Here is a 72,089-nt window from a genome sequence, read left to right as displayed (position 1 = left end):
CACCAGAAAGGCCAAGCCAGGATTAGAGGCTTAGAATTTTCAGCCCCATCTCCCATTCTCCAGAGAGGGGAGAAGAGCTGGAAATAGAGTTAATAATTGACCATGCCTACATGATGAAGCCTACATAAAATCCTAACAGTATGCAGTTTGGAGGGCTTCCAGGTTGGTGTATACTTCTCCGAATCAGGAGGGTGATGCAGCCCAACTCCACGGGGACAGAAGCTCCTATGTTCAGGACCCTCCAAGACCGTGCCCTAAGTACCTCTTCAATCTAGCTGTTTATCTGTATCCATTGTCATATCCTTTACTATATAATAAACCAATAAACATAAGTATTTCCCTGAGTTCTGTGAGCCACTCTAGCAAATAATCAAATCCAAGGAGATTGTCATGGGAACCTCCTATTTACAGCTGATTGGTCAGAAGCACACGTAACAACGTAGACTTGCAACTGGCATCTGAAGGAGTGGGGGCAGTCCTGTGGGACTGAGCCATTAACCTGTGGGACCTGACACTATCTCCAGGTAACTAGTGTCAGAATTGAGTTAAACTGTAGGACAACCTACTGGTGTCACAGAGTTGCAGGAAAACACACACCACAGACACATACACACACACACACACATACACACAACACATCTGGTGTCAGAAGTGTGAGTGTGATAGTAACAGAAAAACAAAAGGAAGAGTAGAGTAGGTTTTCTTTCCAATAACAACTAGTATTTTTATTTATAAGGGAAATAATGATAAAAAATTAAACATTTGGGGCTTCCCTGGTGGCGCAGTGGTTGAGAGTCCGCCTGCCGATGCAGGGGATGGGGGTTCGTGCCCCGGTCTGGGAGGATCCCACATGCCACGGAGTGGCTGCGCCCGTGAGCCATGACTGCTGAGCCTGCGCATCCAGAGCCTGTTGCTCCGCAACGGGAGAGGCCACAGCAGTGAGAGGCCCGCGTACCGCAAAAAAAAAAAAATTAAACATTTGGGGTAAAGGATAGGATATTGATAATGTTGCGATGGCAAAATATATTGGAAAGACAGCAAAATAAAGGAATTGGAAATAAAATAGCTCAGTACTATGAGGAAATCCTGGAACTGAGAAGCAGAAGAGTTGAGGTTACACTGTGTTTCTGCCTTAAACCTGATGAATAAATTTGGATAGCTCACTCCCTTTCCCTGAGTCTCAATTTTTTTTTCCTACAAAATATTGATAGAAGGAAATAGACCATCTCCAAGGTCCCAAAATACTGGCATTCTCTAACTCTATATAATTGGATCTCTAATTTCAATTTTAATAATACTTATGTGCTGCACTGCAGGCAGTATGTCTAAACACTCATGTTGGTCCTAATAAATAATTAAATCTAGCATTTGGCAGCTGGAGGCTATTGCACTGTTAAGTATTCTTGAAACTCATTCTATCAGTGTATCAAGAAAAAATGCTAACAACTTAATAGATATAAAGCCTATTAGCAACGGCAACTGCTGTGTTATCTCAGAAGACCTTGTGAGGATAATGCTAAGAAGCGGCTTATGCTGAAAATTAGCCTAATTTTCCCCCAAGATGCATCAAAATGATTAACCATTTCATTCATAGCAATTTGCTGCTCTGAAATATCCAAATATCTTCCTAAAATTTGCAGTTTCCGGACTGACATTATACCAGTTCTTTATGCAAGTATTAATTGCATCCTCATTTGCTGAATCATCATGAATAATAGCAACCTTGCAATTCGTTGCAACATCTTTACACACTTTATACTTGTGATCATAATAATGTCAACCTTAAAATTCTTATCAAAAAACCCAGGAAAGAAAACATGTAACATGGGGCTAAATATCTAGGATGCCCATAAATAGTCAACAGATAAAAGGCAATACAAGTAATCTCTGACAGTGCTATGAAAAGACATCAAGTTGAGCATTATCAAGTTAATAAAAAAAATTTCTTAACTAGCTGCTGAACATTAAAGTTATAATGTCTGCACCGAGATATAAGCCTATTCGAGAATAAAGGTAATATACACATGAACATCTCTGGTAAACTCTAGCTGACCCCAGCATGAGAGAAAACAGGGAGGAAGTGTAATGAGATATTAGATCTCCCAATATAAGGCCTGACTCTCCAGGAGGTGAAGGAACAGTATTACTGCCCCACATGACTCTTTTCCATCTGTTTTGATCATCCAGGCAGACCTATACTGAAACAAAATGAAAGCACTAACATACAGTTTCCTTGGCTGCATTTTTCTTAGTTTCACACAGAGAAATGCCTAGTCATAGTGTCACACACCACACTCCTAACCCCAGGATTTTGCATTCTCAGGCTATTGGTCACAAAATGCACAAGGCAGTGCAAACATATCACTATAACTAGAAATACTGCACAAAAGAGACATTCCACAGATAGCTGGTCAGAGCAAAACAATGATTCTGGGGCACCAGCAATCCCACCTGACACAACGTCCTAGCTTCTTTGTGGGCTACCAGTTGATTCCCATCCCCCTGAAGGCACAACAGACTAGAACACAGAACAATTCATAGAGTAGCCACTCGGGGCGGGGGGGGGGTCCTGACATTAAAAATTCTGCACATACAGGAACAAAATGAACCAGTGGGATTCTCTTTTTGGGAAATTTAAATTGGGAATGTATAGAAATCGGGCACTCGGCAATAGAAGCCAAAGTGGAAAAATTATGAGATAGAGAGAGGTTTTGAAGGACCCAAAGTGAGCCAAGGTTAAACCAGGAGTTCAGAGTAACTGCTGGTCCCTCCCCAGCCCCAGTCTAGGGACTGAGCTAGAGTATAGGAATACCATGGAGACAATTTATAGCTCAGATCCAAGAGATGATATTTTTAGCCACCAAGTTGAAAGGGAGCTATATTCCTAGTGCCAGGCTCTCCCACACTTTATCAGGGCCAGACAGAATTGGTATGGATACTTTTACCCACCACAAAATGATATAATAAGGGACAAAGAGAGTTTTAAGAGAGAACATTCAGAAAGCCAGAGACTAGCCTTCTTACCCTTCCTCCAATTTGCCTGATTACATGAGAGGTGGGTAGTGTAAGGCCAGCATGCTCAAAAAGTCTATGAAATTTGGATCACACCAGGATCCCAAAGTAAAGATTGGTGTGTCAGAGATTCTCAGGCCATTTGTGGGCCCAGAATAGCCAAAGAAGACAGCAAGGTCACGGATGGCCAGATAATCTCCCTCATCAAAGGGCTTCAAGTAAGCTAAATGGACTTTTATGGAGGACCTACAGATAGAACTGCCCGCTATTGGCGGGAGGAATGGAGCTATACCTTGTATAAGGCTAAGAAAGTGATACATAGCTTTCCACTAAAGACCACTGATTTCCCACAAAAAGACGAAGTCTCAGCTGCCTATACCTGTATTTCCAGAGACCAGACCAAATAGACAACAACCCAGAGCCACCAGTGACATGACAATGAAACAGCTGCTCAACTATCCTTTTTAGACAGGATGCCCTCACCCATAATAGTAGACTGCCCTCCTTCCTTTCTGCCTGCTTTTTCTGGACATGAAAAAAAAAAATGTAGTCATGGAGTTTAGGGATAGCCTGCAAGAAATAAAAAGGAAGCTGAAAGGGAGAAAGAGCTTAGAACTGTGAACAGCGATTGAGATATTGATACCTGCCTTAAACTTTTAAAAATATTACCACAGTAACCCAAGGTTACTAAAATGGGACGGGATATGGTCTAGGGAGACTAGGAGTTCAAAATTAAGAAAAGACTAGAGTGAGATTCCATTTCATTAGTCTTCAGAGAAATATAAGAAAACATTGGGATAACACTATACCTCCACCAAAATAACAAAAACTTAAAAATTGAAAATACCAAGTGTTTACAAGGATGTGGAGTAACTGGAACACTCATGTACATCTGGTGAAAATCAAACTGGTACAATTTTGCAATATTAAAACTGAACCTTTTCATATCTTGTGGTCCAGCAATTTCAACCCTAAGGACAAGAGCACTAAGTGACATGCTAGCTAAATGTAACAAGGCTTTACTGATACTTACATTCAGAAAGCTTCAAGCTTCACAAAAAGGGTCAGATTGCCCTTAGCACAGGACACTCACAATCTAGTCTGTTATAAGTGCTCAATAAATTTTTATGAAAGGGAAAGGAAAAATGGAGGGAGGGAAGGAAAGAGGGGAGGGGGGGATAAACACAAGCACTTGGGAATTAATTCCATGTAACCATTTCTGATCAAAAATGTCAAGTTAGGAAAAAAAAAGATCACTGGAAAACCACTTCATTTCTTCTTAGGTACATGTTATCCCTTGAAAGAACAGAGAAATTATAGTTTATATATTTTATGTAATAATTAAAGAAAATTAGAATCTGAAGAAAATTCAGATAAATACATGGAAATACAAAATTAGACACCTAAAATTCAGAAAAGGTGGTAAATATTAATGAAGTGAAAGATTAGACAAAGATATCAGGGAGTGGGGTACGAGTTAGAGAGTAGACCTGGGGGACTTCCCTGGTGGCACAGTGGTTAAGAATACACCTGCCAATACAAGAGACAGGGGTTCAAGCCCTGGTTCAGGAAGATCCCACATGCCGCAGAGCAACTAAGCCCGTGCGCCACAACTACTGAGCCCACACTCTAGAGCCCACGAGCCACAACTACTGAGCCCACATGCCACAATTACTGAAGGCCATGCCTAGAGCCTGTGCTCCACAACAAGAAGCCCGTGCACTGCAACGAAGAGTAGCCCCAGCTTGCTGCAACTAGAGAAAGCCTGCACACAGGAACGAAGACCCAATGCAGCCAAAAATAAATAAATAAATGTTTTTTTAAAAAAAGAAAGTAGACCTGAATAAAAGAATTAAGTTATTTTTAATGTAGTTGAAGGACACTGGTTGGGATGGAAATCTACAGGATTCTGTCTTTTCTACTTATACCACTCTGATGGCAGTATAGTCCTTAAAAGAGATAAGGAAGATTGGAAAAATCACAGGTGATCTTTCTGCTTAAATAAAATTGTATCCGAAACCAGAAAAAAAAAGAATTTTTGTAATGGTCTCCTACTGTGGAAATCTCTATTTTAATAGAATTTTACATGTTTTTTGATTATTTGACTGGTTAGATTTCCACTACTTAAAATGCTTTTCCCCTCAAGTCTTGTTATTTGCTGAGGTTTCCATTGCAGATGCCCTCTATCCCCTTGTTACCAATTCCCAATTAATAGAAAGAGTCCATCTCTCTGCAATGTAACCTCCAGGTTTTATTGATGCTGCTTTTAACTCACATCAGTTGTGTAACCCAGGACCCCTGATTTGCTCATGTTTTCATTTTGTGGCGTAAAACTTAACATGTCCAGCAGAAACATGAATAAGCAATTATCTGTTAAATCAGTATTTCCCAGATGCAAGTTACTTAATGTTTCTATTAACCCTAAGAATGGCAAAGTTATGCAGCCTGCAGAACCAGTGAGTACTCAGTGGGAAATTCAGCTACTGTATATACACAATCATCATTTTAAAACAAAAGAGGAAAAAATTAAAATGTCTCTCTAGGCAAATAAACCTTTTGAACGAGCCTTCTTTTAACATTTCCCTATGTAATAAAATACAAATCAAAACAATTTTAGGTCACTTACAGAGGAAAAAGTGATTTTAAAATCTGATGCTTCAAAAAAATGATGAGAGATAAATCTAGCCAGCTTAATCAAAATGAAATGCTTGAGGAATTATGTATGATTAGTGTCCAAATAAAAACCTTAGCTTACTCTACATAGGAAGAGAATATAAATACTGGCTGGGAAAACTCTCAGCATCTCTGTCTCGTCTTTTCTCAAGAGCACATTGAAACCCTTCATCTTTCTCATCATTTCAAACACAAACCAAAATACACACAAAAATTTTGCTAATCATAAGGATAACAGCAAATTTTAAATCTTGATTCTAAAAGCCATTCTCAGGCTACAGTTATTAACATGTGTCTGCCAGCACTTAGCACAGAATGGGGTACTAGGAGGCAACGGATGGGTCCTCATTAGACTGCTTATCGCAGCCAAACTAGCGCAACAAAAATGCTGCTGGAAGCAAGTCCTCTCGCAGCATGTTCCTCCTTTGTACTAGCCTATTCCCCACTGGATTTCTCCATCCCTTTTTCTTATCTCTGCCCCTAGGAGCCCTACTGTTTACATGAGCCTGTCCTGGGCCAGCCACTCCCAGCCTAGTGAGAGCCTTACCCTGTCCACGGTCAGGGCAAAGAGAGCAGGTAAAGCAGGAGGGAGCAGATCAGGGGTAGGGCCCAGGTGACAGCAGTAACCAAAGATGGCTTAGCAGGGGCTAGAATTTAAACACTCTGAAAATGAGACTTCTGACCATATAGGGAGAAAATTTAGCACCTACCTATACCCTGTGCAAAGAGGGCTAAGCACAGCCACCATACTGAGGGCCTGATCCATTACCTGCTTGCTGGATGCTAGCTTCCCCCACCCTACCCCACACACACCTTGTCCTCTCAGGTCTTTCCTCACCAACTTCACCTCTGAGGTCTTTCTTCATCATTTCCCACCTCTTTCCTTTATCTTCATCCTATCCCATCATTCCTTCTTAGTTCTCAAGAACGATTATGTCTCTTCAAACTAAAAAAGGAAAAAAATCTTTTCCTAACCTTGTGTCTCCCTCTTTACTGATGGTTCTCAAACAGGGATGATTTTGCTACCCCCAGCCAAGAGGACGCAACTAGGGGATAGGATGCTGCGGGCATTTCATGAGTAGAGGCCAGGGATGCTGCTAAACATTCTACAATGTACAGGACAGCCCCACAGCAAAGAATCATATGGCCCAAAATGTCAGTAGTGCTGGGGTTGAGAAACCCTGCTTTAGACATCACTCTCTAAACTTCACAGCTAAGCTTTCTGACATGTTGTCTATACTTAACAGTTTCTACCCTCACCCTTCCAACTCACAGCTAGACTCACAAGGATTTGCCGTCTGCCTTCTGTTTCACTCACACTGCTCTTGCAAAGATCACACACAATTCTCATACAGAAAAATTCAATAGATGCTTTAGTCTCTCCTTTCTTCTTTACTTTGCTTTTCAAAAGAGATAACCTTTTCATAATTGTGTTCTCTGCTGGTTTCTGTGACCTCATCACATCATTGGCATCATGCTTGCAGGATAAAATCTGGATACCTCTCCCTGGCTCTCGAGGCCCTTATCTTCACGTTCACCATTGAACCCCAAGGGTCCTCCACTCACATCTTGCTTCCAGCCATGCAAACAAACCAGTTGCTGATTCCCAAAGAGGCCAGGCACTCTCTAACCTCTTCTTTTCTTCACATGCCACTTACTCTGCCTAGATGTCCTTCCTACCAGCCCACCTAATGAACCTTCACCCAACTTTCAAAATTCAGGGCAAATATCTCCTCCTCTGTGACGACCTTCTATGTCACAGACAGAATTCTGTGCTACTCTGGATGCCTCCCCCTGCCTGACATTATAACTCATAACACTTTTAGTTTATACCTGTTCTTATGTCTCTTACCACTCCCTTCCCCATGAAAATAGGAGCTCATGGAGCTGGGTTCTCTGTGTGTATAGCCAGAGCCTAGCACAATGTCTGGTAAATAGCTGGGGCTAACTAATAAAAGTTTGTAAAATGAATAAATAAACTAAATCACTTCAAAGCAAAAAACACAATTGTCATCTAAATAAGTTCTCAAGTTTATCCCATTATCTTTAAATTCTCTCTGCTTTTTCCTCTCTTCCCCATCCCTTGCAAATGAAAAGACCCATGATCTGTAAACCTTCCTAGCAAGGCTTAGGGTTTTAATGAGTTAATGTAATGAATTAACCTGCTTCAGAGACGAAGGAGACAGAGCACAAAGAAGTTAAAAAATTTACCCAGGTGGGAGCTATGATCTAAAGCCTGTATTCTTTACACTAATACTAATCCAAGCAACGGAAGGCCCAGGGAAGGGAAACATTAAACCATGAAGGCAAGCGAGAGGGCAATCTTGGGAAGACTCCAGAACAGAGCCTAGCCCCCAGGACAGGCTCTTGTGAGATTCCTGGAAGATGGTGAGACGGCTGGCCAGGTCATTAAAGCAGGGCTGAAAGAGGCAGGGACAATGTCCCCTTACGATATTTACCTGCAACTGAACTGACTGAAATGTTACCATGTTCCAGGCAGCGATCTGTCAGGTAGGTGTAGAAGATATTATGTGTGACTCTGACGTACTTTGTTCTGGTTTGTTTTGTTTTTTAACTGGGGCTGTAACTCAGAGTCAGGTATTACTGGACGTGACCCTGGCTCTGGTCCACAGCAGCTACACTAGTCAAATTTTCCTAGAGTGCAAATGGCACAGATGATTGAGCATCCTCCCCAAACACAATTCCCTGTATTTTCATTCTTGCGGATACATTTGCTTTTGACAACTTTTTCAATCAGACAGGATCATTCTTGAGGTTTAATTCCCAACTCCAAGGTAAACACCACATGAATCCCTAACTTAGTTTAAATAAAAATAAAATCCATGCTAAAATATCTGTTGGTTTAAAAAACAAAAATGTTTCAACTACTCAGTTCAGTGGAAACCAGAAGGGAAAATTTGGTCTAAATTTATTTGTCCAAAGGGCTCTATCATTTCTTTAAAGTAAATATTACTCAAAGGGTAGAGTTTATATAAAATGTCAACAAAAAAATGGCATTCTGCTTGAAAATGCAGTTCCTGTAAAATACTGTATTTTTATATAAAATACTGAATAATATGTAATATATGCTTATAAATTATATAATATACACAATCTGTATATCAATATTTTATAAGCAGAGTTATATTGACATAATTTAGTTATAATTTTGAATATCACAATATGTTTGGACAATTTATTTTAACAATATGTTTAAAATGTTGAACTGAATAGTAATTGATGCATTAATGCCTTTTTTATCTTTCCACAACAAACATTTAACATTCAGTATTTATACACGGCCCCAAGTAAATAAACTTTGTTTCTCACTTGCCAGCAAAGTTTCTTGGAAATATAAACTTAAAAGAAACATCTGTTTAAAGATGTTTCAGAGATTGGTTCAAGATGGCAGAGTAGAAGGAGGTGCTCTCACGCCTTCTTGCAAGAACACCAGAATCATAACTAACTGCTGAACAATCATTGACAGGAAGACACTGGAACTCACCAGAAAAGATACCCCACATCCAAAGACAAAAGAGAAGCCACAATGAGACAGCAGGAGGGGCACAATCACAATAAAATCAAATCCCATAACTGCTGGGTGGGTGACACACAAACTGGAGAACAATTATACCACAGAAGTCCACCCACTGGCATGAAGGTTCTGAGCCCCACGTCAGGCTTCCTAACCTGGCTGTCCGGCAACGAGAGGAGGAATTCCTAGAGAATCATACTTTGAAGGCTAGCGGGATTTGATTGCAGGACTTCGACAGGACTGGGGGAAAAACAGACTCCACTCTTGGAGGGAACACACAAAGTAGTGTGTGCATATCAGAACCCAGGTGAAGGAGCAGTGACCCCATAGGAGCTGAACCAGACCTACCTGCTAGTGTTGGAGGGTCTCCTGCAGAGGTGGGTGGTGGCTCTGTCTCACCATGAGGACAAGGACACTGGCAGCAGAAGTTCTGGGAAGTACTCCTTGGCGTGAGCCCTCCCAGAGTGCTCCAATATTCCCACCAAAGAGCCCAGGTAGGCTCCAGTGTTGGGTCACCTCAGGCCAGAAAACCAACATAAGGGGAACCCAGCATCACCCATCAGCAGACAAGAAGATTAAAGTTTTACTGAGCTCTGACCACCAGAGCAACAGCCAGCTCTACCTACCACCAGTCCCTCCCATCAGAAAACTTGCACAAGCCTCTTAGATAGCCTCATCCACCAGAGGGCAGACAGCAGAAGCAAGAAAAACTACAATCCTGCAGCCTGTGGAACAAAAACCACATTCACAGAAAGATAGACAAGATGAAAAGGCAAAGGGCTATGTACCAGATGAAGGAACAAGGTAAAACCCCAGGGAAACAATTAAATGAAGTGAAGATAGGCAACCTTTCAGAAAAAGAATTCAGAATAATGATAGTGCAGATGATCCAGGACCTCAGAAAAAGAATGAAGGCAAAGATTGAGAAGGTGCAAGAAATGTTTAACAAAGATCTAGAAGAATTAAAGAACAAACAAACAGAGATGAACAATACAATAACTAAAATGAAGAATACACTAGAAGGAAACAGCAGCAGAATAACTGAGGCAGAAGAATGGATAAGTGATCTGGAAGACAGAATGGTAGAATTAACTGCCACTGAAGAGAATAAAGAAAAAAGAATGAAGACAGCTTAAGAGACTTCTGGGACAACATTAAACACAACATTTGCATTATAGGAGGTGCAGACGGAGAAGAGAGAGAGAAAGGACCTGAGAAAATATTTGAAGATATTATAGTCGAAAACTTCGCTAACATGGGAAAGGAAATAGCCACCCAAGTCCAGGAAGTGCAGAGAGTCCCAGGCAGGATAAACCCAAGAAGAAACACACCAAGACACATAGTAATCAAATTGACAAAAATTAAACACAAAGAAAAATTACCGAAACCAACATGGGAAAAACAATAAATAACATACAAGGGAACTCCCATAAGGTAAACAGCTGATTTCTCAGCAGAAACTCTACAAGCCAGAAGGGAGTGGCATGACATATTTAAAGTGATGAAAGGGAAGAACCTACAACCAAGATTACTCTCCCTGGCAAGGATCTCATTCACATTTGATGGAGAAATCAAAAGCTTTACAGACAAGCAAAAGCTAAGAGAATTCAGCACCACCAAACCAGGTCTACAGCAAATGCTAAAGGAACTTTTCTAAGTGGGAAACACAAGAGAAGAAAAAGACCTACAAAAACAAACCCATAACAATTAAGAAAATGGTAATAGGAACATACATATCGATAACTACTTTAAATGTGAATGGATTAAATGCTCCAACCAAAAGGTGCAGGCTCACTAAATGGATACAAAAGCAAGACCCATATATATGCTGTCTACAAGAGACCCACTTCAGACCTAGAGACACATACAGACTGAAAGTGAGGGGATGGAAAAAGATATTCCATGCAAACGGAAATCAAAATAAAGCTGTAATAGCAATACTCATATCAGATAAAATAGACTTTAAAATAAAGAATGTTACAAGAGACAAGGAAGGACACTACATAATGATCAAGGGATCAGTCCAAGAAGAAGATATAACAATTATAAATATATATGCACCCAACATAGGAGCACATCAATACATAAGACAACTGGTAACAGCTATAAAGAGGAAATTGACAGTAACACAATAATAGTGCGGGACTTGAACACCTCACTTACACCAATAGACAGATCATCCAAACAGAAAACTAATAAGGAAACACAAGCTTTAAATGACACAATAGACCACATAGATTTAATTGATATTTATAGGACATTCCAACCATAAACAGCAGATTACACCTTCTTCTCAAGTGAGCATGGAACATTCTCCGGGACAGATCACATCTTGGCTCACAAATCAAGCCTCAGTAAATTCAAGAAAATTGAAATCATATCAAGCATCTTTTCTGAGCACAATGCTATGAGATTAGAAATCAATTACAGGGAAAAAAAGGTACAAAACACAAACACACGGAGGCTAAACAATACATTACTAAATAACCAAGAGATCACTGAAGAAATCAAAGAGGAAATCAAAAAATACCTAGAGACAAATGACAATGAAAACACGATGATCCAAAACCTATGGGATGCAGCAAAAAAGCAGTTCTTAGAGGGAAGTTTATACCTATACAAGCCTACCTCAAGAAACAAGAAAAATCTCAAATAAACAATTTAAACTTACACCTAAAGGAACTAAGGAAAGAAGAACAAACAAAACCCAAAGTTAGCAGAAGGAAAGAAATCATAAAGATCAGAGCAGAATGAATGAAATAGAAACAAAGAAAACAATAGCAAGGATCAATAAAACTAAAAGCTGGTTCTTTGAGAAGATAAACAAAATTGATAAACCATTAGCCAGACACATTAAGAAAAAGAGGGAGAGGACTCAAATCAATAAATTTAGAAATGAAAAAGGAGAAGTTACAACAGACACCACAGAAATACAAAACATCCTAAGAGACTACTACAAGCAACTCTATGCCAATAAAATGCAAAACCTGGAAGACATGGACAAATTCTCAGAAAGGTATAACCTTCCAAGGCTGAACCAGGAAGAAATAGAAAATATGAACAGACCAGTCACAAGTAATGAAATTGAAATGGTGCTTTAAAATCTTCCAAAAAAAAAAAAAAAATCTTCCAACAAACAAAAGTCCAGGACCAGAAGCCTTCACAGGGGAATTCTAACAAACATTTAGAGAAGAGCTAACACCCATCCTTCTCAAACTCTTCCAAAAAATTGCAAAGGAAGGAAAACTCCCAAACTCATTCTATGAGGCTACCATCACCCTGATACCAAAATCAGACAAAGATACTACCAAAAAGGAAAATCACAGACCATTATCACTGATGAATACAAATGCAAAAATCCTCAACAAAATACTAGCAAACAGAATCTAACAACACTTTGAAAGGATCATACACCATGATCAAGTAGGATTTATCCCAGGAATCCAAGGATTCTTCAATATACGCAAATCAATCAATGTGATACACCATATTAGCAAACTGAGGAATAAAAACCATATGATAATCTCAATAGATGCAGAAAAAGCTTTTGACAAAATTCAACACCTATTTACGATAAAAACTCTCCAGAAAGTAGGCATAGAGGGAACCTACCTCAACATAATAAAGGCCACATACAACAAACCCACAGCAAACATCATTCTCAGTGGTGAAAAACGGAAAGCATTTCCTCTAAGATCAGGAACAAGACAAGGATGTCCACTCTTGTCACTGTTTTCAACATAGTTTTGGGAGTCCTAGCCATGGCAATCAGAGAAGAAAAACAAATAAAGGGAATCCAAATTGGAAAAGAAGAAGTAAAACTGTCACCATTTGCAGATGACATGATACGATACCTAGAGAATCCTAATGATGCCACCAGAAAACTACTAGAGCTAATCAATGAATCTGGTAAAGTTGCAGGATACAAAATTAATGCACAGAAATCTCTTGCATTCCTATACACTAATGATGAAAAATCTGAAAGAGAAATTAAGGAAACACTTCCATTTACCATTGCAACAAAAAGAAAAAAATACCTAGGAATAAACCTACATAGGGAGACAAAATACCTGTATGCAGGAGACTATTAGGCACTGATGAAAGAAATTAAAGATGATACAAACAGATGGAGAAATATACCATGTTCTTGGATTGGAAGAATCAATATTGTGAAAATGACTATATTACCCAAAGCAATCCACAGATTCAATGCAATCCCTATCAAATTACCAATGGCATTTTTTACAAAACTAGAACAAAAAATCTTAAAATTTGTATGGAGACACAGAAGACCCCAAATAGCCAAAGCAGTCTTGAGGGAAAACAATGGAGCTGGAGGAATCAGACTCCCTGACTTCAGACTATACTACAAAGCTATAGTAATCAAGACATTATGGTACTGGCCCCATAACAGAAATATAGATCAATGGAACAGGATAGAAAGCCCAGAGATAAACCCGCGTACCTATGGTCAATCTATGACAAAGGAGGCAAGGATATACAATGGAGAAAAGACAGTCTCTTCAGTAAGTGGTGCTGGAAAACTGGACAGCTACATGTAAAAGAATGAAATTAGAACACTCCCTTACAGCATACAGAAAAATAACCTCAAAATGGATTAGAGACCTAAATGTAAGACTGGACACTATAAAACTCTTAGAGGAAAACAAAGGAAGAACACTCTTTGACATAAATCACAACAAGATCTTTTTTGATACACCTCCTAGAGTAATGGAAATAAAAACAAAAATAAACAAATCTGACCTAATGAAACTTAAAAGCTTTGTATAGCAAAGGAAACTACAATCAAGATGAAAAGACAACCCTCAGAATGGAAATAAATATTTGCAAACGAATCAATGGATAAAGGATTAATCTCCAAGTTATAAAAACAGTTCATGCAGCTCAATATTAAAAAAACAAACAATCCAATCCAAAAATGGGCAGAAGACCTAAATAGACATTTCTCCAAAGAAGACATACAGATGGCCAAGAAGCACATGAAAAGCTGCTCAACATCACTAATTATTAGAGAAATGCAACTCAAAACTACAATGAGGTATCACCTCACACCAGTTAGAATGGGCATCCTCAGAAAATCTACAAACAACAAATGCTGGAGAGGGTGTGGAGAAAAGGGAACCCTCTTGCACTGTTGGTGGGAATGTAAATTGATACAGCCACTATGGAGAACAGTATGGAGGTTCCTTAAAAAACTAAAAAGTGAATTACCATATGACCCAGCAATCCCACTACTGGGCATATACCTAGAGAAAACCATAATTCAAAAAGACACATGCACCAATGTTCATTGCAGCACTATTTACAATAGCCAGGTCATGGAAGCAATCTAAATGCCCAACGACAGATGAATGGATAAAGAAGATGTGGTACATATATACAATGGAATATTACTCAGCCATAGAAAGGAACAAAATTGGGTCATTTGTAGGACGTGGATGAATCTAGAGACTGTCATACAGAATGAAGTAAGTCAGAAAGAGAAAAACAAATATCATATATTAACACATATATGTGGAATCTAGAAATATGGTATAGATAAACCGGTTTGCCAGGAAGAAATTGAGACACAGATGTAGAGAACAAACGTATGGACACCAATGGGGGAAAGTGGCGGCGTGGGGATGGTGTTGGTGGTGTGATGAATTGGGAGATTGGGATTGACATATATACACTAATATGTATAAAATGGATAACTAATAAGAACCTGCTGTATAAAAAATAAATAAAATAAAATTCAAACAAAAAAGATGTTTCAAAAACTCTAGAAAACTTACCTAACGTACAAAAATGGCCCATAATTTATAAAGGTAAACTCGTATTTAAATGATAAATTCCATTTTATTTTAATGACTTCTATTTATTTATTTTTTAGACCTTAGGCAGTTTATTTTATTAACTATTTCATTTTTCAAATGTACTTATAAAAGTACATTTTGCAGTGTGTGTATATACATATGTTTAACACAAATAGACTCATAGTGTGTATACTCTTCTGCAAGTTGCCTTTTCTTACTTGATATATAGTGGACATCTTTCCGTACTAGTTTATAAACCTCAGCCTCTTTTTTTTTTTTTTTTTTTTTTTGCGGTACGCGGGCCTCTCACTATTGTGGCCTGTCCCGTTGCGGAGCACAGGCTCCGGACGCGCAGGCTCAGCGGCCATGGCTCACGGACCTAGCCGCTCCGCGGCATGTGGGGTCTTCCCAGACCGGGGCACGAACCCGCATCCCCTGCATCGGCAGGCGGACTCTCAACTACTGCGCCACCAGGGAAGCCCAACCTCAACCTCTTTTTAACAGCCTCATAGGATTTATGATAAGGATGTACTATAAGTTATTTAAATGTTTTGCCTCTTTTAGGTATTCCCAGGCTTGGGTTTCGTTTTGTTCTGCTTTACTTTATAAACAATACTGCACTGAACATCCTTGCCCACAGATCCTTGTGTGGGTGGCCACACCCATTTTAGAAGGTACCATCCTCGAATAAGGGGCCAGTGTCTCAAGGAGGATCTGGCAGTCATGGTGGTGGTGTGTTCAGACCTGACTTCCATCCTGGTTCTATTCATACTTCAGGGCCCCCCCCCATGTAAACAGTTTGCAAATCTGCTACAAAAGTTCATGAGGAGCCAGGTTTCCATAAACACTAGGATCACCAATCCCTCCAACCCCTGTTTACCCACCTTTACTTCAAATATCCATGCAGTGAGCTTTCTCTTCATTTTCTGATAACCAAAAATAGGTTTATTTCTACCTATTCAAGGTCAGGTTTTACTTTTTACATTTTCTTCTCAGAGTTTGAATGTGCTCACAATCTGCCCATTCCTGACTGCCTGTTCATATTTTTATTTTGCTTTAGAATCTTGCTGTAGAATCAACTCCTGCATGAAGGAATCAGCTTCTCCTTATTTCAACCCATACAACTATGAACACTTAACTCCTTTAAAAAATTATGTCTTGATGTAGCTATAAATATTGACATCAAACCACTATGTGTGTGGTTAAAAGATCAACTAGTACAGAGGACCCAGGAGGAAAAGCAACAGTCCCCTTGACTTTTAAAATTTTAAAGCTTCCTTTACCATTTTTCTTAACCTAAAAAGCAATTAATAAACAATAGTTAATAATGTTGCTCTATACTGGGGATACCTAAGGGGCTATTTGCATTCTTCTTAACTGAGTTGTATAAGCAGAGTAAAAAGTTTCTCCGAAAAATAATTAGGCTTTAGAAACTGAGATGGTTACTGTATTAGGTCAGAGATGTTCACAGCAAAATTTATCATTTTCATATGTCTCTTTTCATCTGCTAAATATAATTGCCTTTTTATTTGCCTTTTGTAACCATAAAATAAAATTCAGTGCGCAAATAAAAATTCCATGCAGCTCAACACATAAAAGTTGTTTTTACAGTGATTCAAAATCAAAGCCATCCTGTCCCATCCTGGCCTCAGTGAAAATGGTTTCAGTTGGAGCAGAAAGGTGGTGATGACTAACAGCCAATCTGAAACAAATGCAAGACCATGAAACTACAGAAGATTAGAAGTCACCAGTGTTCAAAGCTTAATTTCCCAGATGTCAAAAGTACAAGATTACATGCTTTTATAACATCAAGATAGTTAAGATAGTTCACAAAATTTTTCCCAGTGAATTTTAAATCCAGTTGACCCCAGTGGTCTATAAAAAATGTAAAGACGCCTTTATCTCAGTGGCACTACCCTTGCTGCTCCTAAAAATGCAATTGTAACATCATACTTCTACCTCTGAACAGAACTGAACAAGAACTATGTACTAATACCTGGGATTCTGGGAGTGAAAAAGAAAATATGAGCTGACTGCCTGTCTGCCACTGTACTAAATACTTTCACAGATTTTTATCCTCACTTTAACGCTTTTTGTTGCAGATGAGAATGTGGAGTTCCAAAGAAACTAAATAAACTTGCCCCAGCCAATGGCAAATCTGGGAGCTGTACCATCATCCATTGGTCTAGAAGACTGTTTCTAAAAGACTTCACTAGCACAGGTCAGATTTAAACATATAAACAGAATGAGCACAAATGAAAGCATCAGTTATGTGGTCTCGACCCCCCTTAATCATGTGTTTGATAAGTCAGATGAAAAGGAGCAATATTATATTAATAACTATCACATCACATTAGTTGTCTTGAAAGAAGCTCTTTTTCTTTGCCCCCCCAGTTTTATTGAGATGTAATTCACATAGAGCACTGTATAAGTTTAAGGTGTACAACATAACGATTTGACTTACATACATCATGAAATGATTGCCACAATAAGTTTAGTGAACATCCATCATCTCATACAGATGTAAAATAAAAGAAAAAAAATTTTTCCTTGTGATGAGAACTCTTAAGATTTACTCTCTTAACAACTTTCATATATAACAACTTTCATCTTAATTATAATTATTATGTTTTACATTACATCCCTAGTAGTTATTTACCTTATAACTGGAAGTTTGTACCTTTTGACCACCTTCATGCAATTCCCTCTTCCCCTACTCCCTTCCTCTGGCACCCACAAATCTGATCTCTTTTTCTATGTTTGTTTGTTTGTTTTGAAGTAATTGACCTACAACACTATGTTAGTTCCCAGTGTACAACATAGTGATTCAGTGTTTCTATACATTACAAAATGATCAACACAATAAGTCTAGTTACCATATGTCACCATACAAATATTACATTATTAATGATTATATTCCCCAGGCTGTACTTTTCATCCCCATGACTCATTTATTTTACAAATGGAAGTTTATACCTCTTAATCTCCCTCACTTATTTCTTTTTCTTTATATATTCCTAATGTCATATGGTTTCAAGCACTGACTCAAAATATACAACATGCCACTATTAAAAACATGTGCTGAAACTGTAATGATAATCCTCTCACATCAACCACTACCCACATGGACTGGCCCATCCTACAAAATTCATTGTCACCAGCTATAAATAAAACAGTCATTAGAGCTGACAAAAAGTTGTAACAGCAAAGTGTCAATCATCTTCTTTCATGATTTGAGGTTTTTCAAAGTGGCTGAGCATATGCGTGTAAACACATTTCACTGGATCACATTTTGTATTTCAGATTCATATGTTTCTTAGTAGAAAGCCAAGTTGAACTTAGTTCATAATATCAAGCACCAGATCATACAGCCCTTCTCACAGAATCAAGTCAGAAGGATCTGTCAGTGAGGTTAAGGGTTTTGATAAGAGCATATGTGTGTGTATATTTCTCAAGGAATGAGACAAAAAGAGAGAGAGAGAGAGAGAGAACAATTTGGGGTTTAACAGCAGCTATCATAATACAGTCAGCTCTTCCTGAATCCCAAGCACCTCAGCGCTTAGAGTCGTGCTGTCAGATATAGTAGTCATTAACCACATGTGGATATTGACCACTTGAAATGCACTAGTTCAAATTAAGATGTGCCAGAAGTGCAAAATACAATCTGGATTTCAAAAACTTAGTACGAAAAAATAATGCAAAATACCTCATTAAAATTTTTAATTGATGCCATGTTTAAATGATAATACTGTGGATATATTGAGCTCAATTAAATATATTATTAAAATTAATTCCACCTGTTTCTGTTTTGACTTTTTTAACACGGCCACTAAAAAATTTAAAATTAAAAAAAGTCTTAATTACCCATATATCCAAAAGAATTAAAAGCAGGATCTCAAAGAGATATTTGTACACCCATATTCATACCAACATTATTTACAATAGCCAAAAGGTGGAAATGACCCAAATGTTCATCAACAGATAAATGGATAAACAAAATATGATATGTCCATATAACGAAATCTTATTCAGCCATAAAAAAAGAATGAAGTACTGACACATGTTACAACATGGTTAAACCGTGAGAAAATTATGCTAAGTGAAAGGGGCCAGGCACATAGTATGTGATCCCATTCACATAAAAGTTCATAATAGAGAAATCTATAAAGACAGAAAATAGATTAGTGCTTGCTAAGCTCTGGGGGCAAGAAGATGGGGTGATAGCTAAGGGGTACAAGGTTTCTTTTTGGGGTGATTAGAATGTTCTAAAATTGACTATGGTGATGGTTGCATGTATCTGTGAATATCCTAAAAACCACTGAATTGTACACTTCAGATGGGTGAATTCTATGGCATGTGAATTATATCTCAATAAAGCTGCTTTTTTTTTTAAAGAAAAAAAGGGGGGCATCAGAAAAGGTAATCTAGGTGGAAAAGAGGGAGAAGAAAATTTCAGGCAGAGGAAGTGGCAGCTGCAAGCAGACAAAGCTGTGAAAGGGCAGATTTGTTCTTTCCCCTGATGGAAACCCCACAGTTCAGGGTTTCCAACACCACCATGGCACAGGAGCAGAATCCTTACCAGGTGAAGCTCTCCAGGTTGACCCTGCCCACAGCACTGCTGACTGCTCCCCTAAGTGTGCATGCATGCATACCCACTGAAACTTGTACCCCTCCTGTACCCTTCCTGGAAATGATTAGGAAAAGAGACTGCACAGAAGAAGAGAAAAAAATAAAAACCCTGCATTTTTGCAGTTGCAGTGGTTAATAGAATGCATTAACCATTAACTTGTTAGCAAAGCTACGTAATTAGCATAGTTGCTAAGAACCACAGAAGCTGCTAAACAAAGATAATGTAACTTCTTGAACTAATGAATCACATGGGAGTATTTATAAAATCAGGAGTAGTGGGGGTTTTTTTCTTACTGAATTGCGTGAAAATACCGTATATTTGAAACACAGAAAAATGCTTTTCCCCCAACAGCATTTTAAAAGCCAGAAATATGACTAACACCATTCCATTAAAGAACTGAAACACTTTGCATTATTGCTTTTTACAGTCCTCTCTGAGTCTACACTCCTCACCCAACTGAATAAAAGGCTGCTAAACTGCTACAGTGCAGGGGAACTTTTGACCGGTGATTCACTGAACTAGCAGAATGATGGAAAGGCTGACCTGCTCAGCCTACAAATGAAAGAAGAGAATCCAAGATGACACTGTATTGTTATGTGACCTGTTCACCCCTTGTACTTGAAACAAGATGGAGACATCAGGATTCACCCCAAAATTAAAGCTGAAATGCTCTTCTCCCAAACAGAAGCAGAAGGCTACACGGTACAAATGGCCCCTGTCATGTGACTGAAAACACGAAGAGAACTATGGTACTTTTCAGTCCTTTTTTTTTTTTTCATTCAAATACCTGTGGATTCATTACCAAAGCTTGTTGAATAATCTCTCAGGTAGTAAAGAAGTCAGGAAAAAACAGAACTTAATTATACACCCTTTTCCACATTTTCAAAATGTACCCTAGTCTTGGCCAGGAATGCTTTAGGTTCCTAAACGGTGATTTACGTGATCCCATGACATGGCCTAATAAGACTAGCATGCAACTAGCATATATTCAAAACCCAAACTTGGGATGCACCGTGTGGTATTAAGGACCCAAACAAGGCAAAATTTACTTCTCTTTCACATCACTTTCTGGAGGCGGGCAGGTGGTTCAGAGTGGGTGAGCAGCTCTGCCTCATGAAGTCATCCAGGGGCTCTGATACTTTCTGCCTCCTTCTGACATCCCTCAGGGAATTCTAATTAGCCACATAATTAAAACTGTCTACCCACAACGTCTACATTTTATCCTATGGGAAGAGGCAAAGAGAGAAAGTGGATACAAAAATCTCCTTTTAAAGGCATTTCCTTGCTGGGGGGCTTAGACACGCAGCCTTGCCTGTTTGTAAGGGAGGTTGGTCTATGTGGTCTCTTGCTGGGCAGCCATATGCCCAGAAGGGTAGGACTTTTGATGCTAAGGAAGCTGGGAGATGGACACTGGAGGAGTTAGTGCAGCTACACTTGGTTTAACAAAGCATTTTTTTGTTTCTTCTCAATGCAGGAGTCTGTACACTTTGAACGAGTTGGATTTTTTAAAGTATTTGACATTTTTTAACTCATCTGCATACTTTTCTATATATTCCATAATTTTCCATGGAACTCCATCCTCCCAAACTCTGGTACTGTGTCCCTAGAAATGGACTATCTGTATCAGTTCCCTAAATCTTCTCTTAGAACCTTAACTTCCACTTTGAAAATGCCCTTCACCTCCTTGCCATTGGTGAAGACTACTTTCCCAGGCTCCTTCTCAAGAGGAAGCAGTATTTTTTCTCTTCCTACCCCACCAAATATGCAATGGCTTAAGGTGGGACAGGTACCCTCCTAGCTCCCACTGATATGGCCAAACTGTTTCTCCTTCTTTCTTCTTCAAAAGCCCCAGTTCCCTGAAGCATGTGCCATTCGACTCTACCACCTGCTATTCCCTGGAATCATTTTCAGACTTCCCAGGTTCTTTGCTGCATGCACCGAGGAATTTAGTGCCAAGTTCTGTCTTTCCCTCATCCCTCCTCTTGTTATCATTTTCAGTGACATTAGCTTCCATGTGGATAATCCATCCAGCAGTGAACTCTCAAATCCTTTGTCTCCTCTCTTGCAACTCTCTTTCCTCTGCCACACCATGAGGCCCACACTCATGATCATGCCTCAGCCCTTGCCATATAACAACGAATGTACCACCCTAAAGGTATTAAATTTAACATCTCACTCTCCACTAGTCCTTTGTGTCTTCCCAGCACACTCTAGGATACCTACTTCAACAACTTTCCAACGTTGTAAACCACAAATCCATTGACTTTATCATGTTTTTATTACTCTTCATCTCCTCCTTCCTTACTTTGCTCTTTCCCACCTTAGAGTCCAGGGCCTATCATTAAAATAATCATATTATTAAATTACATAAATTATAACTAGAGATTTTTGTTCCATTTAATTCACACAACAAAACAATACCCCTGGTGAAACACCATTATTCTCTTACTTAGCCCTGTCACTGAGTAGCTGCAATGATTGTTCACACTTTAACTTCATGGCTGCTAATCTAAAACTCATACTTTTCCTCTTGTTTATGTTTTCCTTTGCTGTGCAAAACCTTTTAAGTTTCATTAGGTCCCATTTGTTTATTTTTATTTCCATTTCTCTAGGAGGTGGGTCAAGAAGGATCTTGCTGTGATTTATGTCATAGAGTGTTCTGCCTATGTTTTCCTCTAAGAGTTTTATAGTGTCTGGCCTTACATTTAGGTCTTTAACACATTTTGAGTTTAGTTTTGTGTATGGTGTTACAGAGTCTTCTTCTTTCATTGTTTTACATGTAGCTGTCCAGTTTTCCCAGGACCACTTATTGAAGTGGCTCTCTTTTCACCATTGTATATTCTTGCCTCCTTTATCAAAGATAAGGTGACCATATGTGCGTGGGTTTATCTCTGGGCTTTCTACCCTGTTCCATTGATCTATATTTCTGTTTTTGTGCCAGTACCATACTCTCTTGATTACTGTAGCTTTGTAGTATAGGCTGAAGTCAGGGAGCCTGATTCCTCCAGCTCCGTTTTTCTTTCTCAAGACTGCTTTGGCTATTCGGGGTCTTTTGTGTTTCCATACCAATTGTGAAATTTTTTGTTCTAGTTCTGTGAAAAATGCCATTGGTAGTTTGATATGGATTGCACTGAATCTGTAGATTGCTTTGGGTAGTATAGTCATTTTCACAATATTAATTCTTCTAATCCAAGAACATGGTATATCTCTCCATCTGTTTGTATCATCTTTTCTTTCATCAGTGTCTTATTTTCTGCAGACAGGTCTTTTGTCTCCTTAGGTAGGTTTATTCCTAGGTATTTTATTCTTTTGTTGCAATGGTAAATGGGAGTGTTTCCTTAATTTCTCTTTCAGATTTTTCATCATTAGTGTATGGGAATGCAAGAGATTTCTGTGCATTAATTTTGTATCCTGCAACTTTACCAGATTCATTGATTAGCTCTAGTAGTTTTCTGGTAGCATCTTTAGGATTCTCTATGTATAGTATCATGTCATCTGCAAACAGTAACAGCTTTACTTCTTTTCTGATTTGGATTCCTTAATGGGAGAAAATATTTGCAAATGAAGCAACGGACAAAGGATTAATCTCCAAAATTTACAAGCAGCTCATGCAGCTCAATATCAAAAAAACAAACAACCCAATCCAAAAATGGGCAGAAGACCTAAATAGACATTTCTCCAAAGAAGACATACAGATTGCCAAAAAACACACAAAAGGATGCTTAACATCACTAATCATTAGAGAAATGCAAACCAAAACTACAATAAGGTATCACCTCACACCAGTCAGAATGGCCATCATCAAAAAATCTACAAACAATAAATGCTGGAGAGGGTGTGATGAAAAGGGAACCCTCTTGCACTGTTGGTGGGAATGTAAATTGATACAGCCGCTATGGAGAACGGTATGGAGGTTCCTTAAAAAACTAAAAATAGAAGTACCAGACGACCCAGCAATTCCACCACTAGGCATATACCCTGAAAAAACCATAATTCAAAAAGAGTCATGTACCACAATGTTCATTGCAGCTCTATTTACAATAGCCAGGACATGGAAACAACCTAAGTGTCCATCAACAGATGAATGGATAAAGAAGATGTGGCACATATATACAATGGAATATTATTCAGCCATAAAATGAAACGAAATTGAGTTATTTGTAGTGAGGTGGATGGACCTAGAGTCTGTCATACGGAGTGAAGTAAGTCAGAAAGAAAAAACAAATACCGTATGCTCACACATATATATGGAATCTAAGGGGGAAAAAAATGGTTCTGAAGAACCTAGGGGCAGGATGGGAATAAAGACGCAGACCTACTAGAGAATGGACTTGAGGATACGGGGAGGGGGAAGGGTAAGCTGGGACGAAGTGAGAGAGTGGCATGGACATATATACACTACCAAACGTAAAATAGATAGCTAGTGGGAAGCAGCCGCATAGCACAGGGAGATCAGCTCGGTGCTTTGTGACCACCTAGAGGGGTGGGATAGGGAGGGTGGGAGAGAGATGCAAGAAGGAGGGGATATGGGGATATATGTATATATATATAGCTGATTCACTTTGCTATAAAGCAGAAATTAACACACCATTGTAAAGCAATTATACTCCAATAAAGATGTTAAAAAAATAAAACTCATACTTATTGCTATTCAGCTGTTCTGCTACATTTCCCTTGTAAACAATATCCCAATATCCAAGACATCTGAGTATTTCACGTCTTCTCTTTTCTCCTCTTCCTTCTCAGCTGCGGAATTGAAGCAACCCAACAGAAACTCCCTCATCTTCCCGCCACCAACCACAATCTACCAGAGCTTTGCCTCTTCTTGTGACAGCATCAAGGTGTCCCTATTCCTATCACAAGGTCACACCTCCACCTGCACTCTGGGCCCCATCATCTCTCACCAGCTCAAAGACTGTGTTTCAGCCCATATCCCCTGTCTCCCCTGCATCATCATAACTTCCTGTACACTAGGTAATTCTCATCAACATAGAAACCGACTGCAAAATATCCCTCAGTTAAAAACCCTCCCTTAGGAGAAGTAGCCGCAGCGGTGAGGAGAGCCATGGGTCAGGCGGCCAAGGTTTTACAGCTCTTTAAAACACTGCACAGGACCAGACAACAAGTTTTTAATAATGATGCTATGGCATTAGAAGCAGCCAGAATAAAGATAAACAAAGAATTCAAATGTAAAGAAGTGAAACTTCTCCTAAGAAAACAGAAGAACTAATAAAAATAGGTTCTAATGTTGGATTGATACTGAGAACATCTGTTATACAAGGTATTCACACAGACCACATTATGCTGAAATTGGTCCCTAGGAAAGACCTTCTTATAGAAAATTTGCCATATTGTGATGCACCAACTCAGAAACAATGAATTTTTTTAGAATAAAATTAAGTCTTTGTCATTTTTAATTTTAAAATATATAACTCTGGCTAAACTCCTGGAAATGCAAATATTTTTCTCTGAAATGGCATATTGAAAATGAGTGCATTAGAGTATAGTTTCATAATTTAAAAAAAAAAAAAAACCCTCCCTTGACTCGAGGTCTCTGTCTCTTTCCCTCATTTCCACTCCCTCACATCACATCCTCTCTTCCTCCCATTCTAGTCAAGCGTCCATCCCATGGCTTCCTCGAAGCTCCATGCTGCCAAATACAGCAATTCGTTTCCTTGTTGCATCTTACTCTGCTTCTCAGCAGGATTTGACAGAGCTGATCATAACTGTTGAAACACTGGCTTCTATGACATCATATTCTTTTGGTTCTCCCTCTACTTCTCTGGCTACTCTTCAGTCTTCTTTGATGACCTCTCTTCCTCTACAAGACTTCTAAATCCAGGTTTTTGCCCTGGGCCTTCTTCCCTTCTCTATTGATCGTCTCTTCTTGCTAAGCTAATTCAGGCCCATGCTATTAAATCCTACCTCTAAGCCAATAACTCTCAAATTTATATTTTCTAGTACTGAGGTCCAGACTAGTATGTCTAACTGTCTTTTCAATAACACTACTTAAATGTCTAATAGGCCTTTGAAACTTAACACATCCAAAGCAAGACTCTTGACTTTCAACCCAAGTAAATGGTACTATCCAACCAGTTGTTCAGGCCCAAAGTCTATAAGTCCCATCCTTTTCTCCTCATTCCCCACAGCTAGCCCACTAGTTGAACCACCCTTTTCCCTCTATTGCAATTATACCATCCTACTCCTACTCGTTATCTATTTCCTAAACTATTATAATAGCATCTTAACTGATTTTCCTAATTTAATTCTTGCCCTCTTATAATCCCTTATCCACAAAGGGACCACAGTGATTTTTTTTTTTTTTTTTTTGCGGTACGCGGGCCCCTGACTGTTGCGGTCTCTCCTGTTGCAGAGCACAGGCTCCGGATGCGCAGGCTCAGCGGCCATGGCTTACGGGCCCAGCCGCTCCGCGGCATGTGGGATCCTCCCGGACCGGGGCACGAACCCGTGTCCACTGCATCGGCAGGCGGACTCTCAACCACTGCGCCACCAGGGAAGCCCCACAGTGATATTTTTAAGTCATAAATCAGATCACGTCATTCCTTGCTTAAGCCCTCCAGTAACTTGCCATTTATTTATCTTAGATAAAACTCCAACTCCTTACTACAGCCCACAAGGCCCTATATGATTTGTTCTTGCTCACCTTTCCATTCTTAACTCCTCTGGCAACCTATGAGTATTTCACACATACTCCATTCTTTCCCGCCCCTGAAACTTTTGTTCTTGCCTTTTCTTCTATCTAAAATGTTCTTCCTCCTGATCTTTGTATCTGTCTCCTCTATTTCCTAACAATTTTGTTCACTTTTTATTTGTGGCAAATATTCACATAAATGAGTTTAAAACACATATATATTTGACTCTATATTGTATTTAGATCAACCACGGGTTTATATAAGTGTTAAACTTAGTTCCAGCAATTTAGATCATCCATGAATGCAAGTATGATTCTTTTTAACATGAAACATAGTTTAATATAGAAAAGTTAAAAATCTAATGAAAGAGTCATATTGGTTGGAAAATATATTTTTTAACTTTATTGGAGATCATTGATTCTCCTTCCACTTAAATATGATACTATGTGAATCATGCACTTTCTCAAAACACAGAACGCCCTTGTTCAAAATTAAAAACTGAAGTGACAGGAGCAAGCTCAGAATTGAGAAAATACTTTGACTTGAATAGAGTCATGTGTTTGTCGTACTCTACTTTGTTATGGTTTGTATATAAATATTCTTATAAATAGTTCAGAATTAAAGCATTTGACAAATTTTAACACTACAATCAATTATTCTAATTTACTAATAAGTAAATTTCTAATTACCAATAAATAAATTTCTAATTTTCTAATAAGTAAAGTTAATTTTCTTTATCACTATAAAAATTTTTCATGGAAAAAAAAATTTCTCATGGAACTCTATTCTAGTGGTGGGAGACAGGCAATAAACAAATGCGCATATGGATAATAATGTCTGATAGTGATAAAGCCATGAAAAAATTTAACACTGTAAAGTGATGTTGAGTGGTTGGGAAGTGGGTCTAATTTAGACAGCAGAGGCAGGAAAGGTCTCTGAAGAGATGACGCGAGTTCTTAAGTAACGATAATTGTGTTGTGAAATGATGTATTCAGATCTTCAAGTGATTTGAATACTGTATCTTTATTCATTGCGTATCTAGTAGTGAGTTTTGAAGAAAAACAAGAATTTGAATGAAAATGTTAGAAAAACAAAAGCAAAAGATAAGCCTACCTCAAACCATTCTTGAAATATGATTGTGCAGACTTTCCAACTCAAAGAAGTAAAAAGTTACTTTAATAAGTTTCTGAAATGCCTGAATGAATCAGGGTAGCCATCCCATTCAGAAGCCTCCCCATTTAGGTTTCTACTGCTTCTTATTTTATACGATTCAAATATGACTGTCCGGGACCTCCAAGGAGCAGCGGTTCTTCCTCAAGAGCAGGGATCATTCATCTTTGTCTTCCTACAGCCCTGCACACCTCTGGGCATATCATAGGTATTCAATATTCGTTTAATCAACTAATCAATCAATCTTCTTATCCTCCAATGTCAAGCTAACCAAGTTCCTGACATACAGAGGCACTAAATGAATGTTTGTTGAATTAACAGGTTACAAATACATCATTCACCTAAATCCCTGAGATTAGACAGCAGCAAATCAAAAAGAACGTTGTCTTTGAAAACAGACAGGTCTGGAGTCTAGGGAGCCCAGCTCCATTCCTCACTATCTATTTAAACTTAAACAAGTTAAGTAATCTTTCTGGACTTCAGACCCTTCATCTGTTAGAAAAGGATAATAGTTTACAATGTGCTGTGAAGATTTAAAAGGCAATGTGTGGAGCTCCTGCTAGAGTTTCTGACCCAAGGTAAGCTCTGGAAAAGCAAGAATAGATACCACAGTGCTGTTATTGTTAAGTATCTTGTACATATTTATGACTTGGGTGCCCACAGATATAATTAGTAATGGTTATCTTCATCATTGTGGGCACCTAGAGTACTTATGAGATTTTCCTCCAAGGAGAACAAAACCAAGAACAAATATTAATACTCCAAACACTTAGTCTCAAAGACTGAGCAGAACAAGACATGAGAGTCATCTCTCTGGCTAAGTGCCTCTGCTAGAAGCAAGCTGATGGGATATGCATAAAATTAGGGCTTCTGCCAGAGAACCATAAGTTGTAGATAGGTTTCTTCTCAGAAAAGAGTTATTCTGTTGGCATTTCTGAATGACAATGGTATGAAATTACAATACAAAAACAGGTGTTGTTGTTATAACATCTTTTACAACAGTTTCTTTTTTTATTTCTATATATAAAGGATTTTTATCAATGCATGACTCAGGCCATAAACCTTAGCACCATCCTTGACTCTTTTCTTTCTCTCATACACTACATCTCATCCCTCAGGAAAATCTGCTGTTCCCACTTTCAAAATATAATCAGAATCTGACTTTCCTCACCACTTCCAGAGCTACAACTTGGTTCAAGCAGCCATCATTTCTCACCAGGATATTGCACTAGCCTCCAACTGATCTCACTGCGTCTACCATTGACCCCTACAGTCTATTCTGGGCACCACAGTCGGAAATACCATTTTAAAACTTAAGTATTATCACACCACTTCTCGGCTCAACACCTGCATGGCTCGCCACTCAGCATAAAAGACAGCATCCTCTAAATGGCCTACGAGGCCATCCATGATCTGGCCCCTCACTGTCCAACCTCCTTTCCTTCACTCACTGCCGCAGACACACTGACCACTTTGCTTGCCCAGAAACGCAAGAGACAAGTGTCTACATGTGATCTCTGCTCTACCAGCTCCCTCTATCTAGAAAGTTCTTCTCTCAGATATGTTTTAATTTGCATTACCCTAATACTTAGTGATGTTGAGCATCTTTCCAAATATGCTTATTGCCATTTGTTCCTCTTCTCTGGAAGAATGTCAAGTCCTTTGCCCATTTTTGAATCACGTTTTTTGCTATCGTTGTTGTTATTGAATTGTAGGTGTTCTCCATGTGGTCCAGATATTAATTCCTTATCAGATTTTTCCACTTCTACAAAAAGTCATTGGGATTTGATAGGGATAGCATTAAATTTGTAAATCACTTTAGGTAGTGTTGGCATCTAAACAATGACAAGTCTTCCAATCCATGAACACAAGATGTCTTTCCAATTTATGTCTTAATTTCTTTCAACAATGTTTTGCAGTTTTCAGTGCACAAGTCTTTTACCTCCTTGATTAAGTTAATTCCTAAATATTTCATTCTTTTTGATGCTATTTTAAATAAAACTATTTTCTTCACTTCCTTTTCAAATTGTTCATTGTTATTGTACAGAAATGCAGCTAATCTTTCTAAGTTGATTTTGTATCCTATTAATGTGCTGAATCTGTCTATTAGCTCTAACAGGTTTTTTGGTGAAATTGTTAGGGTTTTCTTCATATAAGATCATGTCGGGCTTCCCTGGTGGCGCAGTGGTTGAGAGTCCACCTGCCGATGCAGGGGACGCAAGTTTGTGCCCCGGTCCGGGAAGATCCCACATGCCGCGGAGCGGCTGGGCCCGTGAGCCATGGCCGCTGAGCCTGCGCGTCCGGAGCCTGTGCTCCACAACGGGAGAGGCCACGACAGTGAGAGGCCTGCATACTGCAAAAAAAAAAAAAAAAAAAAAAAAAAAAGATCATGTCATCTGCAGATGGAGATAATTTTATTTCTCCTTTCCAATTTGGGTGCCTTTTCTTTCTTTTTTTTCCTTGTTGCTCTGGCTAGAGATTCTAATACTATGTTGACTAGTAGTGCCAAGAGTGGGCATCCTTGTCTTATTCTTAGAGGAGAATCTTTCTTATATTATATTGACCTAATTTTCTTCTATTCCAAGTTTGTTGAGTATTTTTATCATGAGGGAGTGTTTAATTTTGTCAAAATATTTTTCTGTATCAATTGAGATGATCATGTGATTTTTCTCCCTTCATTCTGTTGGTAAAGTTAAGTCCCCTACATATGAACCTTCAAGTTGTGAACTTTCAAAGACGCAAACGTGCGTTCACATGTCCAATCATGTAAGTTATTTCACGTGTCTGGCATACATTGTCACGTGTGTGCATCCTCTACAAGTGGTTGTGCTTTGTGTACTTTACTGTATAGTACTGTATAGAGTACAGTAGCACAGTATCTTTATTTCAAGCTAGATCTTCAAGAGGACAACTTCACTGAACTCCTTGCTGTGCTACACGATCTTACTAATGGAGACCTGATGGAATTGGTCTTGAAGGAATTGGAAGCCCAGAGAAAGGACGAAGACAGACAGGAGGAAGAAGTAACTGAAGAACTGAAGAGATTCACAATGCAGGAAATGGCAAGGGGATTTTCTTTATTTCAGGAGGCACTGTTAGTTTTGAGGCACAGGACTGGAACGTAGAACGGTACACGAAGGCTGCAACAACCATTCAGAATGCAATCCAGTGTGACAGTGTCATCTATGACAAGAAAAAAAGGGCTACTACCCAGACATCACTGGATCATTTTTTCAAGAGGGTAGATAGAATTGAATCCAGCAAGGAACCAGAACCTGTGCCATCAACGTCAGGCATGAGTGAAATTGCAGCTTGCCTTCCGTCTCCTATTGCTGACGATCCTTCAGCTCTACCATCCCCCACCTCCTCTCCCTCCTCCAGTCATTAACTCTTCTTGCCTGTTCACTCAATGCCAGCCCCTGCATGCCAGCTGTTGTAGTGTACTACTGTACTTTTCAAGGTACTGTACTGTAAGATTTAAAATATTCTTTATTTTTTGTGTTTGTTTTTTATGTATTGTTTGTGTGAAAAGTATTATAAACCTATTACAGTACAGTACTATATAGCCGATTGTGTTAGTTGGGTACCTAGGCTACCTTTGTTGGACTTACGAACCAATTGGACTTACGAATGTGCTCTCGGAATGGAACACATTCATATGTAGGGGACTTGATATATTACGTATTACATTGATCAATACTGTATGTTGAACCATCCTTACATTCCAGAAATAAATCCCACTTAGTCATTATATATAATCCTTTTAATGTGCTACTGAATTAGGTTTGCTAGTATTTTATTATGGACTTGTGTATCAATACCCATCAGGGATATTGGTCTGTAGTTTTCTTTTATTGTAGTGCTTTGTCTGGCTTGGTATCAGGGTAATGCTGGTCTCATAGAATGAGTTTGGAAGTGCTCTCTCCTCTTCAATTTTTTGGAGAAGTTTGTAAAGGATTAGTGTTATTTCTTCTTTAAATGTCTTTTAGAATTCACCAAAGAAGCCACCAGGTCCAGGGCTTTTCTTTGTTGGGAGGTTTTTTACTATTGATTCAATGTCCTTATTGGTTATAGGTTTATTCAGGTTTTCTATTTCTTTGTGATTCAGTCTTTGTAGGTTTTGAGTATCTAGGAATTGGTCCATTTCATCTAGGTTATCAATTTGTTGGCATAAAATTGTTCATAGTACTCTCCTAATCCTTTTTATTTCTGTAGAATAGATAGTAATGTCCCCACTTTTATTTCAGATTTTAGTAATTTGAGTCTTCTCTTTTTTTTTCCTGACTCAATTTAGCTAAAGATTTGTCAATTTTGCAAATATTTTGAAAAATCAATTTTGGTTCCATTGATTTTCTCTACTGTTTTTCTATTCTTTATTTTATCTTTCAGTTATAAACATTTCCCTCCTCTGTTAGTTTTGGGTTTAGTTTTTTTCTTATGAACATAATTAATTTAAAAATTTTCTTAATGTCATCACTGAGGTTCCCCTCCCCAAACACCACAGTGCTTTTTATGGTACTTTTCACTACTTAGTATTATTCTTATTTATGTAGTAGTTCAGCAAGGCTAGAGTTAATGTCTGATTCATTTTTGTAGCCCTGTAGATCAATACTTTGATCATAGGGATAAGAATTTACAGTCATTTAGTGCCTACTTACTATATATGAAGTATTATGCCAAGTGCTTTCCATACATAGTCTCATTTAATCATTACATAGTATCTCCGTTTTACGGATAAGAAAACTTAGGCTTAAAGAGAAAATAATCGGCAAAACTCATATGGCTATTAAGTAACAGAAACAGGATATAAACCCAGGTCTGTGTGAACACAAAGACCATGCATCACTATTAAATTATACCCCTCTTACTCATTTATTGATTCAGTCAATATGTATTGATCATCTATCATATGTATCCAGAACTGTTCTGCTATTGAGAATACATTAATGAATAAAAGAGACAAAAATCCTTGCCCTATCGAGTTATGTTCTACTGGGGGAGAAGACAACAAAGGGCAAGGTAGTATGCAGTATTAAATAAAGTGGTCTGGGATAAGCAAAGACTTGAATACAGAGGGAATAGCTAGAGTAAAGACCATAAAGCAGGATGAGGCTTTTGGATTCACAGACTGCCAGGGAAGCCAGTATGGCTATAACAGATTGAGTGAAGGAGAGATTAATCGGAGAGGAGAAGATCAGAGAGATAACAGGGTAACAGGGGAATGGGATAAATTTAAGTAAATATTTTTATTATTATAAAATATTTCATATATTTAAAGTATATTCAATGTGTAATACATGTATATATTTTAAAGAATAACCTTAAAATGAACCCTTTTGTACCCACCCTATCATTAGAAAAATTTGTGTGCCACTCCCCTTCTAAAGAGAATAATTTTTTCTATTTTTTTATTATCCCCATACAATATATTATTTAACCCAGCTTGGTTAGGACTTTTATATTAATTGAATCAAACTGTATGCATTTTTCTGTCCATTGCTTCTTTCAATATATATTTGGTTTTGAGATTCATTCTTACTTATATTTGCAACAATACCTCATTAATTTACACTTCTATATTGTATTAACCCATTGTGTGAAAAATACCACAATTTATCCATCATCCTGTAAATGGACACATGGGTTTTCTCCCAGGGTTTTGCTACTATGACCAATGTAGCTATGAACATGCTTGTTTGTGTCTCCTGTGAACATGTATAAGAGGGTTTTTTTTAAGTACTTAAGGAGTGAAATTCCTGGGTCATGGGGAATGCACGTGCTCAGTTTTGCTGGGTAATGTCTACTGTTCTCCAAAGTGATTTACATTCATAAGCATTCTGAACACATAATAAGCATTCAATAAATATTTGAAGAAAGAAGGGGCTTTTTACATCTTCTATTTAATTTTGGAATAATATTAGACTTACAAAACAGTTGTAAAGATAATGTAGCGTTTCCCTATACCCTCCATCCAGCTGCCACTAATGTTAGCATCTTACATAACCACGGTATATTAATCAAAACTCAGAAATTAACACTTGTACAATGCTATTAGCTAGACTACAGACTTTATTTGGGTTTCACTCATTTTTTTTACTAATGTCCTTTTTCTGTTTATGGATCCAAGCCAGAATACCACACTGTGTTTAGTTTTCATATCTCCTTAGGCTCTTCCAATCTGTAACAGCTTCAATGTCTTTCCTTCTTACGCATAACCTAGACACTCTGGGAGAGTACTAGACAGATATTTTGTAGACCGTTCATCAGTTTGAGCTTGCAGATGTTTTCTCATATGGATTTGGGGAAAATATACCACAGAGGCAAATTAGCCTTCTCACTGCATCATATCAGAGTGTACTTGATGTTAACATGACTTATTACTAGTGAAGCTAATATTTACTAGGGCTTTTTCACCGTAAAGTTACTATTTTTCCCTTTCCCATACCCTAGTCATTACAAGTAAGTCACTAAACCCAGCCCACCCTCACAGGAAGGGAAATTAAACTCCACCTCCTAGAGGACCATCAAAGAATTTGTAGACATGTGTTAAATTCACCACAGTAATTAATAAATATTTGGGGAGAGCTATTTGAGCAAATATCCTGCTTCTTAATATTTCAGCCATTAATTTTAGCATTCATCCATGAATCTTATCTCCAGCAATTATTACTGTGGCATTCTAGTCGTCTTTTTTCCACTTCCCTCATTCCTTCTATATTTACTATTTGGAATTCTTATGTAAGGAAGATTTGTCACTTTTCCACCACTTAATTATTTATTCAGTCATTTATTTCTATCAATATGAACTTATGAATATTTTATTCTCCAGGTTGTAATTCAGTAGTATTTATTATTTATTTTATTGCTTCAATTGTTCCAGCTTTGGCCATTGGGAGCTCTTAAAAGTCAGCTCCTGTGTTCTTTTGACATGCCCTACTCCTCTTTTTTTCCCCCCTTACTTTTACCACAAAATGTTCCAGGCTTTTCATGAATTTTCCCTGCCCTGGCTCTAGGATCAGCCAGGGCAGGGAACCCTGCCTGGAACCCTAATTAGGGTTCCCTAATTAGGGAACCCTAATTCAGACAGGACAATTTTTAAAGTCAATTTCCATGTGTTATAATGTGTGATTCCTAAACTATTCCTATGCTATAATTAATGCTATAACTAACTATAGATTTTCTATAATTAAGGCATGTATATTATAGTATTCAGGGTAACAGACCGTGTTAAAATGGAACATGAATTCAGCAACAATGCTTCACCCTTTTTTCTGTTCTAGCACTTACCTATATCATCTCTAAGGGTCCTACAGAATATAAAATTTCATGATTCTACAATGAAAAGAGAAAAGGCAAAAGATGCTCCTATGAGGAACTTTTCCTTGGGTCATAGAACTGTTTAATTTTGCTAAAAATATATTTAACCCCAGTTGACCTCTATTTCATCTTTTCTAGCCCTCCCCTAGTTTAGCCCTATTCCTTCCATTTTATTAAGAATTTTTGAATAAAATTTTGTTTGGTTTGCTGTACCAATAAGGTAATAAAACCATAGAACAATGAATTCTGCCAATTTATAAAATCTATATCTTCTTGACATTAATATAATATGATCTACTGCTGCCTAAATCATTAGTCACCAAACAGTTTAAACACCAGAGCAGTAGTTCTTGACAGAAACGGTTTCCCTTGCCATGAGGGGACATTTGGCAATATCTAGAGACATTCTTCATGTGATAACTGGGAAGGATGCTACTGGCATCTAGTGGGTAGAGTCCTTGAATGCTGCTAAACATCCTACAGGGCACAAAAGGCCTCCACAGCAAAGAAATGGCTGGCCCAAAATATAATACACGGTTGAGAAATCTTGCACTAAAGGAGCTTTCAATTTTCAAATTGGTTAAATGTTTAAATAACAGATATTTTCCTCCCAAACTCTTACAGGAAATATTAGCAAATACCAAGGTCTATCTGCACTAAAATGTTGAGTACAATCAAGGATTTTCTGGAAGAGTCAGATGATAGACTATGAAGGATCCACTGTAGCTACAAAACACCAAGAAAGCAAAAATGGAGTTAAAAGTTCAGGATGCATCTTAGCTCATTTCATTTTGAATACGTTATTTATCTGACTCAGCCAAGGCTCAAATGCATCAGAAAAATTAATTGTTATGTATGTGGATTATCAGCGAGTTTGCACTTTAAACCAAAGCAATAATGGTTTTCCAGCTAACAAGATAGGATTCTAGTGTGATATAGGTAAGAGAATTTGGGGCCAGGAGATAGAAACTAGGAGTCTGGCCATGGCTTCATCTCTTGCTGACTATGCAACTCAGAGCAAATCATGTAGCTTTTCCTGGGCTCTAGTCTCCTTATCTGGAAACTTTCCTATCAAAGTTGATAAATGTGATTGCAAACACCTTCCTTATCTATATCAGAGGGTCATTGTGAGAATCAATTTTTTAAAATGCACTTTTTCTTTACTTATTTGGATACTGATATCTTCTCATAATATCTTTCTTACACTGCATATATAAGGTTTTGAAAAGAACAATGGCTTTGGAAGACCAATGAAAAGTGGATTCCTAGAGAAAGGAGGTTGAGCCTTATCACACAGAGACATTACTGACCTCTTACAATTGACTAATTTCTTTTCCTCATCAAGGATCCCATTGGAGTGTGAAAACACATTGAAAAATGATATCACAGATAAGCCACAAACTGGGAGAAAATATCTGCAAAACACATTTCTGAAAAAGGACTTATTTCTAAAATATTCAAAGAACTCTTACAACTCAACAATAAGAAAACAAACAACCCAATTCTGAAGTGTGAAAAGATCTAAACAGATACCTCTCCAAAGAAATTATGCAAATGCCAAATAAGAATGTGAAAAAAACCCGTCAACATTACGTCATTAGAGAATTACAAATTAAAACAGCAATTGCAAATTAAAACAACTACATACCTATTAGAATGGGTAAACATTTTCTTTAAAACTGACAATACCAATTGCTAGCAAGAATGTGCAAGCACTCTCATTCATTGCTGGTGGGAAGGCAAAATGGTAATGCCGCTTTGGAAGACAGCTTGTCAGTTTCTTACAAAGCTAAACATAGTTTTACCATATGATCCAGCACTCACACTTCTGGGTATTTACCCAACTGGTATGAAAACTTAAATCCTCACAAAAATCTGCATGCAAATGTTTATTCAGTTTTACTCATAATTTCCCAAAACTGGAAGCAAAGAAGATGTCCTTCAATATGTGAATGAATTAAAAAACTGTGGTATACCCACACAAGGAAATAATACTCCATATAAAAAGAAATGAGCTATCAGCATACTCAAAGATATGGATGAACATTAAATGCATATTGCTAAGTAGAAGAAACCAGTCTGGAAAAGCTACACACTGTATGATTCCAATTACATGACACTTGAAAAAGCAATACTATAGCAACAGTAAAAAGATCAGTGGTTACCAGCAGTTTGGGAGGGTTGCATAGGTAAATCACAGAGGATTTTTTAGGTCAGTGAAACTGTTCTGTATGTTACTGTAATGGTGGATACATGATATTTTGCATTTGTCAAAATCCATAGAATTTTACAGAACAAAGAGCAAACCTTAATGTATGCAAATATTTCAAAATCATTTAGGAGGTCGGCGGGGGTTCCCTAATGGTGCAATCCTTGACAAAAGAATCTAAGTGCATTATAAATATATAGAACAACTTTACTGAAAAGGATTGGGGGGGGGAACTGCGTAGACCTAAGTATTTTTGGAAATGAGTGGAGTCTATAAAGGCAAAAGAAATTGCACATAAGCACTGTACTCTAGTCAATAAAGTTGTTTCCCACAGGGGTACAGGTTAACAATTCTAACTTTTCTATGCTAGTATATTGAAACTGAACAATTAAGTAAGTGAATCATGGATGGTGGGAACCAGTTTTCTCACTATTGGAGTGTGAATTTACAGATAAGCAAGAAGAAGAGACTGGAATGATCCATATAGTGATGAATTGGAGCCAGATACATCAGTATGAACTCATGTTTACCTTAATATAGATACATATGATTGCATGTAGAAATATTTATAGATATGTATATATATATATATATATATATATACACACACACACACACACAGGTTTGTATACACACATACACACACATATTTCCTTGCTCTGTCAGCTGAGAAGGTCTAGAAGCAATGACACCCCAGTAGCAATAGTACACCTGACATTTAGATATTGGTCTCTAATACTATTCTCTAATAAAAGGAACCAAGGCTCCTTGGAGAAATGGCTGATGATAAGGCTGGGGCAGGATATATACAAGATGATCCAAGAGCAAATTATAGTTCCAGAAATTAAGGGAACTCCCCCCCAAAAAATGACGAGGAAATGCGAAAGGGACACAAGAATTTCCAATGACCAAAGCTAGGACAATTTGAGCAACAAAATAATAAATAGAACAATATTGGTTTATAACCCAAAGTATAAATAAATATCCCTGAGTCCATACTGATATAAATAAATGATTGCATAAATAATTAAATGAGAGAGAAGCTACAAATCCCCTGTGTAGAAGAATTCCAAATAATTTATGTAGACACTTTACCCTCAAGGACGTAGAGCATAACTCCTTAAGTTTGGGCTGTACAAGATGACTTCCTTCCAGAGAGTACACAATGGAAAGGAACACTAAGTACACCTGACAAATACTACCTTAGCCAGATGATCAAGGTCAGCATCAATGGTGATGTCATGTTGATATTATACTCTTGATATAATATGAAGACAACAGCACTTTACCTCTAAGTTCTCTTCCCCCAAACCATTAACCCCAGTCTAATCATGAGAAAAACAAGAGAAAAATTCTAGGAAAGGGGCATCCTACAGTATACCTGATCAGTCCTCCTCAAATCTTTCAAGGTCATCCATAGCAAAGAAAGTCTAAGAAATTGTCACAGCCAAGAGGAGCCTAAGGAGACCTGACAACTAAATGTAATGTGGTGTTCTGGATGAGATCCTGGAACAGAAAAATGACATTTGGTGGAAACTCCTATAAATATAAAATATAAAGCTGTTCTAAAAAGTAATCAATGTAAAACATCATTAGAGAGCAATAATGGATTAAAATGTAATTGTACTTCTTCACAAGCATTTGGTTTTACTAACCGAAGTTGGGACCAGAACATTTATTTGTTTTTTTTTTTATGTGGACCATTTTTAGAGTCTGTATTGAATTTGTTACAATATTGTTTCTGTTTTATGTTTTGGTTTTTTGCCTGCAAGGCATGTAGGATCTTAGCTCCCTGAGCAGGGATCGAACCTGCACCCCCCGCATTGGAAGGCAAAGTCTTAACCACTGGACCAGCAGGGAAGTCTCAAGGCCACAACACTAGTTTTTATTTCCCAATATGTATAACTTTTATTTCCTTTTCTTTACCTTTTGCATTAGCTACAATTTTCAACAAAATGTTTTATTTTATTTATTTTTTATTTTATTTATTTTTTATATTTATTTATTTTTTATTTATTTAAAAAAAATAATGTTTTATTTTATTTATTTTTTATTTATTTTTTATTTATAAAAAATATATTTTTTTATATTTTTATATTATATTTTTATATATTTATATTTTATACAGTTCTTATTAGTTATCTATTTTATACATATTAGTATATATATGTCAATATCAATCTCCCAATTCATCCCACCACCACCACCACGCCCCACCCCTGCTTTCCCCCGTTGGTGTCCATACATTTGTTCTCTACATCTGTGTCTCTATTTCTGCCTTGCAAACCTCTTCATCTGTACCATTTTTCTAGATTCCACATATATGCATTAATATACGATATTGGCTTTTCTCTTTCTGACTTACTTCACTTCACTCTGTATGACAGTCTCTAGGTCCACCATTTTCTCTACAAATGACACAATTTCATTCTTTTTATGGCTGAGTAATATTCCATTATATATATGTACCACATCTTCTTTATGCATTTGTCTGCCGATGGGCATTTAGGTTGCTTCCATGACCTGGCTACTGCAAATAGTGCTGCAATGAACATTGAGGTGCATGTGTCTTTTATTTTTTTGTTCTCCTTGTTATTTATTTATTTATAGATCTTTATTGGAGCATAATTGCTTCACAATACTGTGTTACTTTATGTTGCACAACAAAGCCAATCAACCATATGCATACACATGTCCCCATATCCGCTCCCGCCTGATTTTCTCTGCATATAGGCCCAATAGTGGGATTGTTGGGTCATAGGGTAATTCTATTTTTAGCTTTTTAAGGAACCTCCATACTGTTCTCCATAGTGGCTGTATCAATTTACATTCCCACCAGCAGTGCAAGAGGGTTCCCTTTTCTCCACACCCTCTCCAGCATTTGTTGTTTGCAGATTTTCTGATGATGCTCATTCTAACCAGTGTGAGGTGATACCTCACTGTAGTTTTGATTTGCATTTCTCTAATAATTAGTGATGTTGAGCGGCTTCTCATGTGCCTCATGGCCATCTGTATGTCTTCTTTGGAGAAATGTCTATTTAAGACTTCTGCCCATTTTTGGATTGGGTTGGTTTTTTTTTTTTTTATATTGAGCTGCATGAGCTGTTTATATATCTTGGAGATTAATCTTTTGTCCGTTGATTCGTTTGCAAATATTTATTTCCATTCTGAGGGTTCTCTTTTCATCTTGTTTGTAGTTTCCTTTGCTGTGCAAAAGCTTTTACGTTTCATTAGGTCCTATTTGTATATTTTTGTTTTTATTTCCATTACTCTAGGAGGTGGATCAAAAAAGATCTTGTTGTGATTTATGTCAAAGAGTGTTCTTCCTATGTTTTCCTCTAAGAGTTTTACAGTTTCTGGCCTTACATTTAGGTCTTTAATCCATTTTGAGTTTATTTTTGTGTATGGTGTTAGGGAGTGTTCTAATTTCATTCTTTTACATGTAGCTGTCCAGTTTTCTCAGGACCACTTACTGAAGAGGCTGTCTTTTCTCCATTGTATATTCTTCCCTCCTTTATCAAAGATAAGGTGACCATATGTGTGTGGGTTTATCTCTGGGCTTTGTATCCTGTTCCACTGATCTGTATTTGTTTTTGTGGCATTACCATATTGTCTTGATTACTGTAGCTTTGTCGTATAGTCGGAAGTCAGGGAGTCTGATTCCTCCAGCTCCATTGTTTTCCCTCAAGACTGCTTTGGCTATTCGGGGTCTTTGGTGTCTCCATACAAATTTTAAGACTTTTTGTTCTAGTTCTGTAAAAAATGCCATGGTAATTTGACAGGGATTGCATTGAATCTGTAGATTGCTTAGGGTAATATAGTCATTTTCACAATATCGATTCTTCCAATCCAAGAACTTGGTATATCTCTCCATCTGTTTGTGTCACCTGTGATTTCTTTCATCAGTGTCTTATAGTTTTCTAAGTGCAGGTCTTTTACCTTCTTAGGTAGGTTTATTCCTAGGTATTTTTTTCTTTTTGTTGCAGTGGTGAATGAGATTGTTTCAAGATTATTTCCTTAATTTCTCTTTCTGATCTTTCATTGTTAGTGTATATGAATGCAAGAGATTTCTGTGCATTAATTTTGTATATTGCAACTTTACCAAATTCATTGGTTAGCATGAGTACTTTTCTGGTGGCATCTTTAGGATTATCTATATATAGTATCATTTCATTTGCAAACAGTGACACTTTTACTTCTTCTTTTCCAATTTGTATTCCTTGTATTTCTTTTTCTCCTCTGATTGCCATAGCTAAGACTTCCAAAACTATTTTGAATCATAGTGGTGAGAGTGGACACCCTTGTCTTGTTCCTGATGTTAGAGGAAATGCTTTCAGTTTTTCACCATTGATAATGATGTTTGCTGTGGGCTTGTCGTATATGGCCTTTATTACGTTGAGGTAGGTTCCCTCTATGCCAACTTTCTGGAGAGTTTTTATCATAAATGAGTGCTGAATTTAGTCAAAAGCTTTATCTGCATCTATTGAGAGGATCATATGGTTTTCATTCTTCAATTTGTTAATACGGTGTATCACATTGATTGATTTACATATATTGCAGAATCCTTGCATAGTTGGGTTAAATCCCACTTGATCGTGATGTGTGACCCTTTTAATGTGTTGTTGGATTCTGTTTGCTAGTATTTTGTTGAGGCTTTTTGCATCTATATTCATAAGTGATATTGGTCTATAATTTTCTTTTTTTGTACTATCTTTGTCTGGCTTTAGTATCAGGGTGATGGTGGCCTTGTAGAATGAGTTTAGGAGTGTTCCTTCCTCTGCAATTTTTTGGAAGAGGTTGAGAAGGATTGGTTTTAGTACTTCTCTAAATGTTTGACAGAATTCCCCTGTGAAGCCATCTGGTCCTGGACTTCTGTTTGTTGGAAGATTTTTAATCACAGTTTCAATTTCATTACTTGTGATTGGTCTGTTCATATTTTCTATTTCTTCCTGATTCAGTCTTGGAAGGTAATACCTTTATAAGAAATTTTCCATTTCTTCCAGGTTGTCCATTTTATTGGCATAGAGTTGCTTGTAGTAGTCTCTTAGGATGCTTTGTATTTCTGTGGTGTCCATTGTAACTTCTCCTTTTTCATTTCTAATTTTATTGATTTGAGTCCTCTCCCTCTTTTTCTTGATGAGTCTGGCTAAAGGTTTATCAATTTTATCTTGTCAACAAAGCAGCTTTTAGTTTTATTGATCTTTGCTATTGTTTTCTTTGTTTCTATTTCATTCATTTCTGCTCTGATCTTTATGATTTCCTACCTTCTACTAACTTTGGGTTTTGTTTTTTCTTCTTTCTCTAGGTCCTTTAGATGTATGGTTAGATTGTTTGAGATTTTTCTTGTTTCTTGAGGTAGGCTTGTATTGCTATAAACTTCCCTTTTAGAACTGCTTTTGCTGCATTCCATAGGTTATGGATCGTCGTGTTTTCATTGTCATTTGTCTCTAGGTATTTTTTGATTTCCTCTTTGATTTCTTCAGTGATCTCTTGATTATTTAGTAACGTATGGTTTAGCCTCCAAGTGTTTGTGGTTTTCACGTTTTTTTCCCTGTAACTGATTTCTAATCTCATAGCTTTGTGGTAGGAAAAGGTGCTTGATATGATTTCAATTTTCTTAAATTTAACAAGGCTTGATTTGTGACCCAAGATGTGATCTATACTGGAGAATGTTCCGTATGCACTTGAGAAGAAGGTGTGATCTGCTTTTATTGGATGAAATGTCCTATAAATATCAATTAAATCTATCCAGTCTATTGTGTCATTTAGAGATTGTGTTTCCTCATTAATTTCCTGTCGGGATGATCTGTCCATTGGTGTAAGTGAGTTGTTAAAATTCCCCACTATTATTGTGTTACTGTCAATGTCCTCTTTTAGAGCTGTTAGCATTTGCCTTAGGCATTGAGGTGCTCCTATGTTGGGTGCATATATACTTACAATTGTTATATCTTCTTCTTGGATTGATCCCTTGATCATTATGTAGTGTCCTTCCTTGTCTCTTGTAACATTCTTTATTTTTTTATTTTATTTTTTTTGTGGTACACGGGCCTCTCACTGTTGTGGCCTCTCCCATTGTGGAGCACAGGCTCCGGACGCACAGGCTCAGCGGCCATGGCTCACGGGCCTAGCCGCTCCGCGGCATGTGGGATCTTCCCGGACCGGGGCACGAACCCGTGTCCCCTGCATTGGCAGGCAGACTCTCAACCACTGCGCCACCAGGGAAGCCCCATTCTTTATTTTAAAGTCTATTTCATGTGACATTAGTATTGCTACTCCAGCTTTCCTTTGATTTCCATTTGCAAGGAATATCTTTTTCCATCCCCTCACTTTCAGTCTGTATGTGTCCCTATATCTGAAGTGGGTCTCTTGTAGACAGTATATATATGGGTCTTGTTTTTGTATCCATTCAGCAAGCCTGTGTCTTTTGGTTGGAGCATTTAATCCATTCATGTTTAAGGTAATTATCGATATGTATGTTCCTATGACCATTTTCTTCTTTGTTTTGGGTTTGTTTTTGTAGGTCCTTTTCTTCTCTTGGGTTTCCCACTCAGAGAAGTTCCTTTAGCATTTGTTGTAGAGCAGGTTTGGTGGTGCTGAATTCTCTTAGCTTTTCCTTGTCTGTAAAGTTTTTGATTTCTCTGTCAAATCTGAATGAGGTCCTTGCCAGGTAGAGTAATCTTGGTTGTAGTTTCTTCCCTTTCATCACTTTAAATATATCGTGCCACTCCCTTCTGGCTTGTAGAGTTTCTGATGAGAAATCAGCTCTTAACCTTATAGGAGTTCCCTTGTATGTTATTTGTCATTTTTCCCTGTTGCTTTTAATATTTTTCTTTGTCTTCAATTTTTGTCAATTTGATCACTATGTGTCTTGGCATGTTTCTTCTTGGGTTTATCCTGCCTGGGAGTCTGTGCTTCCTGGACTTGGGTGGCTATTTCCTTTCCCATGTTAGGGATGTTTTCAACTTTAATCTCATCAAATATTTTCTTGGGTTCTTTCTCTCTCTCTCTCTTCTCCTTCTGGGACCCCTATAATGCAAATGTTGGTGTGCTTAATGTTGTCCCAGAGGTCTCTTAGGCTGTCTTCATTTCTTTTCTTTCTTTTTTCTTTATTCTGTTCCGCAGCAGTGAATTCCACCATTTTGTCTTCCAGGTCACTTATCCGTTCTTCTGCCTCAGTTATTCTGCTACTGATTCCTTCTAGTGTAGTTTTCATTTCAGTTATTGTATGGTTCATCTCTGTTTGTTTGTTCTTTAATTCTTCTAGGTGTTTGTTCTTTAGTTTTTCTAGGTCTTTGTTAAACATTTCTTGCATCTTCTTGATCTTTGCCTCCATTCTTTTTCCGAGGTCCTGGATCATCTTCACTATCAATATTCTGAATTCCTTTACTGGAAGGTTGCATATCTCCACTTCATTTAGTTGTTTTTCTGGGGTTTTATCTTGTTCCTTCATCTGGTACATAGTCCTCTGCCTTTTCATTTTGTTTATCTTTCTGTGAATGTGGTTTTCGTTCCACAGGCTGCAGGACTGTAGTTCTTGCTTCTGCTATCTGCCCTCTGGTGGATGAGTCTAACTAAGAGGCTTGCGCAAGCTTCCTGATGGGAGGGACTGCTGGTGGGTAGAGCTGAGTGTTGTTCTGGTGGGCACAGCTTAGTGAAACTTTAATCTGCTTGTCTGCTGATTGGTCGGGCTGAGTTCCCTCCCTGTTGGTTGTTTGGCCTGAGGCGACCCAGCACTGGAGGCTACAGGCTCTTTGGTGGGGCTAATGGCAGACTCTGGGGGGCTCATGCTAAGGAGTACTTCCTGAAACTTCTGCTGCCAGTGTTCTTGTCCCCACGGTGAGCCACCCCCTGCCTCTGCAGGAGACCCTCCAACACTAACAGGTAGGTCTCGTTCAGTCTCCTATGGGGTCACTGCTCCTTCCCCCTGGGTCCCAATGCTCCCACTACTTTGTGTGTGCCCTCCAAGAGTGGAGTTTCTGTTTCCCCCAGTCTTGTTGAAGTCCTGCAGTCAACTGCCACTAGACTTCAAAGTCTGATTCTCTGGGAATTCCTCCTCCCATTTCTGGACCCCCAGGTGGGGAAGCCTGACATGGGGCTCAGAAACTTCACTCCAGTGGGTGGATTTCTGTGGTATAATTGTTCTCCATTTGTGAGTCACCCACCCAGTGCTTATGGGATTTGATTTTATTGTGACTGTGCCCTTCCTACCATCTCATTGAGGCTTCTCCTTTGTCTTTGGATGTGGGGTATCTTTTTTGGTGAGTTCCACTGTCTTCCTGTCAATGATTACTCAGCAGTTAGTTGTGATTGCAGTGCTCTCACAAGAGGGAGTGAGCGCAAGTCCTTCTACTCCTCCATCTTGAACCCATCCAGAACACTAATTTTTAATTTTGCTCAGTAGTCTACCCTGGGGCAGTTGGAGCCATCATTCATCATTAGCCGTTTATAAAAGCTAATAGAAAAAAGTCAGTGTTTAAGTACATATCAGAATACATATCAGAATGAGCTTCACAGACAGTAAAGATGTAATAAGCTGGAAAATCTTTCCTTTCACATAACAATTGAGCCAGATTTTTATTTCCTACTTCCCTAATAAGGGCAAAGGACGAAGGATGTCTGCTCATATTATTGAGTAAGGGGCACAGGGAACTTCCGGTGCAGATGGAGATCACTCAGCACCTTTCCTCCCAGAACACTGGAGCCTTGGTGAAGTGTGTGAGCTTTTGAACATCCCCTCTCCAATTCCAGTATCTGATAATCTACCAGATGTTCCAAAATACATATTCAAAAATTTCCTTAAACAGCGGATGAAAAGAATTTTTTTTTTTTTGTGTGGTACACAGGCCTCTCACTGTTGTGGCCTCTCCCGTTGTGGAGCACAGGCTCTGGACGCGCAGCCTCAGCGGCCATGGCTCACGGGCCCAGCCGCTCCACAGCATGTGGGATCCTCCCGGACTGGGGCATGAACCCGTGTCCCCTGCATTGGCAGGCGGACTCTCAACCACTGCACCACCAGGGAAGCCCATGAATTTTTAATATAAATTATTAAACTTACCGTCCTTTCCTCTCTCTGTTCCAATTTACTCATATCAGCATCAGACTTATTCCAAAAAATTAAAACAATGAAACTAGTTGTTCATTTAGAATAGAGATCAGTTTGGTATTGTATCCAGTACCTATAAGTTAATATATTTCCTCCCCCAAGTTCCACCTCAGAACATAACTTCCTGTCCCACAGGAATGTACCCCTCAGCTAAGAATAAGTTCTTTCCTGCTAGGAAATCACTAAAGATGCCGTTTCCAGCCTGACTAATTTTGAATGTTCCAATGCACTTGAAATGAACTCCTTCCATTAAAGTGGGGAGGGTCATAAAGGTACTCATTGTACAGCAAATCTTGAAAACACCTAGAATGTTCAACTAAAAAACTCATTCTATTATTCCTTCCCCCCCACCCCACAAACAGCCACATTAATGCAAATGACATATCATAAGTATACATAAAGACCCCGATTTAAAAAGTGAAAAGACAACACACAGAACGAGAAAAGTATTTTAAACCATACGTCTGATAAGGGGTTAATATCCAAAACATGTAAAGAACTCATACAAGTCAATATCAAAAAAACAACCCAATTATAAAATGGGCAAAGGACCTGAATAATATTTCTCCAAAAAAGATATAGAAATATAGAAATATATGATGGGCACATGAAAAGAGGCTCATCATCACTAGTCATTAGGGAAATCACTAGTCACAACGGGATATCACCTCATGCCCGTTAAACTGGCCATCATCAAAAAGACAAGGGATAACAAATGCTGATGTGGATGTGGAGAAAAGGGAACCTCTGTGCACTGCTGGTGGAACTGTAAATTGGTACAGCCACTATGGAAAACAATATGGGGTATCCTCAAAAAATTAAAAGTAGAACTACCATACAATCCAGCAGTTCCACTTCTGGGAATGTATTTAAAGAAAACAAAAACACTAACTCAGAAAATTATCTGCACCCCCATTTTCATAGCAGCATTATTTACAATAGCCAAGATATGGAAACAACCCAAGTGTTCATCCATGAACGAATGAATAAAGAAGTTGTGAGAAGTTGTGAGATATGTATGTGTATATATATATATATATATATATATATATCACTCAGCCACAGAAAATGAGGAAATCCTATCATTTGCAACAACAATGGATGGACCTTGAAGGCATTATGCTAAGTGAAATAAGACAAAGACAAATACAGTACAATGTCAGTTATATGTGGAATCTCAAAAAAACAAAAAACTCCTGGATGCAAAGATCAGATTTGTGATTACCAGAGGCAGGGTGGGAGTGGGGGAATTGAAGGAAGGGAGTCAAGAAGGTACAAACTCCCATTTATAAGATAAATGAGTACTAGGGGTCTAATGTACCACATGATGACTATAGCTAGCCATAAGATTAAAGCTGTTAAGACGTATAGGAAAGTTAAGAGAGTAAATCCTAAGTCTCACCACAAAGAGAAAATTTTCTTCTTTTTCTTTTTTTTTTTTGCGGTACGCGGGCCTCTCACCATTGTGGCCTCTCCCGTCGTGAAGCACAGGCTCTGGATGCGCAGGCATCCAGACCCAGTGTCCACGGCACGTGGGATCTTCCCGGACCGGGGCACAAACCCGTGTCCCCTGCATCGGCAGGCGGACTCTCAACCACTGTGCCACCATGGAAGCCCTTTTCTTTTGATTGCATCTTTATGAGAATATGGATGTTAGCTGAACCTATGGTGGTCATCATTTCACAATATATGTAAATCAAACCATCATGCTTTATGCCTTAAACTTATACAGTGATGTATGTTAATCATTTTTCAATAAAATTAGGGGAAAACAACAACTAAAACTCAGTATTTGGTGTTAATAGCTGATCTCTGTGTGGTCCAAATTCAATTTTGTTTCTCTGGAGCAACACTATATTCCCCTCACTTCACAATACTATTAGAAAGATTTCCATATGTGTACATTTTAAGCTCCTTGGGGATGACATCACAGGAGCAAAGGGGACCATGAGAAGAGTGACCTGGGATGCGGGGAGCATACTGAGGCAGCCCAAATGTTCTGTGGTTGGATCCTGACGTCAGGTTATTGAAATTGAAGATGGAAAACCCATACTGAGTCATTTGGTTCTCTCCCTTGAGGGCAGTAGATTATGCTGGACAGTATATTATTTAGCACTTTGTCCGGTTCTGTTCTAAATAGCCCTTTCTTGGAGGCTATTAACTCAAAGCTGGAAAGGATTTTATTACAATGAAAGGCTTTCTACTGGTTGGTCATTTCTTCCACAAAATGCACATTCTCCTCCCACTGAGATATTAAAAAAATAAAACCTACCAAACAACATGAAAACTGTGATATTGTAGAAAGTGTGGAGCACTAAGCACATTGTCCCAAAGTGGCCCCAGATGCTCACTCTGACTTGCCTGGACAACAGTTTGCTGAGACCACTCCTGTCTGCCTTCTCCCTAGAAGGAGGGGCTATATCCAAGCTCAGCTTCCCAAGAACTAGTGGCCCCATCCCCCTTTCCCCATAGAAACATCCCATAGGTCCAAAATCTCCAGGTGCAGTTAATGTTCCTAGGCAACTCTTGTAAATAGCACCCACATCCAGACTGCTCGGCACTCAAGGAGTCTGATTATCTCCATTACAGGTTTGCTATCAGGCTCACCCTACCAGAAAGGCAGAGTGCCCCCAGTAGAATGCAAACCTATGCTACTCATCAGCAAAGCACCTCAGCTCTAGTGTTTTCTCCATGGGAAAAATGGGAAGGTGAGAGACCCCTGCCTTTTCTCCTCTCCAGGTTTATAAGTTTCTGCCTTCCCCAGTAGGGCAGATTCCCTAACACATGCCATGTCCTAACCTGCTACATGACAGAGAGTGACTCAGATGGGACCCTCCCTGAACAACAAAGATTGAGGACTTCAGAGCCAAGCACTGGGTGCTCTGATGCCCATTAGCTATATGAGCCTCAGTTTCCTCATCTATCAACTAGAAGTAAAACTTGTCCTAGATTATAAGAGCTGGCAACAATGTACCCTAAGTACATGGTTGTGGTTGGCACAATGAAGAAACTCAGCAAATGGTAGCTACTATTGCTGGTACAATTACTCTCGGTAGAAATGCACAGGTACCCCTTGAGACATCTGAATATTATTTTTTGAATGTGTAACCCAATATGTACAGTGTTTGGTTTATTATACAGAAATAAAACATTTCAGTCCATGGAATAGGTGGTAATGATAAAGCACTTCTTACTGGCTATATAAGTGAGGAAGAAAATGTAAACTGCTCATCATGTTCTAGGCACATTACTGCATCTACCCCCCTGCTGCCAAGAGGACAAACCCGGACACGCTTGACGTTCACCAAGGCATCAGCTCCCAAACTGCTCTCCACTTCTCTCTGAATCTGGGGTCTCCAAGGGTTTGATCTCCTGCAGTCACTTAATACTGATCAGCAGTTTACGTAGGAAGCATCAGTCACCTCTCAATGCTAAGTTTTAAATGCTGTAGAGCCAGAAAATGTAAAACGTGAGAGTATGTGAGATGCGAAGGTGTGAAGTGAGTGAGTAAGAAAGTACAAGAGTGTGAACATAGCGTGAACTGTGTGTACTAATCCTGCAAACAAAACAAAGGAGAACCTGGCCTCTTGTTAATCACCATTAAGGCTCTAAGTGGAGCTCAGGGATGTCCCAGCTCCATTCCTACATCTCTTAGCACTGCTCCCTGTCCCTATGTACAAGGCATGACAGAGGAAAGACAATAGACGATCATCAAACACCTTAAAATAAACTTGTGTTGGATATTAAAGGCCTAAATTCATCTATCTACGTTTGCAGCATCTTAAGTTGAATTAAAATAAAATCCAACAACAGCACAGCCCAACAAGATGCTGTTTATTAGAAACATATGGAAAGCTGAAAGAGAATGAATTAAGGGCTGGGTACATTTTAACTAATCAAACTTACACCAAAGGAAAGCAGGTTTGGCAACATTATCTCAGGCAACATAGTATTTAAAAACATTTTAAATTAAGAGAACAATGTATCACATTAAATTTAAACTAATACTAAAGACATGATATTTATAAACTTTAATATGCCAACTAAAAGTGTCTCAAAATGTTTAGAACAAAAATGTATAGCTGCATGGCAGAGTTTGATATTTTTAAGCCATTACTATCAATATATAACAGATCTTACATTCAAAACCAGAACAAAATAAGGACCAAAAAACTAATGTAACTAATCAATAAGTAATGTAACTAATAAAATACACCAACTTCTTTATCTCAAAAGTAAAGATCTCATCCTCTTACATACCCTTGGTCCATATATAATCACCAACTGTGAAAATAAAATTATCTGGCTATTTCAAGGAATTATTATGACAAGGAGCTGCTAAAAATATTTACCCAACTGAATCACTAGAATGTTAACCGACGGTGATGTACATGATGACTGAACTGCTGCTTACATGCTTTCCTGGGCCCCATAATTCAGATATTTGTATTTTCACTTTTACAACCTCCTGGGCTGCAATAATGATTTTATAGTTTGCTGTGGAACGGCACCAAATCTATAAAATCTGTAAAAGTCCTCAAAATTCCACATATGTGGATTGTCACTGGCCCTAATAACTGCTTTCCACATTTTGCACCAAACTCTCCAACAAAGTAAAAACAAATACACCACGTGCTATAAAGAAATGAATGAGAAGTACCTACCAGGAGACTGCTGACACTCAGCACCTCCCATAATTCTGCATTTGACTCTTTCTTACACAGCTCAGCCTTTCAATTCCCCAATCAACACATTAAATAGGCATCCTTTTCAAAAATTATTGTCTATATACCTGATGAATCTAAATACCAAGACGATTTCACCAGGAGGGCCAGACTCTTTCCAATGTTTGCTATGAATGACAAAATCACATAGCTCAAGTGAACCATGGGCGTGCAAACCTAGGCAAACACCCGGAACAGCGGGACTCTGAGTGTGCAGACAGAACCATAAAACTTACACAGCTGTTAACTTTTTTCCCAGAAAGCAAACTACTCAGAAGATTAGTAGCTGCTTTTCTTTCCTTTTACTTCTCTCTCTTCTTTTCTTGTTGACATTTGAAACATACGTCCTTCTACCCCACTCTTGCTGCCACCACCCCTCCCCACCAATGAATCAGTTCATCGCATGAATTGAGGGGGAGACGTCTCATCACTTGTTTCGTCTCTACCCAGATGTGACCTGCCAGCATTAGCAGAGCTCAGGAAGTTGGCTTCACTATAAAGGTTATTCTGAGGATACTATTCTCCAATATACGTGAGGAATAAAGTGTGTGTGTGTGTGTGTGTGTGTGTGTGTGTGTGTGTTTTAATGAGGCAAATTAAGGACCCCAGTGTTCCACAGACCTCCCTAATGGCAAAGCATTGCTCTGTATGAAACAAAAGGGTTGAGTTAAGAAACCCTTCAGAAAACCAGTATTGTTTTTATTGCTCTATTTGCTCTAATAAATTGTCAAGGAAATACAAAAATTTGTTCTCCACAAAGATGTACACGTGAATGGTCATGAATACAAGCTTCTGTGCTATGGCAAGAGTAATTAAAATAGAGCAAAACAGGGATGAAATTTACCCTCCCCACCCCTAAGCTTCTCCCTCCGAAAATGGTTCCAAAAGTGATAAAATATAATTATCTCCTATAAAATCAATCTCAAAATGTTAGAGACAGACACCAAAATATCCTAGATTCCTTTAGCTCATCATGAAATGATCCTTCTAATAAGATATCTACATAAATACTTTCATAACCTCTGAACTTTCAAAGCTATCTAATTCACTTGATTACCTTATGAGAAAAATTCTTAACAGTGGATTTCTTCTAGGTTTCAAGGCGTATGAATTGAATGTGAGGATGAATATAAAATAATGTGTGCTTGTTATAAATCCGTTCCTATGACCTTGCAGGCTCCAGTTCAAGATGGTAACGTAGGAGGATCCTGGGCTCACCTCCTCCCATAGACGCACTGAATCTGCAGCTTCATATGGAACAACTTCCTCTGAAAAAAAACCTAAAAACTGTCTGAGCAGTCCCTACACATCTGGCAAATGAGAAAAGGCCCACATCGAAGCAGGTAGGAAAAAGGCTGGGACACAATCTCACCACAAGCCCCACCACCTAGTGCAGTGACCCGTGGTCGGGAGGAACTCAAAACCTGGAGCTTCTCCCTAAGCAGTAAAGGTTTAAACCCCACATCAGGCAGCCCAACTTCTAGGACCTGCACCTGAAAGATGAGCCCCCAAAACTTCTAGCTTTGAAAACCAACAGGGCTTGTGTCCACGAGACCCACAGGGCTAAAACAATCTGAGAAATGGCTCTTAAAGGGCTTGAGGGCTGGAACTCACCCACCCAGGACTCAGCACAGAAGCAGCCCATCCAGAGGTGTCCAGACTTTACATGAATGAGACCCATGTGCTAATCTTAAAGATCAACCTGAGGGGCAGGCATCTAATTGAGCACACGTTTAGAGGCCTGCTGCCCGAGAGGCACCATCTTTCTTTCTCTTCTTTTGTTTTTCCTTCAGGTGCCATTGATTTGCTCCCTCTTTGCTTCATTCCAGCTGGTGGGTGCATCTATACTCCCCTGACTTATTTCAGCCAGTGGGTACCATCTCCATGCTCTCCCTCTGCCACACTCCAGGGAGCTTTAACTTGCCTCTGGTACCCAGGGTTTTACGTCTGGTGCCCCATTTTTGTGGCTGCTGCCCAGCGGATACCCTTTGATCACCTGGCTCTGGAGGCCAGGGAGGCTTGTGTTCTTGGGTCCCACAGATTTGTAACAACTGGAGAGACAGTTCTTGGCACGCTACTACCCAGAGCCCTGCACAGACAGCAGACTGAAGCGTACCCCCAGTCTTCCTGTGAGAAAGGCCTATTTGCTTGTCGTGGAGCTTCGGCCTGAGTGGCAGGCTTCAGGTTTGGTTTGGCCCCCATCTAGAGGCCCACAGAGGTGCTCTCAGGGAATGGGGGCCCGTGGACACCAACTCTGTGCTCTCCCTTGGCCTCACTAAGCTCACCGCTATCTCCCAGCAAGGAGCTTATACACTTGTCTGGTTTTTCTAATGGCCACCCAGAGGACACCTCCAGATTGCCTGGCCGCAGTAGCCAGTGGGGCTTATGCTTGCGTTCCCACTGGAACAAATGTATATGTGTACTTTAAAAGCTGTTACCTGAGGGTCTAGTTTCCAAGCAATCTGAATCTAGGTGCTGACTGAAAGCCTCTCCTTTGGAACACTGACAGGTCTTGGTACACCCTCAATTCCTAGGAGCCATTACATATAAGACAGACTGCTTGGACAATCACAAAGGTTTGAAGGACAACGAAGAGCTAGGGCAGGGATGAACCATAAGATTTATCTCCTACGTGAGGCCACTCCTCCAAGACTGGGAGAGGTGGCTGTTCTATCTAATGCATGGAAACTAACACAGAGTCAAGCAAAATGAAGAAACAAAGGACTATGTTCCAAATGAAAGAACAAGATAAAACCTCAGGGAAAATCCTTAATGAAATGCAGATAAATAATCTATCCGATAGAGTGTTCAAAGTAATGGTCAAGATATTCACTGAATTTGGGAGAACAATGGATAAACACAGTGAGAGAAAATGTAAGTACCAAATAGGAGTCACAGAGCTGAAGAATAGAATAACTGAACTGAAAAATAAATCCACTCCTGTTCAGAATCTCAGAAAAATGGGATGACATGATGGAAAACCCAGTGGCTGGAGGTCAGTAGACCCAGTTCTTCAGTCTGGTCATCAATTGCTTCTGAGGTCACAGGCAAGTCAGAACGTGCCTCTTTTTTGGTCGACTGAGTTTTAAACCAGGTATTATCTTAGGTGCCTCACAGAGTTAATATCTGCTTTGAACTTGCTACCAAATGGCTCCTAAGACTCTGGCTATAGTTCATTCAGTGAATAGAAAAGCAGGCTAAAGACACACAACAAAATAGTCAGCGAGGACAGAAGACCATGCTCTCCTTTGTTGACTGTCTCTACCTTCTTCCTTCCATGTGTCAGGATGATTGGAAGAATTAGAGGCATCAGCAGAGAAAATGTGTTCATGGTCTACTTTTCCTCTCCTTCAACAAACAAAAAGCTGTAAGTTGTCTTTTATCGCAACCAGTATTCAGAAATTTATGTTCCAATGTCAAGACACTGTGTAAGGAAGCATAACCCACTGAATCCAATGATAGCTCACACCTGTTTCATTGACCTTCCAGCTCATTCTCCTCAGGTACAGGCCATTAACTTGACACTGTAATTTATTTGCCTATGAGAGTATCTCAGACATCCCAAATCACGGACATGAAGCAGGCTGCAAAGAGCACAGTGGCCCTGAACTCCCAAGACATCCTAGAAACATAATGGATGGGCTGGACTGTTATGATTGTGGTTAATAAAGGGCTTGGCTCATGCTGGGAAGGCTGACAAGAGCTGTACCTGCCAGCTGGCATAACCAGCTTCATCACAGCCTTCCCCAAAGGGGAAGGTTTGATACCATCTTGCCTGTTCTAAATCTTAGCTTGTTAAGCTTCTCCAAGGAGTCCCAGGATAGTGTTAGCCTGTGGGAAAAAGACATGAAGTGAATTCTTTTTCAGAAAGCTAACCTTAAACACCATTATGCTTATTTGTTTAGCCCAAGAGTTTACTGAGAATTACTCAGGCGCCAGGGCAGATGCAGCTTCAGATGATAACTGTGACTTCACTGATGTTTCCACTTGGACATCCAATGCTGACATTTCCATCCATTAGTGGGAAGCACATCTTATCTTTTGTGTAAAAGCTTGGGTTACACCACAGAGGTGGTTAGACATTTCCCCAAGGGCTATGAGATAGTCCCCCAGGGGCACCTAACTCCTCGATCCATCTTTGAGCTTCATGCCTCTGCTTTTTCACAGGATTGTCAGTCCTCAGAAATCACCAACTCTAGCAGTCCCACCCCAAACAGGAAACTGCCTGACAAAAAGTAACACAATCATGATTTTGTATGCATAATTGCATAATCTTCACATTATTATTAAGTTGTTTGATAATACAGCCTTGTTGACTTACAACTCTCAGAGGTATTCTTCCAGGTTAATAAATTCTAGCTTTATTTCAGCTCAAATTGAAATTTTTTTAAAGCTAGGATAAAATAAGTTGTATCAAGTATCAAATAACACCATTCTTGGGGCTGATATGAATAATCACATTTTCATTTTATCCTACATCTTCAGACATCACTAGGTCATGCAAACAGTATAGAACAACAACATTTTACTGGAGACAACTGCACTGATATAGTATGGTGGGATTACACATGATTTTTATTTTATTCTTTTTGCTTTTCTGTATTTTCCCAATTTTCTAGAATATTAAGAGTATTTATTTAAATTGTAACAACGTTTTGAAAGTATATACACTCAATAATGTGGAACATTTGCAATTATGTGGAACATTCTAAAAAAGATTTGAAAGTCCTGACTGGTGCTGCTTTTTTTTTTTTTTTTTTTTTGCGGTACATGGGCCTCTCACTGTTGTGGCCTCTCCCATTGCGGAGCACAGGCTCCGGACGCGCAGGCTCAGCGGCCATGGCTCACGGCCCCAGCCGCTCCGTGGCATGTGGGATCCTCCCGTACCGAGGCACGAACCTGTGTCCCCTGCATTGGCAGGCGGACTCTCAACCACGCCACCAGGGAAGCCCGCTGCATTTCTATTCTATATACCAAAACACTCACAAGGAGCCACTACACAGCAGTGCTCTGAGACCTTCTCAGGGAGCAGTTAAATAAAGAACTGTAATTCACTAATTACAACAAGAAAAACTGAATTCTGGAACAATGGATGGTGTGCCTGAGACACCCACGTACCCTTGGACACTCCTGGGAAAAGGCCATCTTTGACTGACCACTCCATGTTGGAGAGGGCATGGTATGGAACCACACTGAAAAAGTCTCAACTTCCCCACAAGTGTTCCTTTCTTTTTCTTCTAATAAATTGAAGTTTGCCTTCGACATAAAAATCATGCAACCAACGGAAAGATTTTTAAAAGCTCTGTTACAAAAAGAGTTGCTGCTTTTGTTCCTCAGGACACCAAATAATGAGTCTAATATTTTCATTGAATTGGCAATTGGCTTGACTTGTTTCCAAATCGACTTTTTTTGTCCTTTGGTGTCATGTAGAAACAACTTTAATCTAAAAGTTGTTAGTAACTAAATGTAAGATTATTGACTTAGCTGCACAGGAAACACAAAACTTGACAGCCTGATGCAAAACCTTCACACATTTGTATAAGAATAGGTAACATTTAGCGAGGATTATATGTGCCAAGTGGTATTCTTAGCACTTTAATATGTATTAACTCATTTAATCCCTGTAACAGCCCTGGGAGCAGGCAATATTATTATCCTCATTTTCAAGAGGAAGAAACTGAGACACAGAACAATTAAATAACAGCTAATGAGTAAAGAAGCAAAGAATTGATCCGAGGCAGTCTTGGTCTGGGACCTGCACTCAGTCACTGAGCTAGAACTGCAACACCATGTAAATGGTGTACTAGTCTATTAACCTTGTCAGCCTCTCTATTGTAGGGATCAAGACCATGGGCTCTGGTGTCACATAGACACCAGTGTTCATGCCCAGTCTTCCACTTACTAGCTTAGTATCATTAGACAAAATACTTTATTAAGTAAATCTCTTTGCCTCAGTTTCCTTAATCTAATGCCTAACTTAACATGACTGTCATAAGGTTAAATTAGATAATGTTTGCTTAGTGTTTAGCCAGTGTAGCCATACATTAAGGCTCCTGTAAATTATATCTATTCTCTAATATAAAGTTTGTCCTCAAAGATTGTAGAATGCATTTAGAATCTTTACAGTTAAATGATAAATTTACAAGGAGGAAGGCTGATTTCCCAGTTTCAGAACTGAAGAAGAGTCAAAAGCCAAGATTTAGCTGTAGTTGGAAAGTTTTGTAGATCTTAAGTGAGTAGCACTTTCATCTAGCTGTTCTTTTATTTCAGGGCATGGGAAATACCCATATTGGAGTGTTTTTAAACTCTTCTTTGCTGCCAAAAGGCAGAAACACAAACAATGCACTGCTTGTAATCCTTGCCTCAAGAGATCTGTGAACAAAATGAAGAAACAAAGATCTGGCAAGAAGGACTGCGCTGGACCAACTCAATACCACACTGTTTTTTGGAGTGAGGGAAAAAAAGAGTAATTTCTTCCAAGAGAACAGCCAATACATATTACTCTACTAAAAGTACTTAAACGCACAAAATAGACACAGAACATAAAAAACAGCAAATTGCTATAAGAGACTGAACTCCTATGGGGAAAAATATGCTCTAGTTTAGTTTTATACCCAGAGAGTAGAGATTAATGTTGAGAGGGAATGTCCAGCACAGGGCCTGGCATGTAATAGGTAAGGAGGTCAATTAATATTTACTAGATGAGCAACAGAAGAACACCTGAAGAATTTTCTACACGACAACCAAAACCTGCTTTCAGAAAATCAACGATTTGCCTTGATTCACTCTTAAACATAACTGCCATCCGACTATAGTCACAAAGAGAGGAAATTTGTTTATAGAAGACTCTTGACAACATTTTTAACTATTGGCTATATTAATGTATATTTAAAAGCTTTACATTTCATAGAGAAAAAAATTGATTTTGCCTTTTGGAATTAGTAAACTTTGCAACTCTTTGCCAAATAATTCTTAAGACTGCTGAGCCTGCAGAGTTGAGAGGTCAGCAGAAATGATGGTCACAAAATTGATCATGTAATTTTCTTTCCATAACAAACTATCCCAAACTTGGTGCTTATGATGGTTAATTTTATGTGTCAACTTGGCTAGGCCATGGACCCAGATATTAGGTCAAACACTAGCCTAGCTGTTGCTGTGAAGGTATTTTTTAGATGAGATTAACATTAAATCAGCAGACACTGAATAAAGCAGATAAAGTGTGTGGGCATCATTCAATCAGCTGAAGACCTTAAGAGAAAAAAGACTGAGATCTGGGAAAGAGGGAATTCTGCCTCCAGAATTCACTTTGGACTAGAGTGACAGAATCACCTCTTCCCTAGGTCTCCCGCCTGCCAGCTTGCTCTGCAGCTTTCGAATTTTCCAGCCTCAGCCTCACGAGTCAATTCCTCAAAATAAATAAATACCTTACACATGTCATATATGTCTTACATACATATTACCTGTATACACATATAAATATACACAAATATTTTTATACATATATAAACACACACATATATATAAATATACACACATATATAAATATATACACCCAACAGGTTCTGTTTCTCTGAAGAACCCTGACTAATACAGTGATTTACACAACAACTTTTATTTAGCTCACAGTGTGTGGGTTGGCACTTTGAGCTGCCTTCATCAGGGTAGCTCTGATAATCTGGGCCCGATATAGCTGATCTGGGCTGATCACTCATACATCTGCAGTCAGCTGCTTGGTTGGCTGGGCTCTGGCTGCTTCGGGATGGCTTAGCTAGGATGATTCATCTCTGTTCCACATGGCCTCTCATCTGCCAGCAGGTTAGGTGAGTCTTATTACTCAGTTGGTGGCCGGGCGGGTTTCCAACACAATGAGCAGAAGCATGCAAAGCTCCTGGAAGCCCAGGCTTGGAATTTGCACAAGATCACTTCCATTGCACTCTTTTTGCCCAAAGCAAGTATAAGGTCAGACCAGATCCAAGGGGGAGTAAAATATGCTCTACCACTCAAAGATGGGAACTGCAAAGGGACTGTGGCAGTATGCAGTATACCACACAGTTGAGTTGAAGCTCACAGAATGTTTGTGGGTGGGACACTATTGCTGCAGTGCTTAGTTTGGGATAAATACTATAAACACTGAATGAGATGTTATGCTTTTCCTAAAGGAGTCACAGTATGTAAAATAAGGAGGGAAAATATCAGTAATAATGGAAAACAGCAATACATGCAATAATTGAAACTATAAAAGCCCCCAAATGAGAAATTTAAATCAGGTCAAGTGGACTAGACTTCCTGGAAGAGGTAACACTGAATAACGATAGTTAGAAAAGTCCATGATAAACCAAAATATATGCCTGGAAGTACACCAAACTTTCATTTAGGTAATTAGGATAGAAAATAGTTTATTAGTAACTTTAGTAATGATTAATAGTGTGATCTTTGAGTTAGAAAGAACTGAGTTTGACACACAGCTTTGCCACTTACTATGTGAACCTTGGGCAAATTATTTAACCCCATTACTACTTCAATTCCTTATTGGAGATGGCAACAAAAACAGTACCTAGCAGGACTTCCCTGGTGGTGCAGTGGTTAAGAATCTGCCTACCAATGCAGGGGACATGGGTTCGAGCCCTGCTCTGGGATGGGAAGATCCCACATGCCACGGAGCAACTAAGCCCATGCACCACAACTACAGAACCTGTGCTCTAGAGCCCATGAGCCACAACTACTGAGCCCACGTGCCACAACTACTGAAGCCCGCGTGCCTAGAGCCCATGCTCCGCAACAAGTGAAGCCACCGCGATGAGAAGACTGCGCATCTCAACAAAGAGTAGCCCCCGCTCGCCGCAACTAGAGAGAGCCCGCTCGCCGCAACTAGAGAGAGCCCGCGCGCAGCAACAAAGACCCAACGCAGCCAAAAATAAAATTAATTAATTAATTAATTTTAAAAATAGTACCTAGCTATTAAGGTTGTTGTGTGTATGAAGTGAAGTATATGTAAAGTATGATGACAGTGTCTGGAGCATAAAAAGCACTCAATAAATTATACTATTATTGCTACACTTTTTCTTTTAAATATTCATTGTTGCATAATTTGATTTTTTTAACTCCCACAGATAATTATCAAAAACTCTTTTTAGTGTTAGAGTTACAAAAGTTAAATCAAATTCTCAAATCATTGTATCTCTTGAGATTCAAAAAAGCCCTTTCTTGGGAGGGAGAGGCACTCAATGGCTGGTACTCTAAGACAGGAGCATTCTCTGTGGGGTCTACCAACACATGGAGGTCCCCAAGCCCTGCCAGGGGCAACCAAGGTCAAAACTATTTTCATAATAGTACTAAGACATAACTCCCTTTTCCACTATGTTAACATTTACAATACTGGTGCAATAGCAATGGCAGGTAAACTGCTGGGTGACTTAGCACACATCAAGGCAGAGGCAGCAAACTCTACAGGGAGTTATTGTATTCTTCACCTCCAAGCACTCATAATAGGAAAACATGTCCATTAGGCTTAGGACTCTCCTTAAAGAAGCAACATAGATTATTAATTTTATCAACTTAATCCTTGGATATGGGTTATTTTAATATTCTATGTGATGAAATGAGAAATATATGTACAGCACTTCCACTGCATAGTGAATTAACATTTTTGCTTGAAGAAAATGACTTGTGTGTTTGTCTGAGTTGTGAGCTGAACTAGCCAGAGATTTAAAGGAAACATCATTTTTTAGTTGAAAGAATGACAGATAAACTATGGTTGTTCAGACTTAGGCATTTGGCAGACATTTTCACAAAAATGAACAAAGTGAATCTGTCGCTCCAAGGAACGCATTCATTGCCAATGAAAAATTTCCAACTTGAAAAATTCCCAATACTTCAAGGCTTTCCTAATGAGACTGGTGATGATATAAGTGAATGTAATTTTTGGATATTGCATTTTTAAATGGGTGAATATTTAGAAGAACTGCATAAGTCATGAACTGATGTTTTCAAAATGATCAATGCATAATATTATAAAATCATGCATGTATAACAGATCCATTCAAACTTCAAAATAGAAAGGTGGATTTTAATATAACAGTATGAAAATGTATTGATATGGCTTCAGATTCCACATTGCAACTAACTTTAAAGAAACTATCACTTGTCCAGTTTTGGTAAAATATCAAAGAAGAATGCCCACAATTATGTAAAGAGGTTATTAAAATACTCTTCCTTTTTCTAACTACATATCCATATGAGGCTTTTCTTCCTATACATCAAATGAAACCATTTATCACAACAGACTGAATACAGAAACAGATAAGAGAATATATCTGCCATCTATTTATTAATCAGGGATTTAAAAGGTTTGTAAAAATATAAACACAATTTTGCTTTTTTTCACTAATTTTTTTACTTTTGTAAAATATAGATTTTTTTCATAAAAACATGCTATTTATGTTAAAATGCATTGGACTTAGTATCATCATTAATAAATTTCAGTTTAATTTCTAATAGAGTAAATATAAATAGATATAACCCACAAAAGCAAAAGCTCTTGGGGGTCCTCAATAATGTTTAAGTGTGTAAAGGGATCCTGAGAACAAAAAGCTGTGAGCTCCCCTCCACAAAGCATGTCACTGTCATCTGGAAGTAGCTACTGTGGATTACAGCTTTACTATCAAGGGCACGGGACTAACCCTGGGCATTCAGACCTCCCTGAGTAGTGATCAGAGTTATCCATTACATAAAATGTATTGAATGTTTGCCATATGCCAGATAGATGAAGCTTGATGTATTGGTGGGAGCCAGGTCATGGGAAGCTTGGGTACTTGGCTAGGATTTGGACTTTAAAAGGGGGGAAAAAAAGTAACTGAAGTCTTTTTAAGAGGAGATGATGTAATCAGATTTATATTTTAGAAGGTAAGTATGGGGTTGAGTCTATGATGGAATGAAGGCGATCAGACTGAAGTCAAGAAGATCGGTTGGAGATTTTAGTTGGAACCCAGGTGAGACGAGATTAAGGCCACTTAAACTAAAGCAGGAGCAGAAGGAAAAGGAAACAGATCTTTTGGGAGAGGTAAAGGAGATAGAATCTGCACTGCTTCGTGAGTGAATGGATAGTCAAAATGAATGGCATATCCTTCCTCCAAAGTCTTTCTCAATATTTTGCTCAAATCAGGTTCCTGTTTGACAAAAGTGATGGCTCTCTCTTGTTACAAGCTGCCTGTTTGGTTGTTGATTCTGATGTTGTTTCTTGACTACTGAAAGTAAAATATCAGGCAAAAAAAGAATTACTGAAGACTGCTGTCATGGGGCTGAAAGAATTCCTGAGAACATGAGTTGGTCTCTTTCCCGTTCTATTCTCATTTCAGAGTTAGACTTCTAAATGGAACTCTCCAATTCTAGGATTATACAGAGTAGAGATGTAAAATGCTGTCGTGCTCCTGCCCAGGCAGGTACAATATTCTCCTGAAGAAGTCCTTAGAGGGCTTCCTTCCAAAAAAGGAGAACTTGGAGAACCTGGCTCATTAGCTGCTTATTTTGAAATCTCATTCCTGTGGAAACAAGACAAATAAAGGCAGAACCAAAGAGGTGATAAAATCACCTCAGTACTTACTACCTTATTAATATTCAAACCCATGAGCATATAAAAAATGATAGAAGAGCAATGTTTCCAGTATATATTAGTTACATCATTACTACTGTAATATTAGTCCTTTTACAAAAAACAAAAAAATGAGTCACAGGGAATTTGAATAACAAGCTCATTTTTACCATTCTTACCTCAAAGGCCACCAACATTAACACTTGCAGGAGAAGCACTAAGAGATGATTGTGGACTGGGAGTTTCTCGGAAACGACCTCACAGCCTTAGTCCTGGCTGGGATTATTCAACTGGGAATTTGGTCCTTCTGTCCAGTAATGTCAGTAGTTCTTGTCATCATCATTTGCCAAGTGAAAACATATTTCCCTATGACTTCTTCCAACTCGAATATCCTGGGGTCATTTCAAAGTTTACAGTTTGGATAGCACTTATTTTAAAGGTTTTCTTCATAACTTGTTTTGTGTTTTGTTTTTGTATAGTTGCTGCCCTTTGGTTCCAGGGGGAAATGGTCTTCTGTTTACATGTTGTTTCATTAGTTAAGGTTATTGCTATATAATATTCACTGTATATGAAAAAAATTCTACCTTACTTTGTGGTGGACTCTCCCCAGCAATCTCACCCCATCCTAAAGCCAGTCACAAACTCAAAAGCAGACAAAAATGCAGTTATTGAAAAAGAGTTCTGCAAAACTTTTACACAGTCATAGCACTGCCTTTAAGCATTACCAATAGTAACATTATCAAGTTTGATTATTTGGCTTCTGCACAGGAGAATGAAAAATAGATTTCTGGAAGCAGACATTGTCAGAAATAAGTGATGGCAAATAGCCTGACAGTAGAACAGAAAGCAAAAGAACTGCAAGTAGGGAACAGAAGAGTTATAAAAACTAGTCTTATCCCTTCTCTTTACATTTCCACAGAAGAGGGAACTTCTACTGCAACTCTTACTCTACACAGGGAGAGGAGAGAGATGTCAGGGAAAACAATTCCATCTTTCTCCCTCTACTTCTTTATTCATTCCTTGCCAAGAGAGTAAGAGGTGTGTCAAAGTCTCAGAAGCAAGAACCAGGCTGTCGAGTTGCTTTTCTTCAACATCTACATTCAGATGTAGCAGTTATTCTTGCTAACGTCTTTATTTCCTGGGGGGCACTGTGGGCAGACCTCTTCTTTCTGTCCCTCACAGAAAGTCCATCTGGGTAGAACTCAGAGTCTGCTTCTGTCAGCCTTTCTCTCTCTCCCCACCGCACCCCGAGAATGGGTGTGTGAAGCAGTCCAACCATCTTCCTTGGCTATGCCCATGAGTTTGAGTAGATAAATTCTAAGCCTGCATCGTAAGCTCAGACCTATCTAAGCAGATGGGCTGGAACCTGCATTTACCAAGATTGGAGGACAAAGTCAGAAGCCCCACTTTAGTCTCAGGGAATCATACAGTGCATACAGAAATTAGAAAAATAAATCCTACTTCCCACTTGTCATTGATTGTTCTAAGGCCTGGAAGAAAAAGGAATAAAAAGTGGGATTTAGGCACTGTTATTGGTTGGACTGTGTCCCCTCAAAATATGCTGAAGTCCTAACTCCTCAGTACTTGTGAGCGCGACCTTATTCGGAAACGGACTTTTACAGATGTTCAAATTAAAATAAAGCCAATAGGATGGCATTAGGGTGGGCCCTAATCCAATATGACTGTGTCCTTGTAAAAATGGAAAATTTGGACAAAGAGAAAGAGGCATGCACACAAAGAGAACATCATGTGACAGTGGAGGATTGGAGTGATGCATCCAAAAGCCAAGGAACACTGGAGATTGCCAAGAAATCACCAGAAGGTAGAAGAAGCAAGGAATGATCCCCCTATACGCTTCAGACAGAGTACAGCCCTGCCAACACCTTGATGTTGGACTTCTAGCCTCTAGAACTGTGAGAAAATAAATCTCTGCTGTTCTAAGACACCTAGTTAATGGTACTTTGTTACAGCAGCTCTAGAAAACTAAGAGCCACCCAAACCCTTCACTATTCAAAAGACATGAAAAAGTGTTTTACAAAAGATTACGCACATAATCAATAAACATATTAAAACGTCTTCAAAAATCACTAGCATCTGGAAAATGCAAATTTAACCATCAGATAAATTTCATTTAACAAAACAGTATTTTTTTTTCTTTAGAAACACCTGTTTTCAAGGGCAGGAAAAGAGACATTCGAACATTTTTGGTAGAAACACGAATCAGTACAGCCTTTCTGGAAGACACTTTAAAATATGTGTCAGGAGTCTTCCGGGAATTTATCCTAAGGAAATACTGTTAAACTTCATAGCACTTATCACTTTCTAATACTATACAATTTATTTATTTATGTTTATTGTCACTCTCCACCTACTAGAATATAAGTTCTACAAGGACAAGTTTTACTCACTTTTGTATCCCAAACACCTAGAATATTGCCCAAACATTGTAAATGCTCCATAAACTCTTGTTGAATATGTTAATTAAGATGTCCACTAAGATTTATGTACAAAGGTGCATACTGAAGCATTGCTTACAATAGCTAAACACTGGAGAAGTATAAATGATCTCCTGTGGAAGGCTGGTTAAGAAAATAATAGTGCCACCATACAATGGGATATCATGTAGCCATTAGAAAGTAAATCATCAAGAATATTTAAGGCTATGATAAAACATTCATAATATATTAAAAAGTTAGAAAAGGCTTAGAAAATTGTAGAGAGAGTAACACGTTAACTTTATTAAGAAATAGTAATAATGCCAAAATGTTAACAGTGATTACCTCTGCCTAGTGAGCTTATAGTCATTTTTGGTTTTTTCTTTATGTTTTTCATATTTTATAGAAGCACTTCAATGAAATTTTTAACTATCCACATACTCCACAAACGGGAGTAATATTTCCTCACAGAGCACGGTGTAATAATAATGTTTATAATAATAACACAGGGTGATTTTATAAATATTAAATTACACTCAATATCCTCTATTTATAAAGAAGGGAGATCTGTGTGATGGAAACATGGATTTGATTAGTCTCCATACTTTTCTGTGCTTTTATTTCTAAATTCAGGAGGTGGACAATGTACTTTTTAGTGCTTTCCATTCAAACAAATTAAAATTTTAAAAAGTTAAAGTTCTTTGAGGGGTAACCTTCAATTACCTGAAAAAAGTCATTTATATGAAATACCCAGTTCCCTTATTGCTGGTTAAAGGAAACATTATTGCCCATACTACAAGGGAAAAGGTATTATTTGACCTTGGGGCAGTTGCAACAGTGCAATTTAATACAATATTTTCCGTACCGCTCAAGCTGATCATATAGTTTAAATGGCAGAATTATGAAAACTCAATCCTACATCAGAATCAATGCACTGTATCAATTACCATCAATGTAGTATACACGATACCTAAAAGTTTTAGGAATATTTTTAATAGCCTATAACAAGCTTTAGCACAAGAGAAACAAAGGCATGGGGCGTTTGTGTGGCTGATTCAGGCTTACATAAGGCAGCACGCCTACACTGACACATCCACCAGGAGAATTACTGGGATGGGAGGCAAGCCGAGGGCTCCTCTGAAATCATTCTGGCAGGCTCAGAGCAATTTGACTAACAGGCCGAATAAAGTTTTCTCCCATCAATACACTCCACCAGCTAGACATTTTTTAACTTTGTGAGAAGCAACCATATTTAATACTACCACCTAAAAGAATAGAAATGTTTTCTTCCCACTGACCTTCTAGTTGTCATTCAAGAAAGTGAACTTCAGGACCCCCATCTTGACTTCAGCAAGGCTCTCATCGTGCAGATCTATCTGCGGGGCTTTTCTTGAGCTGTGAAGCCCAAATACATGCTCAGAATTAGCCAGAAGCTGATGCTAGTGCTAAACTCCAACATATACTATTGGTTTGACCTGGTTGTTCTATTCAGATTTGGCAGCATGGCTCTTTTGTTCCACCAGTCTGTGTGTTCTTGGGACATTATTCGTTAAGGAAGTGCTTAAACTGAAGAAACACCAGGCTCACAATAAACAATCCAAATAAAGTATGTCATGATGTTTATATTTGCCTCTGTCTGCTGAGCGTTAATTAACAGCCCTCTGGCCCAGTTGATTTATCATCTGAGCATGTTTATTTAACTGTATTCCCTCCTCCTTCTCTCACCTCCAAGAATCACTTTCTTTACTATATCCATATGCATACTTTTTATTCTTTTTAATGTGGTAATTTCAAAGAACTAGTCCTAACTCCTATTTCTGTATGTATGATTATAGATAGACTAGACAGGCATACTGGAAATAAAGAAAAATAGTAGATACAATACTTTCAAATCTTTAAAATATATATTGATGAGCTGGCAGAAAAGTAAGAAATACTAAGAATTATCAATCTAAGTCAAATCAGAAACCTGGAAAGGTAAGCAGAGCACTAAAATCAAGTTGTGATCATTGGGCATTTGCCAAACTCAGTGAACTTTAGCTACAACTTTTATGGCCTGGTGAGTGGGTGGCTGGGAAGAGATATAGGAACAAAAGCCAAGGCCAGTCCAAAAGCCCACCCAACTCTTCCAAGAGTGGGAATCCTGAAATTCAGAGAAAAGATTCATTAAAATAAAATAAAATAAGATAAAACAAAATAAAAATAAAATAAAATAAATAGTTCCCCACATTTTCTATTTGGAACACTTCCCATTACAGAAGCCAAAGAGAGAGCTGATATCTGACCTCTGCGCTCCTAGGAAGCAGGGCAGAGACACATGACTTAAGCCTGAAAAATCAGAGCTTCAGCCCAGGTTTAGGATCTTGAGAAAGTGATGCAAAGCTCTGAAGATGGTAGATATTCTGTCACTGCAACAGTGGAGTTAAGAGCACAGCATCACTGGGGCAGCAACTGTTCATTAGCAGCAGTGCTAATGGCTGTGTTCTCAGTTGCCTACTTTCATCTGGCTCCTCCCTATTTTCTGAGTATGGTTCTCCAGACTTGTCACTGATTCTTCTAAAATACTTCTAATGAACATTACTTCTAATAAATTTTTACCTAAATTAGCCAGAGTTGATTTCTGATGTTTGCAACTGAGCATCTCATTAATAAAAATCTTTCTCCAAACTCAGAAACCTTCAATGTCCAAGCCAGAGAATTTTATCTGGGGGAGAGGTCACCCAGGAAAGCCTAAATCTAAATAAAAGATGCTAATCTGGAAGAGAGTTTTCTCACAGTTACAACTGCTACAGGTCAGGGATCTATCCAAGGTCCTGACCTCCATTATAACTCTATGACCTAGAAAGCCTTAGTTATAATCCTAAACTTCCTGCTTAATATCATCCTCAACTCTCATCCATATGTCTATAACTCATGACCATTGCAATAACCTGTCCTGAATCTTCATGGTCCAGTCACACCCTGACTAATTTACATCAAGAAGAATTATGAAGCTCATTTTCCAAATCGCAAAACTGAAATTAGTTTAATAGCGTGACAGAGTTATAAGTGAGGAGCAAAAAGCCTAGGCTTTCACAGTTAATGTTGCCTCACGGTGCTGATAATTCGTTTCATTTTGTTTGCACAGAGGGATTCTCATTTATTTTTTTATAAATATGTATTAAACACCTGCAATGATCCCAGCACTTTGATAGGTGTTCTAGTTCATATGAAGAAACAGTCTTCCATCAGGAGGGCCTATAGTAAGAGTATGTCAATTTCAATACTGGTTTGACGATTACTCTGTGTGAATTTGGACAAAACTTTTTAACATTTTAAGCCTCACTTTCCTTATCTTTTGGGGATGATACTCATCTGCCCTGTCTGCCTAACATAGTCATTATGAAAGTTAAATATTAATTGTTGACAGTAAAGTAATAAAATGTTATTTCAAGTACTTAAGAAAATTAAGATCACTCTCCAAGGGGATTATATCACTTATATATGGAATCTAACAAAGCCAAACTCACAAAAACAGAGAGTAGAATGGTGGTTACTGGAGGCTAGAGAGCAGGGAATTGGGGAGATGATGTTTAAGGGTACAAACTTACAAACAGTAGATAAATAAGTCCTGGAGATCTAATGAACAGCATAGTGATTATAGATTTAAAAAAAAAACACTGTATTATAAACTTGCTAACAAAGTTGATGGGTTTGGGGAGATTACTAATCAGGCAACAATGGGAATAATTGAAGGGCAAAAGACCAGTGAAGAAGTTATTGTAAGAATCCAGTTGCAAAGTTATTCATGTCTTGACTAAGGTTGTTTGTTTTTTTTCTGCCCAGTGCTTCTCCTTTCTTCTGGAAAGAATGCATCCCTTCACATGGAGAACTATTTCTCCTCCCTCTCCAACTTGTACCTCTAGTAGAAGTTGATTCAAGGCTACTCCATCCCTGGCTTCTGTTCATTGGTCAAGGATTGGAAATATGATCCCAACTGAGGCCATCAAAGCCCTTCAGTGGGATTTTTCAGTTGATTCCTACCAGAAAGTGAAGCCAATCATATTCTAGTCATACTTGAATCAGGCAGTTTAATCATATGGGAAATTTTTCTCAACAGTATCGCTAAATTCTAATCATTTATTGCATGAGCTGGTTTTGCTCCATTTGCTATTTGCTCCTGTCACTCTGCAACATCACTATACATCTCTCTCCTCCCTGCCTCATCTCAACGCAAGGAATCCCAATTATTTCCAATTCTCAACTAGCAGGTCACAACTTGCAACTGTTCATTCATGCTCATTTGAGACATTATTATTAAATATTTAAAATATTATTTTTCAATTTTAGTTAAATCTGATACAGATTAATATTTCATTCTAAAATCTTTTCAATGGCTAAATATCATGATTATTATACCAAAGGAAAGAAGTAAGGAAGCCTGTATTTGACTCCCTCAAATTTCTTTTTTTAGTTCTCATATTTCTTACCTATGCCCTACATCCCCAGTCACAATGAGAGAAAATTGTTTAGCAAAATTTTTCTCTCCAACCACATTTGGAGAAGTACATGCATAGAGATATTGCCAGGACTTCAATATTCCAAGTGCCAGCATTAAGTACAGGAAAATCTTGAACACGTGACAAACTATAATGTGGACGAGTTCATTCATCACCTAGAGCAGTGGCTCCCAAACATTTTGGTCTCAGAACCCCATTACACTCAAAAATTATTAAGTACCTCAAAGAGGTTTTGTTTATTTGATCTACACTTACTGATATTTACCATATTAAAAATAAAAAATAAAACTAATAATTTTAAAATATTTACTCATTCAATTTATAACAATAAATCCATTACGCATTAACATAAATAACATTTTATGAAAAATATATACTTTCCAAAACAAAAATAATGTAGTGAGAGGAGTCCATTATTTTCACATTTTTTCATATTTCTTTAATATCTTTGCTTAGTAGAAGACACCTGAATCTTCCTATCTGCTTCTCTGTTCAGTCTACTATAGAATCACTCCACTGTATACTTGGGGGGAATTATAAGTGAAAAAGGCAAATGAAGTTTAGATATTACTGTGAAAATACTTTTGACTTCTTGGATCCACTGAAGGGGTCTCAGGAACTTCCAAGGTTCTCCAGACCACACTTTGAAAACAGTATGTGTGGACAACCCAAACTCAAATTCTAAAATAGATAAGGTCTGCCTTCAGCTCACTTCATTACTTTGGCACTTCAAATACCCAGCATCCAGGGTCCTCATGCTGTCTTCTGGTTGCCTAGGAATGCTTATCCCACTGTGACACCAAAGTGGGACATTTCTTTCTAGAGTACCACGTGTTCTCAACTTGCCAATTTCTTTAAATCAAAATATATTCATTCTTTGATTATTCCTTCGGGGTCCAAATAAGTAACATGCTCGTTTAATGAACTAAGCTGTTAATTGGTAATAATCATTTAATGGTTTAGCTATCCTTCACACAATATCATATTTAAACTCAAGTCTTCAATACCTTCACCCAAATAAATCACTTATATATGAGTGTATTCAATGGGAGGGCTTTTAATTTCACTTTCCTCAGATTACATCACCTCTTCTCTCTCTGCCAATATTAACCCTGTGCACAAGCATGAAGTGACTATTGTCAGGTATGTATGTGAGATATGGAATAAATGCTTAGATGATTTTGTATCCTTTACTTTTCTTTTTTTTTTTTTTTTTTTTGCGGTACGTGGGCCTCTTACTGTTGTGGCCTCTCCCGTTGCGGAGCACAGACTCCGGACGCGCAGGCTCCGGAAGCGCAGGCTCAGCCGCCATGGCTCACAGGCCCAGCCGCTCTGCGGCATGTGGGATCCTCCCGGACCAGGGCACGAACCCGTGTCCCCTGCATCGGCAGGCAGACTCTCAACCACTGCGCCACCAGGGCAGCCCTGTATCCTTTACTTTTTGTATCCTTTACTTTCAAGCATAAAAAATAGGTAAAATCCTGGTAAAAAGCAAAAGATTATAGCAGAAAAGCAGAACAACAACCAAAAAATCAAACAAGCTCAGATGTAGGAAGAAATGTTACAACACTAATATTCAAAGACAAACAATGATAGTATCAGTTCCTTAAACACTTAGAAATTTTCAACTGAACCTTTTTTTAAGAATAAAAATCAAAAGCATTAAAAAAACTAAAGTATAAGAGCTCTTAAAATTATAAGAAAGGTACAAATATGGGTTGTGAGAAGGCACAATTTTGACATCTCACCTACCCAAAAAGAGGAGAAATGAATCTGGGGTAGTTTCACTGAGTCATTTGAAACCCACGAAAAGATAAAATTGAGCTATTGAGTTATGACGTTAATGAGCATCAATTCACACACTGCCTGAAGATAATGAGGCCATATTCTCACAGTGTAGGATAAGTAATTAATGCTTCCAATTATCATGAATTTTCAAGAGGAAACAATGGTTAGGAATTGCCACAAGCTATGCTTTACAGATTGTAGTAGTCAAGGGAGAAAAACTCTCAGGAAAAGTGAAAATTTTATAACACTTTTGTGCGGGAAGATACAAACCAAGCTATTTAGAAAAATATTTTTATTATATAGGAACAAAAATATTTCTTCTAAAGTACTGAACTTACTGCATCCACCCAAGTTGTAACAAAAGGTTTCACAAACTCTCTAGTCTCCTGTGGTGGTTGGGTCTGTTCTCCAGTAACTTGATCCACTTATAACCCCGGGCTCTTTTCATGGATTGGCTTCTAATTTTGTAAAATCCAAACGTATAGCCATAGGAAAATTCAGAACAGGCTCACGAGTTTTGCACTCCGGTAACTAAAAGGGATGTTGCCTTGTTAATCTCAAAGGATTGGCAGAACAATTTTATCACATTTTCTGAAAAAAATCTATACAGATTTAAGGTCGAGTTCTGGATTTAATTGAAATAACCTTTTGTGCAATCTAGCTTTAATGAAGTGCAATGAAGTTAAACTCCATGGGGGCCATTAATCTGAAACACTCCATTTAAAAACTACAAGGGGAGTTTTTAATAAACAGTGTGAACTAATGCCCATGTGGAAAGGTAATTGAGAGGGAACTGGTGTCTGGGCCAGATTGTTATTAAACCCTTTTCACAGGTAAAGCTGAAACCCCCAATGGCAAGCTGCCCTGTGATTTATATTGCCCTTCTCATCCTAACTTTAAAGGAAAGACTATGTTTAATAATGAAAAAATCCTGT

General features: G+C 38.4%; 1 pseudogene; it reads left to right on the top strand.

Moving 5' to 3' along the window:
- Nucleotides 1–24,710: 24,710 nt before the first annotated feature.
- LOC137216059 (complex III assembly factor LYRM7 pseudogene) lies at nucleotides 24,711–25,113 on the top strand (annotated as a pseudogene).
- The last annotated feature ends 46,976 nt before the right edge of the window (nucleotides 25,114–72,089 follow it).

This window comes from Pseudorca crassidens, chromosome 21, assembly GCF_039906515.1.
Source record: "Pseudorca crassidens isolate mPseCra1 chromosome 21, mPseCra1.hap1, whole genome shotgun sequence".
NCBI classification, from domain to species: domain Eukaryota; kingdom Metazoa; phylum Chordata; class Mammalia; order Artiodactyla; family Delphinidae; genus Pseudorca; species Pseudorca crassidens.
The sequence above is the reverse complement of the archived record's forward strand: the minus strand, read 5'-3'. Positions and strand labels throughout refer to the sequence as shown.